The following is a 61680-nucleotide window of genomic DNA, read 5'->3' on the forward strand; positions in this document are numbered from 1 at the left end:
GTGTTCGTTTGGCTGCAAACGCGACCCAAACTTTGTCTGGGATGGGTCAAAAGCGAACCGAAAATGGACATTTGTCTGTTTGCCCCGCGTGTTGGGCCGCGGTTTCTGTCCGTTTACCATAAACGAACGCGGGTGGACGATTGGGGACATACATTGGAGTTGGCCTTATTGTATAGATCTATATTTTATGTATGTTGACCAGTCAAACAAACTACGTGGCAAAAAATGCAGCCTAATAACCTTACTTCTCTCTACATGTATGTGGGTCTCTCTTGCTAGATGGTGAAACAAAAAAAATTAATAGGAAGTTTTAAAAGGCTAGCAGGGAATCGAACACGGCACCTATCGCTACTACTCACGAACACTATCCAGGTTTTTTTAACACAGAATTTTTCATCAATTTAACAACAATGAACATATACAATCTTGCATTGCATGATGCATGAAACTGCAGCTATATCTGCATTTAGGCATGTACCAACTTGGCCTGATGATGAGCTCTAAAATTATAACCTCTATTGATATGATATATCCTTGAAGCATCAAAGGCTGTAGAGGATGCTATTTGAGCAAGTTGTGGTCTGATGAACAAATGTCCAGGAGCAAGCATCATGTATTGTGATGCTACCACAGTCGCCAACATCACATAGTCTGTCAAAAAAGTTGGCTATTGAGTCTGAAGTTGTCCTGCAATCTGGGACACTAACATCAAGCCAAATGCCTCAGCCTGAATTGTAGATGTTGCTCATGGGGATATGGCCGAGATAAACAGCTGAGAGCAACGTCGATCGCCTCCGAACTGTATGAAAATACCTAAGCTGACAACAACCGACCTTCCATTCGAATGAGGAGACCAAGCTGCATCAAAGAAAATTATGGGACCTGGGACGATAGATATATCTTTGATAGTTCTTCCCGCCATGAGTATTGTATGTTGATCGTCATAGCCCTGTCTATGCTGCCCTTGCACAGAAGCCTCGTCTATCATCCTGGACATTGAAGTGTGAGTTGTATCACTCATCTCCATATTGGAGCCCTGCATGATCGCCACCGCTGCAGCACAAACTTGCGAAGGGCCACTTAGTTTCCTGCGAAAACGTGAATCATTTCGAGGTTTCCATATACACCACAATAACGTATATAGGGAACTTATGCTTAGTTGTGGGTGATGAGAAGTAAGCAGAGTTTGGATCATTTGTGGGATTGAGCTGTTATGTTGGGCTATAAATTCAGTTTTAATGTACCATGGATGACTATACCAAGCAGCTTTAGCAAAAGGGCATAGGAAGAAAAAAGGTGCACTTCATCCTCAAGATTTCCACAAGTTCACTTATATGTTTAGAGTACTTGCCTGCTCTTTTACCTGTAGCTAATGAATTCCTAAGAAGTCTCCAAGCAAAAGTTTGGACACGTGGTACCATTTGTTTCTCCTTTCATATTTGATTGAGTAAATCTACAATGTGTGGTGGAACGATCTTCGGTCTCTGCCTTGGAGGAAGTTGGAACTATTGAAGCAGTGTTTGTATGCACTTTTGGGAGAAAATTGTCCTGCTGAGGTTAGTTTTCACACTAGAATACCCTGACCAGCAGTAGTAATAATACGAGTCTGAATAATCAAGTCAGCTACTGCCGGACTAAATAAAGAATTTATTAAATTTGCATTCCAACGCTTTTGTCCAGGAATCCAAAGGTCTTTTACTTGAGTAGGATAAGTAAAAGGTTGTCGCTGAATTATGAGATCATCGTAAATATCTTCCCAACCCTCAAACCAAGGTGTGCTCCAAACTGAACTGCTGCCATCTAGAATTTGATATGCTATTGCTGAATTGAGTTGTGGTCTTACCTTTAAAACTGATGTCCATAAGGTAGATTTCGGTACATTAGATTTTGCTCTCCATATAGGTGTGTCGTGATGGTACTTGGCCTTGAGAATTTGAGCTAAATGGCTGTGTGGCTCCTTTCCAAGCCTCCATGCTGCAGAGAGTGAACACTATCCAGTTGATCCCTCCGTTCGCTCTAGGTAATATTTTGAGCGGAATTTTGAAGGGAAATGTTAGCTTCCGGACTGCCGACGGAAAGCTTGGGCCGGTCGAGCTGGCATCGCTTGATCAAACAAAATCGTGCGCTCTGCAGGCTGTCTTTTTTCCCTTGTTTGCCTTGTCCTCTCACCAATCGTTCTCCACCTCTCATTTTTCTCACCAAAACAACTGCTACCTTGTTCTAGGCACGACAGGCTACTCGCCATGCGCTGTCCCGGTACTCTTCTCGATCTCCGTCGTACCTTGCCTTCTCTTTTTAACTCACCACCCGCGGTCTGTCGAGCGCAGGGGGATGGCGTTGCTGTTGCAGCCGCTTGCTGCGTGCTGCCGGACTATGGCAACCCGACATGACTGAGGGCTTGCTGCTTGGGGTGCCCCCGCGGGGCGGAGATGACGCAAGCTGTCGGCGCTCCGAGGGAGCTTCAAGCCGCATAAATGCGTCAATGACACCGTCGCTGTCGAATCCTACAACCATGCACCGCAGAAGCTACAACCAATTCACAATCATGCTTCAACCGTGTACAGCGGAGCTGCAACCGGTGACGCATAACCGTGTTCACCAGAGCAGCAGCCGACGACACAGTCGTCGATGAATGTTACAACCGTGTGTCGCGGGAGCCACAAGCAGTTCTAGTCAATGCTACAACCATTCACACGGAAGCTGCAACTGGTGGTGCCGTCGTCGACAAATGCTACAACCATGCACTGCAAGAGCTACAACCATGTTTGCCATTGCTGCAACCGTTGGCGATGCTACAGCCGGCCAAGCTGCAACTGGCGAGGCCTGTTGCCGGCGAGGCTGCAAGCATGAGCATGCCGGAATTGCAACCGTTGGCACTGTATGTCAGGACCGGTGATGGTGTTTGCTTCAACAACGAGAGAACTACAACCTCTTGAATGCGGGAGTCCGTAAAGTAGAGCTTCTTTGTGGCGAGCCATGTCAGCGCGGAAGAGCTGTGCTACAAGCTACGGCGAAGCAAGAGGGGTTGCTAAGGGGCTCGCTTGCAGCGAGCGTGCGCACAGGAGGCCGAAGGGGGTCAACGCTATTGCTGCGAGAGGAACGAAGGTGCACCCCAGAGGAGGTACGGGGGATTTTTCCGTGTGAAAGATGATGCTAGACGAGACAGATGACCCAATCAACAGAAGAGCAGATCCTGGTCGTTCGTGCGACGTGGAATCCTACGGTCCTGGAGAGACCGGTCGAATGTTGCGCCAGTAGACTGGTGCAGAGCGTTGCCCATTCTTAAAACATGCGCTCACAATGCACACAACATGCATGCGTGCACTCGCACACTTAGCATGGAGCGTGTATGTGTTAGACTGTATAGTCTCTGTAGTTGTATACGTACATATACGTATCATGCAACTTGTACCCGTTTGTTATATATATGTGAGATAGGCCACCCCTAGAGGGCTGAGCCGGTTCCGCCAACTCTATTGTCTTACATGGTATCACGCTAGGTCAACACGCTTCCGCCCAAACCCTAAACCCCGCCGCCGTCTGTCTTCGCGCCGCCGCTGCCCCAGCTATGTCGGGCTCCGCCGCCTCCGGCTCCACCATGGCTAGCTTCTTGCCGGCCTCTCTCGCGGCCCTCCTGTCCCGACCCATCGACGCCGCTGCGGTCTCCACCGCCCCGATCGAGACGAGGAGCCTCGGGTCCTTTTTCTCCTCGTCTCCGGGGCTCCCGATCGTGCCATCTACCGCGGGCGCTCCCTCGTCCGAGACTCGCAGCGACGCGCCGCTCGCCCCGAGTGGGGGTCAGCCGCCGATCGCCCCGTCTCCCTCGCCCGCTTCCCGCAGCGACGTGCCGCTCGCTCCGTCTGCGAGCCAGCCGCCGATCGCCTCGACTGGTGGGGGCTCGGCCCTCACCCTGGTGGCGCCCCCGTCGGCCATGATGGCGGGGTTTGCTGCTGCGGGCTCGGCCTCTTCGTCATCTGTTCCTGCGGTCGCGACGGTGGCTGTAACCGCGGCCTCTGCCTCTACGGTGTATCCGCCTCCGGCAGTCTACTCCGCGGGCTCCTCGCCGCCGCCGCCGTTTCACTTTGGGAACCTCATCACCATCAAGCTGTCCGCAGACAACTACATCTTCTGGCGTGCGCAGGTTCTTCCGCTTCTCGGGAGTCATTATCTCCTGGGCTACGTCGACGGTTCTCTCCCCTGTCCCCCTGCGCTGGTGGATAGCGTGCACGGCCCGGTCTACTATCCGGCGCACCGTGTTTGGACAGGGCAGGACCAGGCGAACCTCTCCTCCATCCAGGGGTCGCTCACTCCGGCAGTTGCCGGACTTGTTGTCTTTGCCAAGACTTCTCATGAGGCATGGACCATCCTCGAGCGCTCGTTTGCAGCGCAGTCGCAGGCCCGTGTCTCCGCGCTTCGTCGTCAGCTTGGTGAGTGTCAAAAGCTGGATTCTACGGCCACCAAGTTCTACAACAAGGTCAAGGGCCTTGCCGACACGTTGGCCTCCATCGGCCAGCCCCTCACCGATTCCGAGTTTAACTCGTTCATTGTCAATGGTCTCGATGAGGAGTACGACGCCTTGGTTGAGATCATGAACGAGCGGGGCAACTCGAACCCCATGATGGCGCATGAGGTCTTTTCCCACCTCCTTCTCACGGAACAGCGGGTCGAGTCGCGCCGCTCCAGGGCCAGTGGGGGCTCCCTCTCGGCCAACGCCGCCACCAAGGGTGGCCGCCCTTCTTCCTCATCCAGGGCCTCTTCGGGGCTGCCATCGCCGCCTGCATCGGCCCCCCCTCCTACCGCGACATTACCGAGGGTTGGTGGCAAGCGCGTATGTCAGCTGTGTGGCATTGAGGGGCACTGGTCCTCTAAGTGCCACAAGCGCTTTCAGAAGAGCTTTCTGGGTCTTGGCAATGATGGCAAGGACACGCGCAATTTTGCGCGTCAGGTGGCCATGGCGGATCGCCCAGTGTCCACTAAGCAGCAGGGGCATACTCAGTCCTACTCTGTTGATCCTCACTGGTACATGGACTCTGAGGCCACGGAGCATCTGACGAGTGAGATGGGCAAGCTCCATACTCGCGAACCCTACCACGGCTCCGACAAAATCCACACTGCCAATGGAGCAGGTATGCATATATCTCATATTGGTCAGGCATCTCTTCTCACTAGGCATGCAAATAGGAGTCTTCAACTTCGCAATGTGCTTAGAGTTCCCTCTGTGACACGTAATCTTCTTTCTGTTCCTAAACTTACAGGTGATAATAATGTGCTTTGTGAATTTCATCTTTTTGATCTTTTTATTAAGGATCGGGGCACGAGGGACATTCTTCTTAGCGGGCGGTTGTGCCAGGGACTCTATCGTCTGGAGCATCCTGCAGTCGCTCGCGTGTTCAGTGGAGTTCGGGTATCTCCGTCACAGTGGCATGCTCGTCTTGGTCACCCGGCCACACCTATCGTTCGTCACGTTTTGCGTCGTCATGAACTTCCTAGTGTGTCAAGTAATAAAGATGTAGCAGTGTGTGATGCTTGTCAGCAGGGGAAGAGTCATCAACTTCCTTTTTCGGAGTCTAGCCGTGAGGTGAAACATCCTTTAGAACTTGTGTTTTCAGATGTATGGGGTCCTGCTCAGACTTCTGTCAGCGGTCATAATTATTATATCACTTTCGTTGATGCTTATAGTCGTTTTACCTGGCTTTATCTTATTAAACGCAAATCTGATGTGTTTGATATTGTTGTTCAGTTTCAAAAACATGTTGAACGTCTTCTCAAGCACAAAATTGTTCATGTTCAGTCTGATTGGGGGGGGGCCGAATATCGCAACCTCGACTCCTTCTTTCAGTCTCTTGGGATAGCTCATCGTTTAGCATGTCCACATACACATCAACAGAATGGTTCTGTCGAACGTAAGCATCGTCACATTGTTGAAACTGGTCTTACTCTTTTGGCCCATGCATCAGTTCCGTTTCGATTCTGGAGTGATGCTCTCACCACTGCCTGTTTTCTCATAAACCGTACTCCCACTCGTGTCTTGAATATGAAGACTCCCGTTGAGGTTCTCCTTAATGAACAACCTGATTATACCTTTTTTAAGGTCTTTGGGTGCGCTTGCTGGCCACATCTTCGCCCATACAACAAGCGCAAGCTTGAGTTTCGCTCCAAAAAGTGTGTCTTTCTGGGCTATAGCTCTCTTCATAAAGGGTACAAATGTCTTCATGTTCCCACCAATCGTGTCTACATATCTCGGGATGTCGTGTTTGATGAGCATGTTTTTCCATTTGCCAAGCTTCCTGTATCCACTGTTGAACCACCCTCCTTGCATTCATCCTCTGTTGCTGCTGACCAATTTGATGATATTGCATACTCTCCTATATTGTTGCCTAACCATGGTGCAGGCACTGGACGTGGGGCGCGCTTGGAAATTCTGGAGGCGCCAGTGGCTCACGACGATCATGATGAGTTGCATGGCCTCGGCCCCCGTGCCCATGCACGTCCGGTCGATCTTCCCGCGACGCATGCTTCTACGCCCATGGACTCTGGGCCGGCCTCGCCGCTTCGGCCTGTCGCGACTACCGCACCAGAGGAGTCTGGGTCGGTCTCGCCTAGGCTGGCTTCCTCGCCATGCAGCCCGGTGGCCCCGTCGGCCTCGACACACCCGGCTACTGAGCCGGCCTCGGTGCCATGCAGCCCGGTGGCCCCGTCGGCCTCGGCGCCCCTGGCCTCGCTGCGTTGCTCGCCGCCCTCGGTGCCTCTGGCTTCTGAGCCGGCCTCGCCACCTTGCTCGGTCACGCCGGCCTCGTCCCTTCCTCGGCCTTCCTCGCCGGTTACGCCTGGGCCAAGCTCACCGGTCTCCGGTGTGCCCTCACCGGCGCTCTCCGAGGTCTCTCCGTCATCAGCCGAGCTGTCCTCGCCATCGTCGCCATCATCACCAGAGTCCTCTCCGGCTCCTGTACCTACTGTGCTCCCTCAGCGACCACATACACGGAGTCGCAGTGGCATCTTTCAGCCTAAACAGCGACATGATGGGACTGTTGCTTGGTTGGCTGCCTGTATGGCTGCTGCTCGTGCGGATCCTTCCTCTGAACCGCGCACGTATCAGGCTGCTTTGAGTCTACCTCATTGGCGAGAGGCTATGGAGCAGGAGTATCGTGCTCTCTTTCGTAACAAGACATGGACTCTTGTTCCGCCACCACCCCGTGTTAATGTCATTGACTCCAAATGGGTTTTCAAAGTGAAGAAGCATTCAGATGGTTCTGTTGAGCGCTACAAGGCGCGGCTGGTTGCTCGAGGTTTTCGGCAGCGTTATGGTCTTGATTATGAAGACACCTTCAGTCCAGTGGTTAAACCTACTACTATCAGGCTTCTTCTCTCTCTTGCAGTTACTCAGGGTTGGTCTCTTCGTCAGCTGGATGTTGAGAACGCTTTTCTCCATGGTGTTCTCGAAGAGGAGGTATATATGCGGCAGCCTCCAGGGTTCTCTGATCCTGATCGTCCTGATTATCTATGTCGGCTTACTAAAGCACTCTATGGTCTGAAGCAAGCTCTTCGTGCTTGGCATGCTCGTCTTGCGACGGCCCTTCGTGCTCATGGTTTTGCATCCTCAGCTGCTGACTCCTCGTTGTTTCTTCTTCAGAGGCCTGCAGTTACCATGTATCTGCTTGTTTATGTGGATGATATTATCCTTGTCAGTTCCTCTCAGTCGGCTGCTGATGCTCTTGTTCGGTCTCTTGGTGCTGATTTTGCGGTCAAAGATCTTGGGCGGCTTCACTACTTTCTTGGAGTTGAGGTTGTTTCTGTGTCCACTGGTCTGATTATGACGCAAAAGAAGTACTCCTTGGATTTGTTACAGCGAGCTGGGATGCTTAAGTGCAAACCGACTACTACACCTATGTCTGCTACTGACAGGATTACTGCTGTTGCTGGTGATCTCCTGTCTTCTGCTGATGCGACACAGTACAGGAGTATTGTTGGTGGTTTGCAGTACCTGACTATCACACGTCCTGACATCTCTTTTGCAGTTAACAGAGTATGTCAGTATCTTCAGGCACCTCGTGATACTCATTGGTCTGCAGTGAAGCGCATCTTGCGCTACATTCGTTTCACGGTGTCCTATGGTTTGCACATTCGACCGAATCCCTCTGGGGTCATCTCGGCGTATTCTGATGCGGATTGGGCTGGCAGTCCAAATGACAGGCGATCCACGGGGGGCTATGCTGTGTTCTTTGGTTCTACTTTGATCGCCTGGAGTGCTCGGAAACAGGCTACTGTTTCACATAGCAGTACTGAAGCTGAGTATAAGGCTGTGGCTAATGCAACTGCAGAAATTATCTGGATACAGTCTTTGCTTCAGGAGTTGGGAATATCTCAGTCACAGTCCCCTATTCTTTGGTGTGATAACATCGGTGCTACATACCTATCTGCTAATCCGGTATTCCATGCCCGAACGAAACACATTGAAGTGGACTATCATTTTGTACGGGAACGGGTATCTCAGAAGCAACTACAGATCAAGTTTATCTCTTCCAAGGATCAACTTGCGGACATCTTCACCAAGCCATTACCTCTTCCACAGTTTGAGACTTGTAGGCGCAATCTTACCCTTCTAGATTCTTTAGGAAGTGGCTAAGATTGAGGGAGGGTGTTAGACTGTATAGTCTCTGTAGTTGTATACGTACATATACGTATCATGTAACTTGTACCCGTTTGTTATATATATGTGAGATAGGCCACCCCTAGAGGGCTGAGCCGGTTCCCCCAACTCTATTGTCTTACAGTATGCACACACAAGTTAGCACACAACACGCACACACCAGCGATGAGTTGAGGCCGCAGGGTCGCCCTTCGGTAGCCGCGCCACCATCAAGCGCACAAGGTGAGGAGAGCGAACCGATGTAGGTGTCATCGTTGTTGCCATGTGGCTATCTCACGCAGATGGAGTTGGTATATGTGGCGCCACCCCATCCCGCTGCTCCTGTGCATTATGGCCGGCATCGATCGTTACCGTAACGCAGCGAGTGCACACGAAGAACTGCACGAGGGCGCCAAGCAGCGGTGAAAATGCGCGAATGAGACACGGAAGCCGGGAGGTACATGCATGGTCCGATGGTCGTGGTGACCTCACATGGAAGACATGGCGCGAGCCGCGAGGGCTCGGACTTGACGCAGTGCTGGATCAACGGGTAAACGACCTCAGGTGGCGGGATAGCAGGGTCGACACTGGAACAATGGACAAGCCATTAAGGTGGGACTACATGAGCTGCATGGTGCTTGGTGAGGTACTGGAGGAACTTGGCGTGGAGACGGTGGCAATATAGACAGAAGTGCTACGGAGTACTCCTTCCGTCTGAAAAGGAAAAAGTCTAAATAAACATTGAATTTGTAGACGAAAGCTAAATTAAAAGCTAAACTCACAATCCCTGAAATCAGCACACCGAATTATCGATCCCAGTTTATTTTAAATCTTAAGGGTTTTCTCATGGGAATTGCCAACGTGGCAGCTAAGACTGCGGCCAGACAAGACTGGGCCTGCTCACGGCGCCAGCCACTCTAACTACTGACATTTAGTGATTAAGTTGAAGCACGAAACTACTTTACAACAGACCGCAACGTCAAGATTTCAAAATATTTTAAAAAAATCGGAACATTTTCATGAATTTTTTCAACATTTTTTAAATATTTTTAAAATAAAAAACAATTTTAAAATTCAAAATTGTTTTGCAAAAAAGTGTTTTTTAATTATGATTGTTTTTTGAACAACAGAAAGAAAATTTTGAAACATGAACCATTTAATAAATTCCCGAACATTTTTTAAAGTGCGAAAACTTTTTGAAGAATACAAACAAATTTTAAAGCTCTAACAATTTTTGAAACCTGAACAAAATTTTAAAGTGAGAACATTTTCTATCTTTAAAAAACGGTATTTTATAAATTTGTTCATGTCTTTAATTTTTTGTTTTTTCAAAAAGTGTTCACACTTAAACAAATATTTCGACATTTAAAAAATGGTTCACATTTTCAAGAAGGTTCATAATTCCAAAAAAATCATAGAATGTTCGGATTTCATAATTGTCGATAAGTTTCAAGAAAATGTTTTGAGAAGTTTTAGAAATAGTTCTAATCTGGACGTTGCGTTATGTGATCAAATACTGTGGCCCTTCAATTTTACCAGCAACAGTCATTTGTTAGAGAGGCAGACACCCCCTGATCGAGTCCTTGCCGTCTAAGTCCTCGTCGTCTGATGCTACTGCTCCTCCTTGCCGTCTGAGTCCTCTGCCCCGCCTCTGCCATTGAAAAGGTGAAATTATAGTAGAAATTGAGTTGGCCAGTGCTACACCTTCACAATAGTGTGCAACATCCACATTCACCTGAAAGGGAGAGGGGAGGTTAAAATGTTCAGGTTCTGTTAATTAAATATGTTCGGGTTCAGGTTTTGTTAACTGAAAATGTTTAGATTCACAAACATTGTTGATTGATAGGAACTTTGTTGGACAGAGCAATCTACAACTGTAATTTCTACTGTTATGCCTCTATTACTCCAGTCAAAACTTTCCTATCGAAATTTTCAGTCAAGCACAACTGGTCATGTAACTTGAGAAGATTGCTCTAGATTTTGGAGACAATCAATTACTCCAGATTCTATGAATTACTTGTGTCAATTAATCATGTCAATGAATAACTACTCCAGTGGTAGGACATGGGTATGGGGAAGTTATAAAATTGCAGTTCTGTCAATTACTTGAAGCAATACGCAGTTAAACTGAGATAGCTCACAATATTTGTGTGTTGCGCCGAGCCAAGCAAATGAAACATGAAACAATGCAGCTAGCCAAAATCAGGAGGGAATAGTATGTTATTAAACCTACATCCGCGTTGTTCTCCAACAAAATTTACAAGTAGAAAAGATTGCATGATGGAGGAAATTTAATATGATCAAGATCCACACCAAATAAAATTGCATGCCCTGGAATAGTTACAAAATAGACAAGGGAGCAGAATATGGGAAAGGAGGCAACTTTTCAATCCTAAGGAAATCACCTAAGACAAAAAGTAAATTCACAAACTGATTCTTCCTAACTAAAATTTTTCCCATTTGGTCATCCTACCAAGAACAGCAGTGGCCAGAAAATTAAAATGGAACATACTTCATTGGCATATTAACTGCAACTTATGCCATGGAAATGTTATGGAGCAAACAAGGAATAATCGCAACTTATGCCATGGAAATGTTAATCCACTTGCATATTAACCACTATACTAGACACTTAGTCCTAAATGCTACCCTGTTCAGTTTTGAGACACCATCAGTTAAGATCTTACTAGTATGAGACCAGCTTCATAACCTCTCCTCATTTACTCAAAATTACTACTGCTCCCATGACCAGCTAGCATCAGCATAAATTGTGCAGCGCATCATCTTGGCAGACAATATTGACACATGATATCGACAGTAAATGATTACATTACTTTAAATGCTTAGACCAGAAAAAATGGAGGTGTTGAATTTAAACCATGGAGGTGTTGAATGATTATTTTACTTTAAATGATTACAATATTGACAACCATTCCTCTTTTGTCATTATGGTACTAACCACGTTCATCTTTTGTCTTTTTTCATTGAACCAGGGAATGGATCTAAACTTGAATCCTCCTAAGGAAGAAGATGAAGGTCTTAATCTGAACTTGACTCCTCCTGAGGAAGAAGATGAAAATCTTGAATGAATTGGCTTCCTGAAGAGGAAGAAGCTCAAGAGGCTCAACAATGCAGAAGAGGAAGAAGCTCAAGAAGCTTAAGAAGCTGATACACAAGGTAATTCAAAAAGGAAGGAGATGTGAGACAAGGAGAGGTTTTGTGTTTACTTTGCTTTACGAGTAATCGAGTTTAGAGATGGATCAGTTCACCTATATGACCAGGTGCTCATTGCAACTATGTTGAATGTACACCTACGAATAGTTCAAAGAATATGGAGTGATGCCAAAAAACAACTTGCCTTAGGCCAAGAAGTTGATGTTTCAAGCAAAGAAGAAGGGGAACATTGGTATGAAGAGAAAAGAGCTAGATCTGGTGAGAATAGCGACAATTCCATTGAACAAAAGACGAACAATTCGATCTCAGGCAAGGTGCTTAGGTGTTCCCCGGTCAGACCCTACACGACAGCTTTTAGTTGCAAGAGCTAAAGCGCATCACGAGCACCATCAAGCCCGCCATCAAGCCACATAACAAGATAGTGAGACTAAAGTTCTGCATACCAATGATGGATGAGCATTGGATATCAACTCCTTGGCCTAGTTTCAAGCCAATGACCAATATGGTGCATGTAGACAAAAAATGGTACGACATGACCCGAGTGAAGAGTAGTTAGTATGTACTGCCTGGAGAACCAGAACCGAAGCGCACCGTGCCCAATACTAATAGCATAGTGAAGTTAATGTTCTTGACTGCTATGGCCAAGCCTCGAATAGCGGTGATGGGGAGCTGACATTCGATGGAAAGATTGGGATTTGGGCGTTCATGGTAGAGACCGAGGCATAGTCCTGGCCATCTCCGGCCCGGCCCTGTCGGCCCACCCAGGTCCGGCCCTAAAATCTAGGGCCTAGGCTCGACGGGCTTGCCCATGGGCTGGGCTTGGGCCTGAGTTTTGAGCCCACCAGCAGGGCCTGGGCGGGGTTGGGCTTGGCATATTGGCATTTTAAGGAAGAGGCCCGACCCATGGCCCTAAGCCCTAAGGGCTTTTCAGGGCTTTTTACTAGATGGGCCGGGCTTGGGCTTGAAAAGTAGGCCCGATGGTAGGGCCTGGGCGGGCCTGGGCCTCAGTTTTCTACCGTGGGCTTTTTTAGGACCGGCCCAACCCGGCCCATGGCCAGGACTACCGAGGCACAATGAACCAGTCAAAACAGAGATAGAGGAATGATATAGGTGAAATCAGTGAAAGTAACCAGACCTGACTATAGAGATTACCTGATCAATAAAGTTATCCTTGCAATCCAGGACAAATGGCCTGACGGTGACGAGGGCACAACAATCTTCAACCATCAAGATAATGCAACACCACATGTCCTCCCTAATGATGCATGCTTTTTAGAAGTTGTGGAACAAACAGTTTGGAAAATGCAATTATTAAAGCAACCACCAAACATCGTTAAGCTTAATGTTTTAGACCTTTGTTTCCATTGCTCTCTCCAATCCCTAACCAATCGCAGAGCACCTATGAATATGCAGGAATTTGTACAGGGTGTAGAAGAGGAGTTTGAGAACTATGATGCACATAAGCTATTCAAAAGCTTTATCACATTGCAAGCAGTCATGGTTGAAATGATGAAAGGTCAATGAGGAAACCACAAGATGTCACATCTGCATAAGGATCATCTACAGAATGGTGGAGAGGAAGTAACCATTGTATATTGCAGCGTTGAGCTAATTGCTGACACGAAGGCCATTATAGAACAAGGGGAATAGACAAAGGAAAAGGAAAGGAGTAAATAGAGAAAGGAAAAGAAAAGAAAGGAGTATGCCATGTGTATGTCTTGTGTTGTCATGTGTATGTCTTATGTATGTCATGTGTATATCTTGTGTTGTCATGTGAATTACTTGGATGAAAGGAGAACAATTGGATTTATTTGAACTATTTGAATTTATTTGTATTTATTTGAATTAATGTGAGTTCATTAGAATAATTGGATTTATTTGAATTATTTGGATTTATTTGATTTTATTTTGAATTATTTGTATTTATTTGAATTAATATGAATTCATTAGTTGCATGGGAACCAATATTCATTAGTTGCATGGATGCGAACTTGTTGGACAAGATTCACTTTATACTCTAGAAAATTATATACGGGGACTAATTATTGGTACAAAGATGATTTTATTTTTTGGACCAATATTCATTTTTTTTCACTCAATAGAGTGACTAATTATTGGTACAACTCTTCACTGAATCTAAAATAATTCAGTAAAAAGATTAGTGACTAATCCAAAATGAAAAAAACAGGCAGCTAGTTCACATCCATTGATTTGAACTTGCAAAACAGGCAGCTATTGATTTGAACTCTTAACTACAGTAAGATCTTAGACTCACTACTGAAAACCAAATGTTGTCATAATTGAGAACTTGAGATTCTTATTGTAACCAAATGTTCACATAGTCTAAACCTTGCAATTTTCAGTAACTACAATAACTGAATTTTTAGTAACTATGGTAACTGAATTTTCAATAATCGTAAAACCTGCAATTCACTAAACATACACTCCAAAAATTCAATAACTGCAGAACACACTTCTGAAATTTTTCAGTGATCTTGTACTCAATTTTACAGCGAACTTGCTAAAGAAGCTCCCAAGCTTCAAGCTAGACTAAATTTGGCAGCCATTGTACTCAAAAGAAGCATTTTGGAGTACAAATCAACCAACCAACCCAATCAACATACAGTTCTTGGGTTCTTTGATTTCCCGCGGCATTTTACTAAAACGGAAGGAGAAAGCGGGAGGCAAGAAGACGGGGGAGCGGCACCTTGGCAAGTGGGGGCGAGAGGAACCACGAGGGCAAGGAGGGGCAAGCGGCCGCGGGCACTGGGTTGGGCCATGGGAATACAGGGGCGGGGGCGGGTGTCTTGGACCAGTCGGGGATGCGGTGGCGCTTGGCGGACTTGGCGGCATAGGCGGCCTCGATGTCCTGGAGCTCTGCCTCGGCCTCGACGTCTCGGCGACCCACATGGCAGCATGCTCTTGGAGAAGACCGGCTTCGTGGTCGATGTCGTCCAGCCAGCGAGGAGGTGGTCGACGACGCGCAGGGGCAGCTACGGCTCGCCGTCCTCGGGGAAGGATGCCGTTGGATATCAGATCGAAAAAAATCAAGCCTTCTCCTCGCTGTGATTCGCCGTGGGGAACGAGGAGGGGGAAGCAACGCGGCGGCGGCGTGGGGAGAGGTAGCTCTAGCAACGCGCGGGGAGCTGTGCGGGGGAGGATAGGACGACACCGGGCTTGTCGGGAATTCGTTGGGGGAGGGGGGTTCGAAAAAGTACCACAGGGACAAGCTTTTTTCCGGATGGAGGGAATATGTGTTGGTGTGTGTATTCTTTCTTCCATTCACTGCCTGGTGGGCCTCTAGAACGTAGATAGAAAAGTAAGGTCACTAGGATGCATTATTAGCCACATAGGCAGTTTGATTGGTCAGTGTTGATAAAAGACAGAGTTATACGATGAGCTAGTGACCATGTAATTACCGAAACACGTATATAATATTCATGTTGACCATATTTTTTAGTAGAGTGATCAAAGTGAACCCGCGCCACGAACAAACGTTTTTATATTATGGGACTGAGGGACTAAAAAATATATTCTGTAACCAGCCTTCTCCTCCATTTATTTTTCTTTTCTTTTTTATACTACTGTTTGGCTATCCTCTTGGGCCCCTCCCTGTTTTGGGGGTTCTTGCCCCTCCTCTCTTCCTCTCTAATGTCGAAAAAAAAAACGTCAAGGATGTAGCTAAAGAAAATTCAGCTTTCAACCCTCCCACAAGAAACGCTGTTGCAGTTTCGCGCCAGAAAGAAGTGAACGACTACAAGCGCTTGGACCAAACGCACGGCAGTGCTCCCTCCAATTTGCGACGCACGATCACCGCATCGCGCACTGGCCTGTAGAAACGGAGACCTTGACTCAGCTAAACATTCCACATTTAGGTGAGCTTGTTTTTAGCTCACCAATGGATCCGCGCTTGTAGGATCAGGGGGGGGGGGGGGGGGGGGGGGGGGGGGGGGGGGGGGCGAGAGGTGCTCGTCCGAGGCCTAATATATAAGTTCTCCGCCTGTCCCTGCGATGATGTCCACACGGTCACACAACACACCACAGACATTCCAAGCTCTATCGCCTACAATGGCGAACTATAGGGCCTTCACGCTGGTGCTCCTCTTCTGCGCCTTGTCCTGTCAAGCCGCCGCCACCTACGCGCCGGTGCCTGCCAAGGAGGACTTCCTCGGATGCCTCATGAAGGAGATACCGGCACGCCTCCTCTACGCCAAGAGCTCGCCTGACTTCCCCACCGTCCTGGCGCAGACCATCAGGAACTCGCGGTGGTTGTCGCCGCAGAACGTGAAGCCGCTCTACATCATCACCCCCACCAACGCCTCGCACATCCAGTCCGCGGTGGTGTGCGGACGCCGGCACAGCGTCCGCCTCCGCGTCCGGAGCGGCGGCCACGACTACGAGGGCCTGTCGTACCGGTCCGAGAAACCCGAGACGTTCGCCGTCGTCGACCTCAACAAGATGCGGGCAGTGTTGATCGACGGCTACGCCCGCACGGCGTGGGTCGAATCCGGCGCGCAGCTCGGCGAGCTCTACTACGCCATCGCGAAAAACAGCCCCGTGCTCGCGTTCCCGGCCGGCGTCTGCCCGACCATCGGCGTCGGCGGCAACTTCGCAGGCGGCGGCTTTGGCATGCTGCTGCGGAAGTACGGCATCGCCGCCGAGAACGTCATCGACGTCAAGGTGGTCGACCCCAACGGCAAGCTTCTCGACAAGAGCTCCATGAGCCCGGACCACTTCTGGGCCGTCAGGGGCGGCGGCGGAGAGAGCTTTGGCATCGTCGTGTCGTGGCAAGTGAAGCTCCTGCCGGTGCCTCCCACCGTGACCGTGTTCAAGATCCCCAAGACAGTGCAAGAAGGCGCCGTAGACCTCGTCAACAAGTGGCAACTGGTCGGGCCGGCCCTTCCCGGCGACCTCATGATCCGCGTCATCGCTGCGGGGAACACCGCGACATTCGAGGGCATGTACCTGGGCACCTGCCAAACCCTGACGCCGTTGATGAGCAGCCAATTCCCCGAGCTTGGCATGAACCCCTATCACTGCAACGAGATGCCCTGGATCAAGTCCATCCCCTTCATCCACCTCGGCAAAGAGGCCAGCCTGGTCGACCTCCTCAACCGGAACAACACCTTCAAGCCCTTCGCCGAATACAAGTCGGACTACGTGTACCAGCCCTTCCCCAAGCCCGTGTGGGAGCAGATCTTCGGCTGGCTCACGAAGCCCGGTGGGGGGATGATGATCATGGACCCATACGGCGCCACCATCAGCGCCACCCCCGAAGCGGCGACGCCGTTCCCTCACCGCCAGGGCGTTCTCTTCAACATCCAGTACGTCAACTACTGGTTCGCCGAGGCAGCCGCCGCCGCGCCGCTGCAGTGGAGCAAGGACATGTACAATTTCATGGAGCCGTACGTGAGCAAGAACCCCAGGCAGGCGTACGCCAACTACAGGGACATTGACCTCGGCAGGAACGAGGTGGTGAACGACATCTCAACCTATAGCAGCGGCAAGGTTTGGGGCGAGAAGTACTTCAAGGGCAACTTCCAAAGGCTCGCTATTACCAAGGGCAAGGTGGATCCTCAGGACTACTTCAGGAACGAGCAGAGCATCCCGCCGCTGCTCGAGAAGTACTGATCGAGGACCTTGCATGGAGATTTAGTGCGTGGTTGCCGTTTCACATGCCCAACTAGTAGAATAAGGATCGTGCATAGCCGTTTTTCTGTTACTTCTCTTTTTTTTAAGGGGGAATCTGCCACTTTATTTATGAATTAAAACAGGTCTGGGATCTCCATAGAGACCACCGAAATCACAAACTCCGGGGGAACCATAAGCCAAACCTTACAAAGTTCATCTCCTACTCCTACTTTTGCTAACTTATGCGCGGCAGAATTCGCAGAATGACCCACCCATGATACTTTCACATCGTCGAAGAACCTGAACATGTCCTTGATCTCTTGCACCCTTGGCCCCAAGGCAGCCAAGCTTTTCTCCTTCGCTTGAAGCATCGACGCCACTGTTTTGTTATCAGTCTCCAGATGGAGTTTCCCGACGTTGATCTCGGCAGCTAGTTGGACGGCGCGTCTGCATGCAAGCAACTCCACACTTTCAGGATCAGACTCATGATGAAAAACGTGACATGCTGCTGCTCGAAAGTCCCCCGCGTGGCCACGCAGGATGACTCCCGCTCCTCCCTTGTTGCCAAACTTGGAGACTGCACCATCAGCGTTGGCTTTGATCCATCCTTGGTCTGGCGGTGTTCACTTGGCAGCTTCTTTGGTGGCTTTTGCTTGGGTCTCCTTCCTATGAACAGCATACCATTCGGCCATATACGCGCAAACAGAGTTCAGTATTTCATGTGGTGGTGCAATCCTCTTTCCATCCCTTGTCTCATTCCTTGCCAGCCACAGCCCATAGCAAGCCTGGATCATCGTGGCTCTCTCCTCCTCTCTTGCTTCCGCGAACCACCCAAGCAGCCATGATGATAGTGCGCTCGAGGAGTCGATCTGACACGGTGGGGCTGCCACCATAACACCTTTCTCCGAGCGCATCATCCTCCAGAACAAGGCTGAGTGCGGACATGTCCAAAAACGATGGAGGAGATCCTCTTCCCGTCCACATGCCACGCAAAACACCCCTGGCTTAATATGCCGCCGATGAAGCTCTGTCCCAACAGCTAGTCCATTTCTCATAAGTCTCCACATATGAATCTTTGCCTTGCTTGGAGCACAAGTATCCCACAGCGCTAGCCAGCCCTTGTGTGCATTGACCGAGGAAGAAGGGCTCGGCCTTCCGGACTTCACCCCATTCAATGCCATCCTCAGGTGATAGGCTGATCTTACCGTGAATAGCCCGTTCTTCGTAAAGTTCCAAGCCATGTAGTCCTCCATGTTCGGCCCACCAATAGCTATCTGCTTAATATCTCTTGCATCATCTGGTGAAAACATATCATCCACCAGCTCCTCGTTCCATCCCTGCGCATCCGGTGTCATAAGGTGCTGCACCTTGGTAGCCCCTGGAATAAACATTTGCCCCAACGGCTTCATGCTGCCACGCCTTGGGATCCAATTATCGTGATGGACGTTGATCTTTGACCCATCACCTATGCGCCAGATCATACCTTCTCGTAGCAGGTCCCGTCCGTAAATCATACTCCAGAAGGTGTATGACGCCCCGGATGGGCAAGTAGCGTTCATGATAGAGCCGTCTCTATAGTACCGAGCCTTCAAGACTCTAGCGCAGAGGGATTCCGGGCATTGCAGCACTCGCCACGCCTGCTTAGCTAGCAAGGCTTGGTTAAAAGCTACTGGGTCTCTGAACCCCAGCCCCCCTTCCCTCTTTGCCAGGCACATCTTCTCCCATGCTACCCAATGCACCTTCTTTTCTCCATTTGCTTCACCCCACCAGAAGTTTGACGAAATTGACTTCAGGTTCCCGCACATTTTCTTTGTGAGTTGGAAGCAGCTCATGGTGAAAGTTGGTGTAGATTGCAACCCCGATTTGACAAGTACCTCTCGTGCTGCTTTAGATAGGCCTTGCCCTTTCCATCCTGAGACCTTGCCTTTCGGGCACTCCATTACATACTTAAACGTTCCGTCTTTAGATTTGCCCACCACTGTTGGTAACCCCAAATATCTATCGCCAAGGGCCTCTGTTTGGATCCCAATTGCTTGCATCAACGGCCCCTTCTCATCATTAGCACATCCCTTCCCGAAAAAAATAGTGGATTTTTGAAGGTTAACTTTTTGTCCAGAGGCTGCCTCATATTTGATGAGAATCCCTTTAAGCACCGCCAAATTATCCTGAGATCCTTCCAAGAACACTATGATATCATCTACAAATAGAAGGTGTGTGATGCGGGGGCCAGTGCTCCCAAATGATACACCCCTAATATCTTTGTTCTGTTGCGCCCTCTTAAGTAAAGCTGAGAATCCTTCTACACAAAAAAGAAAGAGGTAGGGCGACAGGGGGTCACCTTGCCGCAGCCCCCTTGATGGCAAGAAACCTCTGGAACAGCCTCCATTTAACTTAACAGCAAAATTGGCTGATGTAACACACTGCATTATCATGGAAATCCACCTCTGGTTGAAACCAAAACGTTCAAGCATTTGCTGCAAAAAGATCCACTCAACTCTATCGTACGCCTTCATCGTGTCCAGCTTCATAGCACACAACGGTTTCTTTCTCTTTCTAGTCCGTATCGCATGAACACTCTCATATGCAATCAACACATTATCCGTTATGAGTCTTCCGGGAACAAAGGCACTTTGTTCTTCAGAGATCAACACCGGAAGGATGGCTTTTAATCTGTTGGCAAGCACCTTAGAAGCTATTTTGTACAACACATTACACAAACTAATTGGTCTGAACTGTGAAAGTAACTCCGGTGAGTTTACTTTAGGAATTATCACAATAACTGTTGCATTAAAACTGTCAGGAGCTGCCTCGCCTCCCAAGAAATCACGTACAGCTCTGCACACATCTTCCTTTACCAGAGACCAGTGTCTCTGGTAAAACATTGCAGGTAATCCGTCGGGTCCCGGTGCCTTGGTCGGCCCCATCTGGAACAACGCCCTCTCGATCTCCAAGTCTGTGATCGCCGATGTGAGGTTATCATTCATCAAGTCAGTAACCAAGGGCATAATGTTCTGTAGCAACAGTTCAGCATCCGCCAATCCCTCCGACCGGAACAGGTTCTCATAGAAAGTTGCCGCCATCTCCCGCATGCCCTCATCCGTAGTGCATTTTGATCCATCTTCTATCCTTAGAGCCTTGACCGTATTCTTTATCTTACGATGTGAGCATCTATTCTGGAAGTACTTAGTATTCTGGTCCCCAGCAGCAAGCCAATCGACCCTTGAGCGTTGTTTATAAAGGATCTCCTCCTTCTAAAAAATATCACGTAGCTGACCCTTAATGTCCCGGACCTCCAGTGAGCATCCAGTAACCAGGGATCTCCTCTTAGCATCTTCCAGTTGTGTCTTAAGCTTACATATTTGTTTTCTAATCGAACCAAACACATGTCGCCCCCACTGTTGCATATCCCTCGTGACCATCTCCAACTTAGCCCACACCGCCGATATACCTCTGTCGCCGTTACTTGCTGCTTGCCACGCCGTCGTGACCATAGCCTCATACTCAACATGTTTCACCCAAGCTTCCTCCCACTTGAACTGGCGCAGTCCTTTGTTCGTGGTGCATGGAGCTGTCTCCATCGCACGTATGACAAGAGCAACATGGTCGGACTCCTCAGTCACAATGTGCTCGACAGTAGTATCCGGGAACATATTAGCAAAGCCATCATTGCTCGTGGCCCGATCGAGCCTAACTTGGATGTTGTCCTCCCCCTCACGCCTGTTGTCCCAAGTGTACGGATATCCTGTATATCCAAGATCCACCAAGCCACAATCAGCTAAACAAACCCTGAAATCCTACATTTGATTAAAACTCCAGGTGTTCCCACCAAATTGGTCAGCCTAAAACATTGCTTCATTAAAATCGCCTGCACAAAGCCACGGAAAGTTATCTTGGGCTCTAAGAAACCAGATTGCATCCCAAGATTTCTTCCTCAGCTCCTTCCTAGGTTCCCGTAGAAACCAGTGAATCTACAGGTCTTGCCCTCCAGCTGTATCTCTGCATCGATGAAGTACTGACACCACGGTCTAACTGTAACCTGTAAATGATCTCTCCACCATAGCGCAAGTCCGCCACTAAGGCCCACACAATCCACCGCCACTCCATTCCGAAACCCTAGCCTCCACATTATTCACTGCATTGCGCCCGCCCTCTTTTTTGTTTCACTCAAAAAAAACACCGCTGGGTTGTATGACCGTATCAGGTCCCTCAGTTCGCCAACTGTCGAGTCCAACCCCAGTCCTCGACAGTTCCAGGCCAAGATATTCATTGGTCACGGCGGCCCTGTGCCCCAGGGTCCGCCGATGAATCTTTCAAGTCAGCAATGCGATCAAACACCGAGGAAGTTTTTTGCCTTGTTTCGCGAATGAACGCATCATTCTCAGCTATCTTCTCATGCTCTCCCTTAGCCACCCAATATTGTTTAGGGCCCCTTTTCCTGCTAAAATTACCAGCTCTCCCTCTGTATTCATTTTGACCCGGGACCCCATACTCCTTCCGGGGCTTTCTACGGTACGTACCTTGCCGCCTTCCATGCACGCCATGCATATCGGGTCCCCCCAGTGGGTTACCCCAGCCCGAACCATCATTACGCCCGTCTGCATGGTGCCCGTTAACAAACCGCCCTTCATCATGGCGCCCAAGTGGCCCATTCACTGAATATTTCCCTCTGCGGTCTCTCTCTGTTTCCACCGGGCCGCTCCCATATCGCTGCTGCTGCTGTTCTGTAAGCTTACTCCTCAGGTCTTGCTCCCGTCGTTGTTCGAGCTTATCTCGCAAATCATGTTCTTTCGGAGACTCCTTTCTATCACGCACCTTGTGTGGGCTATCAGCCTCTCCCTTGTCTGTATGAGCTCCCTCGCCAATGCGAGTGCCCTTAGACTGGGAGAATTCAGGGTGCAGATTTCTTTTGGTGGGTAGATCCCTTACCCTCGGGTGCTCCGACCTGGATTGACAACCATCGCCAGAATACGAGAAGCTCCTGCTGTTTGAACTGCTTGTTGCCCCGCCTACAGAGCCCTCCTTTACTTGATTGTTTCTTCCCGGGGATGCTCGCAGCCCCCCCCCCCCACTGAGAGGATGAATTGATAGGCGGATCACATACCCTGCCCACATGCACTAACCTACCACACTCAAAGCAGAAGTGTGGCACTTTTTCATAAAAGAAATCGAACCAAGTTTTCTCCTTGTCATCCTTGTTCTTCTTCAGATAGAAGCCCCGAACTAGAGGCTCGTAGATAGATAATTTTGCCCGAAACCTCAGGTTTGCACCCCTAGCAATTCCCTCCTTGTCCACATCTACCTTCACAGTCTCTCCCAGCCATTTGCCCAGAGCCTTACCAAATGTTTCTGTTCTCTTATCAGGTGGCAGATCAGTCACCCTCACCCATACATCTACCTTGTCAAACACCATCTCCGAGGGTCTGGTGCTGCCCTCATACTCCTTTATGACTAAACCACTGAAATCATACTGCCAAGGGCCATTGTTTAGGATATGTTTATAGTCACCTTCACTCCCAAAGTGCACCTCGAAAGTATTCGAACCCATCTCATCGAATTTCGCCTCCTGGTGCAAACCCCAAGCCCTAGGCATTGTTCTCTCCAGCACTGACATCTTCAGCGGGCGAGGAGAGCACACCTTCCCCACTGCTGCCCATCGAGTCCTCTGTGCTGGTTGCAGGATTTGGATCTTCAAACACAAAGCCATCTACTTCCTTGTCCATGAGAACCATGCCACCTAGTCTCGCAGATAAGCTGGCGGCCGGATCCGGGGTTTTGCACTCTACCGGGGATACAGAGGATCCCCGGCCTGCAGATTCGTCCTCCTTCCGCGATGGCGGCGTCTTCGCCGCCGCAGATGGGGGGGGGCGTCGATTTCCCCGGAGTGGCCGACGCCTTGGACGCCGTTCCTCCCGTCATTAGCAGCACTCCTTGACAGGGATCACAGCCCTACCGACCCGAGTCCCTTAGAGCGCCATCGCCCCTTGAACCCCGCCGGAATCTCACCACCCCCGGCAAGCAAAACCCTAACCCTAGCGCCAAGACTCGATCGCCTCGCGATCGCCCTTAGCCTCCTTAGCGTCCCTCCGCCTTCTCTATGTACCCTGCTCACTGCATTTGCTTCGTAGTGAATAAATGATGAAGCTTGTGCCCTCTTCGAATTTATTCTTGTGATCATTAAAATTTCTATTGAATGTTTTCTGGGACCGCACTACAGTAAAATCATAGAGTTGCCTAGTGTCCGGATATAAACTGAGTGTCATTTGATTGGTCTTCGGTTTATATAAGTGTAAACCAAGCACCAAACCTTAATGAGCACGACACAAATATTTCACAGGTAATTGGTTCATATAAGTGTAAGCCGAGCACCAAACCCTAAAGAGCATGGCACAAATATTGACGCCGCCCAGAGCGGATGCGACCTCGCACTGCGCCGGTATTGAAGCGACACGCCGCCCAAGAGCGCTCTCCATGAACCATGATCCCCGCCCTGACTGTGGCCAACCTCCCACATCCCACCGAGATGAGCAAGCTCCAGTAGTTTTTTCTTCTCTTTTTCTATATTTCTTATGAATAACATGCATGTGGATCCAAATAGCTAGCTATATATATGTTAAAATTACTATATGTGGATGATATTCATGAATCTATATATATATATCAGATATGTTAACAATAATTATAAGGGTTTGGACCAATGCTAATATATAGATTGTTATAAAAAAACATGCATGGATGCAAAAATGGACATATAAATTATGATAATTGTTTATATTGATAAGATATATGCTTGTCGATGCAACCGGAACAATGATCCATATAGTATAGATGGAAATTTCATATGGATTATATGATAATATGGATCGATGTGTATATAGATTATGATAAGATCATGATAATTTTTTTTGATCATATACATAGATTATATGGTAGATTATGATTATATGGATAGATTCTGATAACTTTTGATCATTTATAGACACATACAGATTATGACTTTTTTATGTGTGTGTGTGTGTAATTTATACTTTTATTATAATTGTTTATTTACAAAAAAATGTGTTTTGTGTGTGTGTGTGTGTGTGTGTGTGTGTGTGTGTGTGTGTGTGTGTGTGTGTGTGTGTGTGTGTGTGTCGATGATATGGATAGATAATATTATTTTTAAGGACCAGCAAAAGCTGGTGTTTCATTGATTTAAGCAGGGAGCAGATGACAAAGTGACAAGACGAGGATCCGAAGATCAAGGAAAGAAGGAACATGATTGAAGAAAAACAAAGTGCCCTTGGCACACGCCATTAGCCTATTCTCCTAGGGGGGGGGGGGTCCCTCAAGGGGCTCTGAATGAACTTGACACTGCCTTGTTGCCAGAGGTTGAGGTTTCTTCCGATTGCTAGTAGCACGCCGATCATACTGGCCTCCTTTGCCCTAAAATTGCAGTGGCTTCGCTCTTGCCAGATCTCCCACAGAGCGAGCATCGCTAGTGCCTTCACTGCTTTTCTAGCTCCTGCCGGCGTAGCTCCGATCATATTTTCCATCCTGTCTAGGGAGCTGGTGTTGTGGATCCAGGTTGTCTGTCCTAGAGCATGACAGAGCTGCCAAGTAGATAGAGCAGCCCAGATTGCTACCGAGAAGTTGCAGTGCCAGAACAGATGCTCGGAGCTTTAAAGGTTTCGAAAGCAAAGCTGGCAGAAATATCTGTTGGTCCATCCTCTTCGTTGCCGCCGATCATTGCACCAGAGACGATCTTTGTGGAGTAGCCACGTGAAGATCTTCAACTTTGCTGGAGCACAAGTGTCCCAGATCAGCTCGCGAAGCTGGGTTTGCGCTGAGCCCTGGAACTGAGGGGAGTAGGCCGATCAGGAGGTGTACTGTCCGGAGGCTGTGATCTTCCAGCTGATTTGGTCTTGATTGGACTCCTGGAGGACGAGCTATTGTTGATGAAGCCGCCTATGCAGGTTGAGCACGTCCTGGACAAATGAGTTGGTGTCGCCATGCGCCAGGTCTGAGATCCAGCGGTCTTCAGAAAGAGCTTGGGCAACTGATCTGTTCTTCCTCCTGGAGTGCTTGTACAGGTTGGGGAAGAGGTGCTTTAGAGGCGTCGGGTCCAGCCATGTAGACTGCCAGAATGTTGCCGTTTTGACTGTTGCCTATGGTCACCGTCGTGGCAACATTGAAGAGGGCATGATCCGAGGCATCTCAAGGTGTCTTCGTTCCCGCCCACGGCTGCTCCGGGTTCTTCCAGGCGTGCCACAGCCATCGCAGGCGAAGGGCGCGGCTGAATTTAGGAAGGTCCAGAATGCCAAGCCCGCCATGCTCGATCGGGGAGCAAACTCGCCCCTAGTTTACTTTGCAGCTATCCATATCATATTATCTATCCAATATGATATGGATGTAGCTAGATAGATTTAATTTGATATGGATGTGTTGTAGAGAGTGTATAACAATATTGATATGGATGATGAATTCGATATGAAAATGCGTATGACTACAACATAACTAATTAATGAAGATAATTGGATAGCTATGTGTATTAATAAAAAAACTAGTAGCGTCACCCACGCATTTGCGCGGCTAGTGACATCATCCACCACCCATTGTATTGTATTTGGTGTTTTTCATCTGGTACTATGACAATGATTCGATGCAAGCCATCTTACCACCAATTGCTTATGTCACTTTTTTTTAATTCCCCATGTGAGTTTTAGGTCTTGTTTCATATATGAAATTGACAAATTTACATAATTTTACTCCAATGGTAGCTATTATGTACAAAAATCAGCTTTTAGAACAGGTTTGCATAAGGAAGGTATCAACGTATAGGTGATGGCTTGATGGGACAGAAACATCTAAACAAACATTGAGGAGTGTGTGCAAGTATCGTCGATTATTTTGTTTAGTTGCTAATCTGTGCAAGTATTACTTATAGGTGCTGGATTGATGGGACGCCGTTTCTTAACCTGTCCTGTCTTTGATCTGTTGGGCTGGTCGTCGTGTCTTTGCCTTCCTCTTCAATTGAGCGTGGTTGACGCGTATGGATGTGTCGCGCTGCCTGCAATTTACTGGATGTATGTGATAGTACCATGGTATGCATTGTTGTGATTTTGTTCGTGGGGTCCACACGTGTTTCCCTTCCATACACATTCGCTTGCGGCCGCCTAAAATCAATAAATCTTTTGAATCCATGCTCGTTGCTTATCCACTTCTTGCTGGAAATCAATTAATTATTTGCCTGACCGGAATCGATCCTGCTTTGTATGATATATGACTCACGTATTTGCGCGGCTAAATTCCTTATGTATGATAAGTTACGTATGTAAGATATTATTATGTTATTAGGAAGACATTTAATCATTGTAAATCTTGAATTGTTTTGTCCAATGCCAATGTTTTCAATTTTATATTGAATATTTTATAAAAACTTTATTTAACTAATTTCCTACTTTTCGAATGTCAATTCGACAGTCATCATCATGTCTTACAGCATATTTAATCAAACATATTACATACGTAATTAACCGTTCAACTATCTTGTATGGGTATTTTTCTTTTGAGGCATCACCTATTATTTAGCTTTTACTCGCCACGACATGATAGGATTTTCGCCTCAATAATTTTGATTGCATATTCTCCTTTTGTATTCATAAAAAGTGGCTCAATTTATGGCTCGCTCTCTTCCAATGTAACATGTCTTTTTAATTGCTCTCGCATCCTATTCTTTTTGCACCGACTTAACTTTGTTATTGCATTGACATATATTGTTGCTTTTGTCATTTTCTATTGAATTCGCAACACCACCTTGCTCCTATTGTATAATTGCCTCGTTGAGTGGATATACAACTCAGCCAAGTTCCAAAGATGCAAGTTTAGGTTTTTATTATTGGCAAAAACGTTATGTAGTGGCCTCCCTTACCTTTTTCATTGAAAAATCTAGGCACATGTTTTAAATTTATCAATTTGTTATTCAAGTTTCACATATAAATAGAGTTATATCTATTATTATTTGCAAGTTAAGATCCAAACATGACATTGTCATTACCATGTTTTCCACCAAGTGGATAAATTGGTACGCTTCTTGTCTTCGAGCCATCCACCGTGTGATCAGATCACCGTCTTGGAGTCTCATCCATATACACATGAATATGAATTTCTGTACCCATACTTTAAATAAGACGTACCTTATATTATGTATGCATTATCTTTAATTTGCAAGATAAAATGGATTGTTTTGATGAAAACCCTCACAATGAAGATTATTAAAAATCACATTTTCTTGGAGCAGATGACTAATTGTTAGTCCCCACAAAAAAAAATGCCTAATGTTACTTATTTTTAACTTTTTTTAGTGACACGTTCTATATTTTCAGAGAGAGACAGAGTGTGTGTGTGTGTGTGTGACACGTGACGTTTTTAGTGACTAGTGGTACTTTTTTTAGGCAAGGGTAGTGTTACATTACATGAAGTTACAGAACCAAGGGAGAAAAAGGCCGACCCGAGTGCATGATGGGTTGTGGGCCAGCGGCTTAGTATTAGTTGTTTAATCCGACCTTGGTGCTTCGGCTCAGGCTTGTAGTTGGGGTTGGCCTAGTACTTTCTTGGGGCGCTGCTTTCATAGAGGAGACGACGCCGCGTCGGAATAATTTGCCTCTGCTCTTCCTCCATCTCAGCGTCATTCTAATCGGTGGCGTCAGGGGCAGGTGGCCCGGTCGTCTCGCCGATCTTTGGGTCCACCGAGGTTCGTGTCTGGTGGTCGGCCGTCAGTGCTCCCGTGGGTGGCGGTCGTCTCGATTATTATAGTTGTGTTTACTGTCTTGCAGTTGGGTGCATGGACGACGGCAGGCGGCAACGTTCCTCTTCTTCGACTACTTCGGACGAAGTTGACGGCGTCGAGATCTGGTGACCACAAGGAAGATCCCCGGCCAACATGCCACAAAGACTCGGTCTCGTCGCTTGCGGCGACCTGCTTCATTGGCTCGAAAAGCATCTTTGTATGCGATGGTGCCTTCCAGATCTTGGTATGGCGGTTGTTCTCATCTTTTTTCGGCGTTGTCATGATGGCGGTGGAGGTTATTTGTGGACTACCTTTCAGCGAGGCGCAAATTTTTCCAAGGATGAAATATTAATTTTACTTCTTGTGAAATTCTTTGTGCAAATGACAAGTATGTTTGTCTTTTATGGTGACCATAAGTTTAATCTTTATAAACAGATTGTCTAATGAAATACTCCCTCTGTAAACAAATATAAGAGCGTTTAGACTACTACTTTAATGATCTAAATACTCTTATATTTCTTTACGGAGGGAGTATATAATTGCTTCAAAAAGAAATAGGGCAGGACTTGTTACTTTCCGTGTAGATACGTGACTGATTAGAGTTTGCATGTATTTCAATTAACGTGCAGGATCTAGGTTGTGCACTCGTACGTGCCAACAATAGCCTAATACATGATTATTGTTGTATGTTACTTTTTCTACCTTTATAATCTCACACGTTGATTAAATCTTAATCATTCATACATCCTAACTTTAAAGTGTAAAATCTTCATCGATCGTTTTCTACTATTTTAATAATATAATAGATGGATAGATAGATAGATAGATAGATAGATAGATAGATACATTGGCACTAGTACGCAGGAGGACGACGGAAGTTGAACCCCGATCTCCAAGATAACCCCACTGCGTTTTGCCATTCAGCTACTGCCCAGTCCTCAACTAGATATATTAATTACTCCCTGTGTTTATAATATAAAAACATTTTTGACACTAGTTGACGACCTCGACGCCGGTGACGCTCCCACCACCTCGACACCGGCTAAGTCTCAGTCAGACAGACAGTCAACCTCTGCACTCCTGAGATGTGCGTACATTGTCATTTCGTGTCATCTATGCGTGAATTTGTGTATGTGTGAATCGGAAATTCGATGGTGCGGACGAGCTCGCCTACTCACTGAATCGTGATGCGTCCGTTGGCTTCAGGATACACGGGGTAGGCGGTATTAGCGGAGGCGGACGTGAGCATATTTAATGCGTATACGTATAAGTTATGACAGCCACACACGCTGTTATGTGACCGACGTCCAAGCGAAGTAACGGCGTTTTCTGGTTCGAAGATGAACGTACGAGAGGGCGACCTCGTCCATGCTACTCTTTTTTTATGCTTAGCGATGTGCATATCGTGCTCCCGTTTGACAAATTTTTTTTTTCTTATTGTTCTTTTTCTTTGACGTATTGTTTTTTCTTATCAGTCGTACCAGAGGGCGCGGTGGAGGGTTTGCTTTGTTGATTGAAGAGCAAAAAGTGTCCTCACAACACCCGGCGTGTCACACGCGACGTACTTTTTTTTTACTCAACAAAGATATAATATTATCAACATACATGCATTCTGATAAACTTGAACCTATTTTATACTCCCTTCGTCCGGAAATACTTGTCATCAAAATAGATGTATCTACAACTAAAATACATCTAGATACATCCATTTTAGTGACAAGTATTTTCGGACGGAGGGAGTACAAACATACTAGTTTGTACGCACAAATGCAATATGTAGCCGGCCTCCTTAGATTCAGAAATTCGCAAGCACGGTGGATGCACTCACCTGCCAAGCTGTGCCGACCGTTCGATTTGTCTCGTGATTCACAAAGTTGTTGAATCCCGCACGAGTGCACGGTAAAAAAAATCCCTCTGTTCTAGAAAAAAAGTAAAAAAAATCCCTCAAAAGTTTTAAGTTTCAACTATGAAACTTATGGTTTTTGCATGTAAAATTGTCAAATGTTAACAAGTTTTAGAGATACTCCCTCCGTTCCAAAATATAGCGCGCCCACGTTTTTCGAGGTTCAACTTTGACAGTAAATCTAACCAACGAGACCGATAGCGGCAGGAGCAAAAATTATACCAGTGAATTCATATTCAAAAGAAGTTTTCAATTATATAACTTTTCTCCCGCCGCAGCCGGACTCGTTTGTTAAATTTATTGTCAAAGTTGAAGTGCGGAAATCGAGGGCACACAATATCTTGAAACGGAGGGGGATAATTTTAAGCAATTTTTTATGTCAGTCCTAGACACAAAATTTGATTTTAATCAGTCGCTCGTAGCCTCGTACTAAGTTTTCAACAATGAAACTTGGATTTTTTTTAAAGTCATCAAAATAAATTCAAAATGGATTTTATTTGAAAGCTGGCCGCGAGAAACACAAATCTGAAAACAAAATTTAATTTAATTTTTTTATTTAAAATATATATAACTTTAAAAATCAAAATCCAAAACAAAAAGCCGGCACCATGGACCCGAGTGCCCCCACACATGGGTGCCTCAAATCCTCGTCCCCTAATATTTGATGTTTTTGATCTCTGTTATTGAGGGCCCCGTAGCCAGTCGTTGGAAATTTGTATAATTAACTGATGCTTTGTGGTATCTGCTGTACTTGTTTTTTTTTTGCGAGTATCTGCTGTACTTGTTAACTTGACAGCGTGCTGTATGTTTATCAATGAGACTATCGTGCAATTAAAGTGGCATGATTTTTAGGTATGTGCATGATCTTCTGAATTCTCGTCATTTTATTTTTAGATTCTGTTTCGCTCTAAGAGATACCCATGTGTGGTTCAGGAGGACATTGGGACCACCGTTTGTTTACACGGAACCGTCTTCGTATTCCATTGTTGCATGCGGATGTCTGGTGTGTGTTTATACGATCGCATTCAATACAGCCTGAAACGCGTCGCTGTCCGATTGGTACAAGTACCGGGAGCAGGTGTGCTCGTCCACGCCATCGCCGCTCTCACGTGTGAATTAGTTACTTTATAGGTTTTGGTGGGCTAAGTGCATCTCCAACGCTGACCGTTAAACGTCCGCATAGGGTCAAAACACACGATCCAGACATGTTTTTCATTCATATTGGTCTACTCGGCGGTCCGCACACATTTTTCCTGCAAAGTGAAGACAAATTAGTGGGTTTTGTGAGTGTCCGAACAACCGCCACGCCGGCGTCTGACTAAGCTAGCCCACCAAAAAAAACTCCCTCGCCCCGCGCGCTTCCCGCCTAGCGCCAGCTGCCCGCATTCATTTCGATGTAGAGCGGCCGCTCTGCATTGATGTCGGCCAGAGCGGACGTGACCTCTCACTGTGCCGGCATTGAAGCGGCGCACATGTCAAGAACGCCGCACGCGCCGCATCCGGGGTGTCCGCACATGCTTAATGCCAGAGAGATGCATGTTGTACGAGATGGGACGAATATCTACCACGTCCGTTCAATGCCCTCCGTCTGTATGCCCCCATTAAGCAGGCTCGCCGGCAGAGGAACCAACTCCGGCACCGCGTATTGACGAACCTGGACGCTTGGACTCACTAGAATCCGCTATTTAAAGGCGGCCACACCCGGCTAAACTCTACACCAGAACACATTGCAGCATTCTCCTCCCTTACACCACACCCACCATGACTGCGAGTGGGATAGTCTATCGACGGAGATGAAACACGAGGTCGCCGCCCTTGCGGCCTCCTAGCAGAGTCGTCATGCCAGGCGGATCGAAGCCGGCATGCCGGCTAGCTCCCCCGAGGTCTCCAACAACGACCCCACAATGGAGTCGGGGTCCGACGATGATACAACGCCGGAGCCGGCACTGATGCGTGGCAGCTTCACCATGGAGCAGGCATAAGAGCACTACGACGCCGCCATGTCAGATGAGGAGCAGCCTGTGCCTGCTCCTATGTCGGTGTTTTGGCGAGCGCAGGAGGAGCAGAGGTACAACTTGCTCCTCCGCAAGCAGCATCGGCTAGTGAAGGGCCAAATCTATGGCGAGCGCGCAAGCGAGGAGCCCATGGACGCCATGGTCGGGGCGAACCCAAACTCCGTTGCGGAGCAGCGGGCGCTCTATGAGGCGGCGCGTGCTCAGCGTGCGCTCTCAACGCAGCGCCGGCGCAGCCAGACGCGGACACGGTCACACAAGCGATGGCCGTCGAGGACGAGAACGCCGCTAGCTACGCCTCTTACCCGTCGCCGTCCAACTTTCGGGGGCGTGTGTGGCAGGTTAATAGTGGCGGACCGTCACTAGTGCAGGAACCGGCCTTTAGTGTCGGTTCGTGACGGCCTTTAGTGTCGGTTCGTGACGGCCTTTAGTGCCGGTTCGCCAACCGACACTAAAGAGTGGGGACTAAAGCCCCCTCCCCCCTTAGTACCGGTTCATCATGAACTGGCGTTAAATTGCAAACACGTGGCACGAGCCAGGCCCAGGTGCGCGTAGGGCTTTAGTACCGGTTGGTAACACCAACCAGTACTAAATGTTTGATTTTTTTAATTTTTCCTTTAATTTTGTGTTTTCAGTTTATTTTAGTGATTGTTTTACATTATATGGATATGGCATATATATACTCTAGCTAGCTAGCTAAAATCATCGTAGTCGTCATTATCACTATTTAATCATCATAGTCATTACCACTATCTAATCACCACCAACACTAGCTTAAAAAGGAAACATTCACTTGTACCAGAAGCAAAAATATCATCGAGTTCAACATGATTGTCATGATATTATAAGCGTTCATATATAACACCACAAAAGTAAATCACTCTTGGAGATTAAGTTCAGAACGAAGAACACGGACATGAAAGGACAAGTACTAAGAGCATGAACTAGCTAAATCACTCCTGCTGCTCTCTCTCAGGTAAAATAGCATAGAACATGTATAGCTCTCCTGATTCATCATACTGGAGCATGCAGATGAACATGTCTCCTAATCATGGGTTGCGCTTCTCATTGCTGTCCCCTAGTACTTCTCTGCGATCATTAATAATTTTCCTCCAATCTTTCACTATTAAGCATTCATCGCTTCTAGAAATCCTGAATGCACTCATGCGCAATGCAGGATATCTTGGCCGTAAGCTAACAATTGACATGCAACCTTTAGTCTCGATCCCCTGTGGCACAACTGTCATCGGGAGTTCCTGTTGAAGAATATCGTATAGTACTTAATTAATTAATATACTTAGTAATGAACGTTTAGCAAAAAAATTATGTATGCAAAAGATGCACTGAGGACAAATAGTAAAAATCTTACCATCATTCCTAAATAGATGTGACCATAGTTCAATACGATCACTATTGGTCGCACGTTTTGAGTACTAACATTTCTAAGTCCAGGAAGAAAATTTGTCTTGACAGTATGAAGATCCTCAAGTCATGAAACATAATGACTTATCTCCTCGCAGTTTAGTTCAGCTCCGGGACAGTAGTAGGTCCTGTCTACCAAAAGCCGGACATGTTTGCTTGAATGGAAATAAGCTGTCAATAGAAATTAGTTGTCAATTATTTTTGAATAAGCAATATCAAAGACAAAAATATAGTTGAGAAGAACTTACATAATGGTAGAACTGGAGGCGTCTGCACATCGACCCATATGTCTCTATTACCTTCAATATCATCTTCCGGACGAATATCAAATGTGATAACCACATCAGGCTCAAATGCGTAAGCCTTGCATAGTGCTTGCCAAGTTTTGCATTCAAAATAGGTGTACGTCTTTGCATTGTACACTTTGACATTGAAAGTATAACCATGCTCAGTTTTCAGGTAAACTCTCTTTACCTCCATAGTTTCCATATCATTGAAACCTATCTTATCCAAGACAAAAATTCTTGCATGGCTGGGGATGCGCTAGTAGAATAGTGAAAATTAAAAATTATAAGTCAGACAAATGAAGCATATATAAGTCATGCTTAATTACGAAAACAGACTTGTCGTTGTGACTTACTGTATCGAATTCGAAGGTCTCATCCAGCTTGATGTTGAATCGTCTATCATCAATAAGGAAATTTCTGTCGCACAGGCCGCGCTGGTCTTCACAGCATTCGCGCATAATGAAATTTTTTCCGTCGTCAGACGACATTTCCTATATATGTTCATATATGCGAAACATTAAACACTTACTAATTCAATTAATTCAACTAAAATCAACTAAGCATTTACTAAAAATAAACTAGTAATATTAATTCAACTAGTACAAATAATCTCATATACCTAAGTTTTCTTACTAAAAATAAACTAGTTCTATTAATTCAACTAGTTCAAATAATCTCATATACCTAAATTTTCTTACTAAAAATAAACTAGTTATATTAATTCAACTAGTTCAAATAATCTCATATACCTAAATTTTTCTTACTAAAAGTAGACTAGTTATATTAATTCAACTAGTTCAAATAATCTCATATACCTAAATTTTCTTACTAAAAATAAACTACTTATATTAATTCAACTAGTTCAAATAATCTCATATACCTAAATTTTCTTACTAAAAATAAAGTAATTCTATTAATTTAACTAGTACAAATAATCTCATATACCTAAATTTTCTTACTAAAAATAAATTAGTTCTATTAATTCAATTAGTTCAAATAAGCATTTACTAAAAATAAACTAGTTCTATTGATTCAACTAGTTTAAATAATCTCATATACCTAAATTTTTTTTACTAAAAATAAACTAGTTATATTAATTCAACTAAACAATAGAAAACAAAAAATTAGTAAAAAAAATGTGTGTGTGTGTATGTGTCTACGTACATGTGTGTGTATGTGTGTACATACATGTGTGTGTAGTGTGTGTGTGTGTGGGTACGATCGAGCGGGTGTACGGGCGGCGGGGGTGGCAGGACAGCGACGACAGCGGTGGGGGCGGCGCGGGCGGCGGCGGCGACGACGACGGGCGGCGGGGACGGGGACGACGGGCGGCGGGGACGGCGAGGGCGGCGGGGACGGCGACGACGTGCGGCGGGGGCGGCGATCGAGGGCGGCGGGGGCGACGGCGCGGCGGCGTCAGTGATAGATGTCGTCGCGCGAGAGAAGTGGAGAAGAAGGTTCGATGAAACTGGTTTTTCGTAAGTGCCATATATATAGGAGGGGCATTTAGTACCGGTTGAAGCCACCAACCGGTACTAAAGACCCTCGTTTCCCGCTGCTTGGGCTGGCCAAAATTGGCCTTTAATACCGGTTGGTGGCTCCAACCGGTACTAAAGGACACCCATTAGTAGCGGTTGGAGCCACCAACCGGTACTAAAGGCCGTGCGCTGCCACGCTGGGGTGCGCTATTTTTAGTCCCACCTCGCCGAGCGAAGGGCAGCTGCATTGATTTATAAACCCAGCCGCGGCTGCCCTTTCGAACTCCTCTATATAGCAGGCTTCTAGGCCTAACTCCGGTGCGCTGCCCTGTGAGCCTATTGGTGCTTATGGGCCTGAATTTGCACACCCTAGGTCTGGCAGGCCCACCGGGCAGTGCCCCAACAATTTTTTTTATATTTTTTCTTTTCTACATTATTTATTTCCTTGTATTTATTTTTGAGTAATTTTTTATATAGTTTTTCTTTTCTGCTTTATTTGTTTTCTTCTATTTATTACTGAGTAGTTTTTTTTGCAGTATTTAGTTTCTTTGTGAATATTTTTGCTTTATATAATTTTTTTCTTTTCTGCATTATTTATTTTCTTGTATTTATTTTTGAGTAATTTTTTATATAGTTTTTTCTTTTCTGCTTTATTTGTTTTCTTCTATTTATTTTTGAGTAATGTTTTTATATAGTTTTTTTTGCCGCGACCCTCTCTACTCTTTCGCACATGCTATGCGGGTGAAATGATAATACCTTCAACATTTTTAGAGTTTGTTTTGTAGTGGTTTTCGTTTTCACGGTCATTTAGCTCTGATCTGAACAAATCAGTGACTGAAAAACAGCAAATGATGTCAGAACGTGTTGGAAGACCAAATGCTACTGAACACAGGAAAAGTACATTGATTAGTACCACCTTTCAGCCAAAACGCGCTACTGCTACAGAGAAGTACATAAAAAATACATTGATCATCCAAAACCGGCCCTGATACTTCGAAAGAGATTGTCCACAGGAAGTCCGGAGTTCTAATAAGTTATTAAAAATAAAAATGGCGCAATGCTCGCTAATTAGTTTCAAGCCTTTCGGAATAGGGTAGACTACACTGCACATAGCTCCGTGCAATCTATTCTATTCCGACAGGCTTGAAGCTAAGCAACCTGCAGGTGAGCATTGCGCCTCTCCTTCGTTGTCTCTGCACTCACGGCTTATAAACCGCTCCTACTGCCTCTCTCCTAGCGAGGTGGGACTAAAAATTAGCTTAATAAGAAACTCTAGTAACGGTTCATGCCATGAACCGGTACTAAAGGTGTTCGTGGGGCCCACAGCCTGACACAACATCATTAGTACCGGTTCGTGGCATGAACCGGTACTAATTGTTGCCCACGAACCGGTACTAATGATGTCCGTCTGCCTAGCCATTGGAAACGGCACTAATGGACACATTAGTGCCGGCTCAAATTCAAACCGGCACTAATGTGCTTCACATTTGACCCTTTTTCTACTAGTGCATCGACGTCCATCATTTACCTCACGTCAGCGATGGACAGGTCGCGAACTCCTCTGAGGATGAGTAAGGCATAGGAGGTGGCAGGGCATTGTGTCCCATGTGGGTCGGTCCGTCTCCCATATGTTCTACGCTTCCTTGCCAGAATCTGTAGCTCCACATCATGGGTCTTGAACCCCACCGCCATTCATGGAGATGGCAAACAAAGGACGTGGTCGTCGAAGCGGAATACAAAGTAAGTGGATGACGGTCGCCGCCGTAGGATAGGTAGTCATCAGGATGTCACCGGGACAATTTGTTTGAATTTGATGTTGTGGATTGACCGAACTATGTAATAACTAAGTATTACTCCCTCCGTCCCAAATTAAATGTCTTGAGCTTAGTACAAATTTGTATTAAAGCCAGTATAAAGTTGAGACACTTATTTTGGGACGGAGGGAGTATTTGTGTTATGTTGTTTTGGACTCATTTGGGTTGAGTTTGTTATTTATTTGTTTCAACATGTATGCAATTGTGCCCCATGAGACATAATATGTATGCAATTGTGGAGAAGAATTTCTTTCGGATGACAAATGATAAGCAATCCAAACTATTAGAGAAAAATATGATCATTTGTTGCTTATGGTTAAAAGAAGCGACACTAACTAACTCATCTTCCGCTTAAGTAAAACAACACTCTAGCCAACCCTCGTGTCGGTGTCAAAACCGGCGGATCTCGGGTAGGAGGTCCCGAACTGTGCGTCTAGGCGGATGGTAACAGGAGACGAGGGACACGATGTTTTTACCCAGGTTCGGGCCCTCTTGATGGAGGTAAAACCGTACGTCCTGCTTGATCAATATTGATGATGTGGGTTACAAGAGTAGATCTACCACGAGATCAAGGAGGCTAAACCCTAGAAGCTAGCCTATGGTATGATTGTTGTTCGTCCTATGGACTAAGGCCATTCGGTTTATATAGACACCGGAGAGGGCTAGGGTTACACAGAGTCGGTTACAATGGTAGGAGATCTACATATCCGTATCGCCAAGCTTGCCTTCCATGCCAAGGAAAGTCCCATCCGGACACGGGACGAAGTCTTCAATCTTGTATCTTCATAGTCTTGGAGTCCGGCCGATGATGGTAGTTCGGCTATCCGGACGCCCCCTAGTCCGGGACTCCCTCAGTAGCCCCTGAACCAGGCTTCAATGACGACGAGTCCGGCGCGCATGTTGTCTTCGGCATTGCAAGGCGGGTTCCTCCTCCGAATAATTTATAGAAGATTGTGAACACCAGGATAGTGCCCGGCTCTGCAAAATAAATTCCACATACAACCGTAGAGAGAATAATATTACACAAGTTCAATCTGCTGACGTATTTTCTGGCGTAACGTCACACCACTACCAAGCCTTCAAATTGTTTTTATTGTTCCATCTCAGCGCGTTTAGCGAGGCGGTTTCCTTGGCACGTCTTGTCGAAGCAGAGATCGTGTTCCCCTTATTCCGGGATTCCCATCAATACGGACGTGGGTAACCCAACCGCGCCATTGATTGCGGCGCTTGGGAGATAAGCGAGTTTTATCAGGACGGTGGGGACGCATGTTTCCGTCCGCCCATATAAGGGGATAAAGATCCAACCTTTTTACCTGCGCCTTCTTCCTCCTTGGCTTATCCATCTCTGCGAACTCGAGCTCTAGCGCCCAAGCCCGCACATCTCACCTCAACCTTCTCCAAATATGTCCGGAGCGGGAGGCAAGTGGATGGCCTCCTCCATCACGGAGGGGCATATCCAGAAGCTGCGCAGCGCCGGATACTTGTCCAGCGACATCGCGCATCGGCTCCCCGATGAGGGAGAGCTCATCCCCACCCCTAGGCCCCATGAGAGGGTAGTATTCCTTCCCCATTTCCTCCGCGGACTGGGCTTCCCACTTCATCCCTTTGTCCGGGGGCTCATGTTCTACTACGGCCTAGATTTCCATGATCTGGCCCTGAATTTTATCCTCAACATGTCGGCGTTTATCGTCGTGTGCGAGGCCTTCCTCTGCATCCAGCCCCACTTCGGCTTGTGGCTCAAGACCTTCAGTGTCAAGCCGAAGGTTGTGAAGGGCAGCCAAGCGGAGTGCGGAGGCGCCATGGTGGGCAGGATGTCCCACATTACGTGGCTGGAGGGTACCTTCGTCGAAACCATTAAGGGGTGGCAATCGGGGTGGTTCTACATTACCGAGCCGCGTGAACCTGATTGGGTAGCGGCCCCCGAATTCAGATCCAGTATCCCTACACGGCTCACCTCCTGGAAAGAGAGTGGTCGGATCTGGGGGGATTCGGAGGAGCTGACCGGACTCCAAGCCTGTATCCAGAAGCTGGTGGACAAGAAGCTCAAGCTTGTCAACGTAGTCCAAGTCATGCTCATCCGCCGGATTCTCCCGTGCCAACTACGGGGCTTCAACATGTGGGAGTTCGATCCGGCGTAGCACCAGACTTTGAATGGGCTCTTCGACACTACGTACGAAGAGGTCTGGAAGGTGTTGTTCAAGGGCGCCGAGGCTCCCGCATCCGCTACCGAAGATCGCGGATTCAGCTCGCAGCGTCCAGCTGACGAGGTAAGTGATATTGTCCTTTACGGGACGCTTGTTATTCATAGTTTGACTCTATGCGGGATCTAAACTCCCTTTCCTTTGACAGGACTGGCTGAAGAAGGCTGCACAGGCTATCTGTCCGGCCCCATTGCCAGAGGACCCAGCTGACGCCTGCCTAACGGGGCTGCTGGCTCCGGCACCCCACGTGGTGCCGGAGAAGAAGGCCAAGAAGAAGGCCACGGGGACTCGGAAGAGTTCCCGTTTTCAGGTGCTATCGGACGATGAATCCGAGGCCGACTCCTCCCACCAAGGCGAGGAGGAGAATAAGAAAGCCTCTTCCCCAGCGGGGGGAGGGAAGAAAGGAAGGCCTCCCCAACAAGGGAGGCCGAAGGGTCCAAGAGGGGAAAAACTCTTCCCCCGGACTGTTCCGCCAACGCCTGTGACGACGACGAGGACTGGCCTCCAAGGGCCAAGCCTCTGGCGAGATCGTAAGTATCCGGACTCCCGAATAACTTCAAGGTTTTCGTTTTCCGCCACATTATGTCTTTCTAATGCCGCATACAACCCTGCAGTCCGCCTAAGGATGATCTCCCCACTTCGTCGAGCGGGTCCTTAGGGGCGTCGGATATGGATTCTCTTCCGACTGCCTCCACCCCCCGTGATGCGGACGATGCTGAGGTGGGATCCCAGGAAGGGACCCACCAGGAGGAGAGGGCCCCGGAGGTGTCGCAGGACAACCTCCCGGACTTTGCACCGGACTCAGCCCCGGAACCCATAGTGGCACCGGAGTCCGGCGGGCGACCCCTTCGTAAGAAGGGCAAGACCGCGACGCCGGCTGCCTCCGTCCAACCAGAGGTGCCGGATAATTTGCTAGAGGTGCTCAATAGCGCCTCTATTGAAGAGGAACACCGCACTGTTATGAGTGCGGTGATTCAGAAAGTTCAGCTCGCCAAGAACGGGCTGACCGAAGCCTGCAGCAGCCTTCTAACAGCCTTTGAGGTAAGAATTTCAATATATGTAAAATGGTACCGCATAGACAGTAGCCCCTGATGCTCGGTTCGGTGTTCGGAAAGAAAAGCCGGACTGAGGATCTTTAGAAAGATAAACGCAGGAGTCATGAAAATATGTCAATATGGGATTGCAGGCTATGCTGCTGACCTCTGCCGCACTGACTGCGGAGGTCAAAACTTTGAAGGAAAACCTCGAGCGGTCCGAGAACGAGCCCGGCCATGCCAAGAAGCAGCTCGAGGAAAAAGAAGGTGAGTAATACCTTATGAAAATTGTACCTTACAGAAAAGGATTTGGTTGCAAGAAAAATGACAAGGATAACTGGGGTATTGCAGGGGCCACTAACGAGGTGGCGACCCTGAAGGAGGCGGTGGCCGCGGCCGAACGCAATGCGGCTGCGGAGCGCACCGAGCGAGAGAAACAGGAGGCGCGGGTGGCGGAGGTACAGCAAGAGCTCCAGGATCTCGTGAGGAAACATGAGAGCCTGGAGCGTGACTCGAAGACTCGAGAGTCTGAGCTTGCAACGGCTCTTGAGAGTGCCAAAGCCGCTAAGGCCGAAGCCTACAAGGCCCTCCAGGAGATCGAGGCGGTAAAGAAAATAGCAGCGGGTAAGGCATTTTTCATGCAAAGTAAGCATGTGAGTGTTAATTACCTGTCGCTTACCCGAATTCGGAGCTCTCCAGGAGCGTTCGCAGATCTTCCTCGCAGCGTGTCCGATGCTGCCGCATTCTACCGGGCCGAGGAGGGGAGCTCGACGGAGAAGGTCTTCTGGTCTCAGTATGCTGAGGCCGAACATCCGGTGCCCCTTAGCGACCAGCTGAAGCAGCTGGTCGAGCTCCACAAGGCGGCCGAACAGGCCATGAAGGGCCTCATAGTTCGGCTGTGGCCTAAGGAGGCCATGCCTGGGAGCTACTTCGGCCTGGTGCGGCGGCTGGTGGATGCGTGCCCGTGGGTTGAAGTCATCAAGCACTCCGCCTGTATTGAAGGTGCGCGTCGGGCCCTTGCCCGCGCAAAGGTGCACTGGGGCAAGATGGATGCCCAGAAGCTTGTGACGGACCCCCACCAGAGGGCAAGGAGCATCGCACGCCCGAGATGTATTATAGGAGTGTGCTGAAGGGCGCCCGCACTATTGCGGGTGAGTGCTCCAAAGATGTAATATTTGAGTAGACTCGCATTTTGTTATCCTGTGCGCTGAAAACTTGGTTCATATGCGCTAAGCAACGCTTGTTAATTTAAAATATTACCTTCTGTGCGGCTGTTTATCAAATCTGAGAGATGGCAAGTCGTCGGCTTCAGCCCCCATGCCACGAGTGCTGGGGTGTTCGGGATAAACTCGAGCGCTCTTGTTCCCATTTTTGGGTCCATCTAGGGAGGCGCTCAACACAACGAACAAGGCAACCGGACTTATAATGCTTGAACACTCTCACTTAGCCATAGAATTCTATAATTTTAAATTTCGGCGAAGCCCCTAGTTTTCGGAAGGCCGAATTTGGGGCGCTATCCACGCCTTGGCCGGACAGAATCCGGCTCCTCGCTCGAAGCGGCATAAGTCTTTAGGGACTCGCAAAGAACCTCTCGAACAGCGACCAGCTCTCGCCTCATCATGACGGTCAGTTTTAGCTTTCTCCACTGAGGCGTTAACCCAGCTCAACTGGGGCGCAATCGCAGTGGTTCTCCCAGTGCTACCTTAGCCGATAAAACGGAACGTAAGGTACCAAAACATGGGAGCCGGGCAAACCCAACTATTGACCCAAGAACATGATTCGGAGCCGATGCATATAATGCTATAAGTTCGGGGTGCCGCACTTGTGAAAGTGTTCGGACTTATCACACCATAACGCGGGAAACATAAGCCCCTGGTGTATTTAGCCGTACCAAAACGTACGGATGCAACATGTCATAGATGAACATATGTGTAAGAAAGAAATGCAATTAGAAGCAAAAATGTGCTGCATTGCTTTATTCAATAAAAACTGTTGTAAGTGCAGGACGATACAAGTGGTGCGGTAAGCAAGGGATGGGACTGTTTAACATGTCCCCCTCCAGGGGTAGGCTACAGAATAATGCATAAAACAGATTTAATGCTCATGATGGAGACCACCTGGATTTTCGTTGTAGCCTTTCTCCTTCCCTGGCTGTTGCATCGTGGGTTCGGCATGTCTGCTGCCGGACAGGGCCTCTGACAAACGGAGTCCTGTAGGTAAAAAATAAAAGGAAAAGAAAAAGAAATGACACACTTAAGAGCCCTTGGTGCGGTTTAGCCGCAGTCTGGGCTTATCGTGGTCGAGCCCCTTGCCCCATGCCCATGGTATCTTCAGAGCGTAATGGAGTACGCGAAGGGTCTGTCTTAATGTTTTACAGGGGCTGGGGTTGGGGCCGCACTGCTACGCATGCTCGAAACGTGCTAGGTGGTCATGTTGTAGGTTACTCCGGGCACACTTAGCTGTGTCCAGCCGCTTAGCAGCCGGACTCGAGAATTGCCTTAAAAGGCTGCTTTGTACTTCTGCCGCGAGAGCCGCTGTATGTTCCTCCGTTCGGAGGGAGCGTTCAGTGTTTCCGTTGACCGTGATGACTCCTCTAGGGCCTGGCATCTTGAGCTTGAGGTATGCGTAGTGCGGCACCGCGTTGAACTTTGCGAATGCGGTACGTCCGAGCAAGGCATGATAGCCGCTGCGGAACGGGACTATGTCGAAGATTAACTCCTCGCTTCGGAAGTTATCCGGAGATCCGAAGACTACTTCCAGTGTAACTGAGCCTGTACAATTGGCTTCTACACCTGGTATGACGCCTTTAAAGGTCGTCTTGGTAGGTTTAATCCTTGAGGGGTCTATGCCCATTTTGCGCACCGTGTCCTGATAAAGCATGTTTAGGCTGCTGCCGCCGTCCATCAGGACTCTGGTGAGATGAAATCCATCGACGATTGGGTCTAGAACCAATGCGGCGAACCCACCATGGCGAATGCTGGTGGGGTGGTCCCTTCGGTCAAAGGTGATCGGGCAAGAGGACCATGGATTGAACTTCGGGGCAACTGGCTCCATCGCGTATACATCCCTGAGTGCACGCTTCCGCTCCCTTTTGGGTATGTGCGTGGCATATATCATGTTCACCGTCCGCACCTGTGGGGGGAAACCCTTCTGTCCTCTATTGTTCGGCGGTCGGGTCTCTTCCTCGTCGTCGCTATGTAGCCCCTTGTCGCTGTTTTCGGCAATTAACTTGCCTGCCTGCTTGAACACCCAACAGTCCCTATTGGTGTGGTTAGCTGGCTTTTCAGGGGTGCCATGTATCTGGCACAAGCGGTCGAGAATTCGGTCCAAATTGGACGGACCCTGAGTTGTTCTTTTGAATGGCTTTTTCCGTTGACCGGGTTTAGAGCCTCTGAATCCGGCATTGACTGCCGTATCCTCACTGTTATCGCCGTTAATGCGGCGTTTGTTTTTGTTGCGACGCGACCTGCCACTACGGTCCTTGATATCCGGACTGCCAGAATTTTTGTTGAGGTTGTTGCTGCGTGCTAGCCAGCTGTCCTCACCCGCACAGAAGCGGGTCATGAGTGATGTAAGGGCTGCCATGGATTTCGGCTTTTCCTGTCCCAGGTGCCGGGCAAGCCACTCGTCGCGGATGTTATGCTTGAAGGCCGCGAGGGCCTCGGCATCCGGACAGTCGACGATTTGGTTTTTCTTGGTTAAGAACCGTGTCCAGAATTGTCTGGCCGATTCGTCTGGCTGCTGAATTATGTGGCTTAGGTCATCTGCATCTGGTGGTCGCACGTACGTGCCTTGGAAGTTATCGAGGAATGCGGCTTCCAGGTCCTCCCAACTCCCGATTGACTCTGCTGGCAAGCTGTTAAGCCAGTGCCGGGCTGGTCCTTTAAGTTTGAGTGGGAGATATTTGATGGCGTGGAGATCGTCTCCGCGGGCCATGTGGATGTGGAGGAGATAGTCCTCGATCCAGACCGCGGGGTCTGTTGTGCCATCATAAGATTCAATATTGACGGGTTTAAACCCTTCTGGGATTTGATGATCCATTACCTCATCTGTGAAGCACAGTGGGTGTGCGGCGCCTCTGTACTGGGCGATATCGCGACGGAGCTCAAAAGAGCTTTGTCTGTTGTGTTCGGCCCGGCCGGACTTACTGTGTCCGGGGTGACGGTGATCGTCACGTATCGTGGGGCGCCCACGTGATCCATAGATCGATCTTGATTGTCTTGCCTTATCCTCCAATATGTCGCGCAGGTCCGGAGTGTTCCCCTGTGGCCTTGTGCTTTTCGAGCGATGCCGGGGTACGGGTCTAGTGAAGGGCCTTGAGGCCTCTCTGTCGCGACCACGGGGTGGTCGATCAGCCGTATTGTCTCCTGGTGAAGCGGGATCATATGCCTCCACCTCTAATCGGGGGAGCAGCTTACGTTTGGGGTAGCTTTTGGAGGGGCGTTCGAGTTCATGCTCTTCGGCCGCGAGGACTTCGGTCCATCTGTCGGCTAGCAGATCTTGATCAGCTCTAAGCTGCTGCTGCTTTTTCTTGAGGCTGTTTGCCGTGGCCATAAGCCTGCGTTTGAAACGCTCCTGTTCGACGGGATCCTCAGGCACGACGAATTCGTCGTCGTCGAGGCTTGCCTCGTCTCCGGAGGGAGGCATATAGTCCTCTACCTCTTCTTCGGCCGCTCTCTCATGAGGGCTGGCGTCCCCCTCCTCCTGTGCTGGATCTTGCTGGAGTGGGTTGTCTTCGGCGCTATCCGGTGTATTATTGTCTCCGGTGCCGGAATCCTCATTCTTGCTATGGCGGGATTTAGAGCGGCGCCGCTGACGCCGGCGCTTGGGCTGTTTCTTGGAGGGGTCATCCTCCGCTATTCCTTCGCCGTTCCCATCCTTTGGGATATCCACCATGTATATGTCGTATGAAGAGGTGGCTTTCCAGTGCCCGGTGGGCGCTGGTTCTTGGTCGTCTCCGGCATCGTCGTCCATACCGTCGATGTCCTCAGAGTCGTAATCTAGCATGTCGGTTAGGTCGTCGACAGTGGCTACCAAGTGGGTGGTGGGTGGGCTCTGAATTTCTTCGTCGTCCGCATCCCAACCGTCCTGGCCGCAGTCCGGCCAGGCCTCTCCTGATAACGAGAGGTACTTTAGCAAACTCAAGATGTCGCCAAAAGGTGAGTGTTGAAAGATGTCCGCCGCGGTGAACTCCATGATCGGCGCCCAATCGGATTCGACTGGAGGGGGCGCGGGAGGTCCGGAGTCCGGCAAGGAGTCCGGCACCTCGGAGTCACGAGCTTCATGGGGGACAAGATCGGTGTTCGGCTCTATCGCCGTAGAGGTTGCAGCCCCCGAGGTGGTGTCTAGCCATCCATCCTTGGTCTGCGCAGCCGGCTCCGAGTCGAAGATCGGAGCGGGTTCGAGTGCGGCCTCCAGGGTACTGTCCGGCTGCAGAGCTAAATCATGCCCATCGTGACAGTACGGCACGCTCGGCTGTGGCTCGAATCCGTCGAGGATCAAGTCCCCGCGGATGTCAGCCGTGAAGTTCAAACTTCCAAATCTGACCTGACGGCCAGGGGCGTAGCCTTCGATCTGCTCCAGCTGGCCAAGCGAATTGGCCCGCAGTGCGAAGCCGCCGAATACGAAGATCTGTCCGGGGAGGAAGGTCTCACCCTGGACTGCATCGTCGTTGATGATCGAAGAAGCCATCGAGCCTATCGGTGACGACACAGAGGAACTCTCAATGAAAGCACCAATGTCGGTGTCAAAACCGGCGGATCTCGGGTAGGGGGTCCCGAACTGTGCGTCTAGGCGGATGGTAACAGGAGACGAGGGACACGATGTTTTTACCCAGGTTCGGGCCCTCTTGATGGAGGTAAAACCCTACGTCCTGCTTGATTAATATTGATGATGTGGGTTACAAGAGTAGATCTACCACGAGATCAAGGAGGCTAAACCCTAGAAGCTAGCCTATGGTATGATTGTTGTTCGTCCTATGGACTAAGGCCATCCGGTTTATATAGACACCGGAGAGGGCTAGGGTTACACAGAGTCGGTTACAATGGTAGGAGATCTACATATCCGTATCGCCAAGCTTGCCTTCCACGCTAAGGAAAGTCCCATCCAGACACGGGACGAAGTCTTCAATCTTGTATCTTCATAGTCTTGGAGTCCGGCCGATGATGGTAGTTCGGCTATCCGGACACCCCCTAGTCCGGGACTCCCTCACCTCGTGTTCTCCGTTGGACTTGTTCTCAGGTGGTTCGAGCCAAGAGCCCCAAGACAAGCAAATCCATACCGCAACATCCCCTAATGATAGGTCCATGCGCACCGCTCGTTCAGTCATGCATTGTCGTCCTTTCTTTTGAAAAGTTATTTAGGTCTTTTTTTTATTAGAACATAGACGTCAGAGACGTCCGGCTTTAAATTAATAAAGCCCACAAAACTTAGGCAGAGTAGCACAACGACCGAACAAAACAACATAAACTAACACGACAGTTAAGAGGATAGGCCGCTAAATGAGCGCAAAGTTGCGTTACATGGCGGAGAATGGCCCAAAACCAGTTGAGCAGGCGACGGAGCTCGAGCCTCGGAGTAGACGGCATGGAGACGACAGATAGCTTGGCAGTGGAGATCAGAGTCCTGTTGTCTTCCCAGCGATGCCCATTGCTGCAAGAAAATGATGCATTTCAAGATAACGTCAGCGGGATGCGAGGGGAACACCCCCTCAATAGTAAACTTGTTACTGGTATTCCAAATAGCCCATAGCATAGCCGCCGCACAAGTCCACATGACCCTACGAGACGCGCCTTGAAACCCAGATAAGGAAGACACGAGCTCAGGTCGGGAGCGTGGATCCCAATCCACTCCCGCGGCCTCCCGGACCGCGCTCCAAGCGAAACGAGCCAGGGAGCAAAGGAAGAAGGTGTGGTCAGCATCTTCCGGGACCCCACACAGTGCACAGGGGCCAGAGGCGGGGCCATTGCGTTTAGCGAGGTTAATAGAGGTAGGAAGGCGATATTGACAAAGTTGCCAAAGGAAGACCTTAATTTTGAGCGGGATCTTTGCCTTCCAAAGCCCCGTGGCCGCCGACGGGATCTGACCGTGGCATAGCTCTCTGTACATGGATTTGACAGAGAATTTGCCGGAGCTCGCAAGTCTCCACGAGATCAGGTCCGCGGATTCCGACAATCGGACGTCCGCAAGTAGCGCCAGAAGGCGGTGCCAATCTGCCAACTCCGGCCCGATTAGCTCACGTCTGAAGTTAATACAGGGGGGAGGTGCTAAGAGCCGAGGCAACCCGTTGCTCAGGTTCGACCGCTAAGGAGTATAGTTGTCGAAACTCCGCCCATAATGGGCGCTGGCCAATCCAATGATCAAGCCAGAGACGCATAGAGCGTCCGTTGTTAACCGCAAACTTTGCGCCCCTGGCAAAGAGGGGTTTAAGGGATTGAATGGAATTCCAGAAAGGAGACCCACTGGGAGCCGCATCAAAAAAATCCCCTCGCGGGAAATATTTTGCCCGGAGGAGGTCGATCCAGAGGCCAGTCTCACCCTGAGTCATTTTCCAGATCCACTTGCACATTAGTGCGATGTTCATCAACTTGGAGTTGATGATCCCAAGACCCCCTGGGTTTTGGGACGACACACGGCTTGCCATTTAACCATATGGTATTTTCGTTTCGGTCCCGCTCCTTCCCAAAAGAAACGGGACCGCGGTGTGTCAAACTTAGAGTGTACCCCGTCCGCCAGCAAGAACAGACCCATGGCAAACATGGGCAAAGATGAGAGGCTGGTGTTGGTAAGGATTAGTCTTGCCCCTGAAGACATAAAACGGCCCCTCCACGGGCAAACCCTATTCGCCACCTTGGAGGAGAGGGGCTCCCAGTCAGCGATTGTACACTTCTTTGCCGCTATTGGGAGCCCGAGGTAAGTAAACGGGAACTGGCCTAGTTTGCAGTTAAGCAGGTTGGCGACCCGTTGACTTTCTGTCGCGTCCATCCCTATGGACACCACCTCACTTTTGTGGAAGTTAATTTTTAGTCCCGACATGAGTTCGAAGCACAACAGCATAGCTTTGACCGAAGCGATACTATGTGTGTCGGGCTCGAAAAGAAGAAGAGTGTCATCCGCGTATTGCAAGTGGGACACTCCTCCCGGGATTAGGTTGTCCACGACACCCCTAATGTGGTCGGCTAGACGAGCCCTGTCTAGCATGGCGCCTAAAGCGTCCGCCACGAAGTTAAAAAGCAACGGCGACGCTGGGTCCCCTTGACGCAGCCCGCGCTTGTTGCGGAAGAAGTTCCCTACTTCTCCGTTCACCGCGATCGCCGTTTGGCCTCCCAAGACCAACTGCATCATGCGGTGAACCCAAACCGACGAGAAACCTCGGTCCAGGAGTACCTGTCGGAGGAACTCCCAGTTCACGCGGTCGTACGCCTTCTCAAAATCGAGTTTGAGGAGAATCGCTGGCTGTCGAGCGCGCTTAAGGGAGTGGATAATTTCTTGAAGAACCAGCGGCCCCTCCAAGATGTTACGGCCCCGAATGAACGCGGACTGGGTTCTACTAATAATGCGGTGGACTATCGGAGACATGCGAGTAGAACAAGCCTTAGCACAAATTTTAAACGGGACGTTAATTAAGGCAATATGACGAAAAATTCTAATGTGATCCGCACCCGGGACCTTGGGGATCAAAGAGAGAACCCCAAAGTTCACGCGGGAAATGTCTACCGTACCGCGCATAAAACCGTTGCACACGTCAAAAATGGGGTTTTTGAGCACTTGCCAAAACCGCTTGAACATCGCCACCGGCGACCCATCCGGCCCCGGAGCAGTGTCAGATTTCATACCCAGCGTCGCCTTGTCAATCTCCTCAGAGAGGAAGGCTAAGCTCAGGTTCTCGTTTTCCTCGTCCGTGACCCGCAACGCAGGGTCCCACACATCCTCCCTCAGGCGAGCCCTAGATTCCTCCCTGGTACCCATGAGTTGGATGTAGAACTCGTAGATGTGCCGGACGATATCCTGTTGCCGCAGTATGAGCCCCTGCTCCGATTGAAGACGAAGGATAGCGCACTTACGGCGTCGGCCATTTGCGTATGCGTGGAAGTATTTTGTGTTCGCGTCGCCCTTGAGCGTCCACTTTATTCCACCGCGCCTACGCCAGTACTCTTCCTCGGCCCTGAGGAGGGATTCGACTTGGGCCTCAAGCGCGTAGCGCTGGGCCCAGTCCTGTGCGGAAAAGATGTGTAGATCTGCCGCTGCGTCTAGCTGGGCTAGCTCCTCGGTCAGGCGCACCCTTAACAGCTTATCCGCACAACCCTGATTAGCTCCCCACCCTTTGAGAGCCGCTCGCATACCCGCCCCTGCGGCAATCCAGAACTCCATGGGGCCGCGTACGCGCCCGATGCGAGCGACACAATTTGCCCACTTCAAAAGGAAGGTTTGCTCGAAGTCCGGAGACTCCAGCCATGCTGTTTCGAAGAAGAAACACGGGCTGCGTTTAAGCCTTTCCTCCCCCGAGGAAAGGATGAGGGGGACGTGATCCGACCCGATCCTAGTTTCTGCGTGTAGAGAGCACAGGGGGAACAGCACCTCCCACTCCGAGGACATAAAAACCCTGTCCAAGACCGAACGCACCGGCGTAAGCTGTTTGTTGGTCCAGGTATATCGAGCCCCCACGCGGGCCACTTCCCTAAGGGCCATGGAAGCAATAGCATTATTAAACATGGCCACCCTTGACCAGTTAATAATACCGTTGTTCTTGTCCGCTCCCGAGCGGATCAAGTTGAAGTCACCCCCCACCAGCAGAGGAAGGTTGCTCACGCCAACAACCATCACCTTTGTCTGAAGCTCTTCCAAGAACTCCAGCGAGAGCGAGTGATTGGCCGTGCCATACACGGCAATCACCACCCACTCCTGAAGAGTCGCGCGGTGCCGCACGTGAGCCGACAGGAAGAAGCGGCCGGCATCCCAAGCCACCACTTCAAGGCAGACTAGGTTAACTCCTAGCAGCAAACCCCCGGAGTGTCCTACCGCAGGCACCCAGTGCCAGACGAAACGCTCCAATGGGTCAACCGCAAGCAAGTCCCGGTGGTTGAAATCGGCCTTGATAGTCTCTTGCAATCCGACCACGTCGATTTCCTCGTTCCTAATGAACTCTCTTAACTGGGTCCGCCTCCCAGCGTGGCCGAAGCCTCGGATGTTCCAGAAGATGAAACGCATTAGATGATGCGATTTCGTAGACGGATACCGCGAGCGGTAACCGCTTTGGCCACGCGCCGTGTCTTGGCAGGACGACGGTTGGAGGAGGACGGTGCAGCCCCTGCTACTTGGTCCTCCTGATCGGGCCGCACACCTGGCAGCAGAGAAGCCCCTGCTTCCTTTGCTGCAGGCGCAGCGCGGGCCTGCGCTGCCTTAGCAAGCGCAGCCTGCGCGATTTCCTTCGCACGAATGAGAGACAACACCTCTTGCGCTTCCCCCGCGTCAGCCATCGCGACGCCACTATCCGCTAAGATACCCCCCAAGCACTCATCTGGATAATCTTCAAAAATCGTAAAGCCGGGCATAGGGTTACCTTCGATTTCGAGGTTCTTCTGCGCCTGGAGGAGCTGGGCCCGTTGGAGGGACGGTATGTTGCCCTTGGCGCCCTTCGGACGGGAGCTCATCCTCTCTTGAGTCGGCGCGGACGCCACCGCCTTGGACCGCCTGGCCGTGGGGATGGGCGCCACCTTGGCCACCTCCACCCGAAGAGCGTCCGGAGGTGGGGGGGAGATGACCGATGGGGTGTCCCCTGCCGGCCCCCCTGGAGAGGCCAGTGCCATCACCACCGGCCTCTGGACCGGCACGCTCGCACGGACCGCGGGGGTGCCCGCTGGCGCCACCACAGGTGGTTTGCGGCCCGCCGTCTTCTTCTGAAGCTTCAACACGCCGCCGCCACTGCCGGTCACCACCTTGGGAGGGCTTGCCGCAGCCCCTGACGCGTCCTCCAGCGCAACCACCGGGGAGACCAGCGTCGAGCGGCCCTCCGAGTCGCAGGACGCCGAGACGCCCTTGTCGATGTCGAGGCTCATGGTCATGTATGGACATGCCACTGTGAGCGGCAGGCTTTGTACGGACATGCCACTGTGAGCGGCAGGCTTTGTTCCTACATGAATGCATTTACTCGTGTACGCGAAGATATCTTTTTGCATATAAAACCCGAAGATTTTGGGTATTGTATAGCTATTATACATCTTAAATTGCTGAAATACAGCTTTCGATTGCGATATCAATACCATCAAATTCACTAGCCAACACTTGGATCCTGTAGTTTTATTAGTCTACGGGCTGCTCTGCCGTGTGATGAATCCCAGAGGGGCCAACTGGTGGCATATGGTTCGATTCGATCGCTCAAATTTGACTAGTTTGACGGCAAATATCGTTGTTGTGCGACCATTTCCTGAAGCTTAACAAAACCTGCCGAGGAAAGACGTGGCGGGTCGATGCAACCAACCGCAACCAAGCACAGAGTACACTCCTACTGGTCGCGACAAGAGATTTTGGCTTCACTTCCAAAGGTCTGATTCTAAGAAGTTTATAAGTTGCGACGGTCTCCGGCTGACTCCTCAGTCCTCGAATCAAGCTACACACGATGGCCGTAGCTCGGAGGACCCTGGTTGCACTGCTCGCCACCGTTTGCATTGCCATCTCCTCGGCCGCCGCGGCGACCAGCGTTAACACCACCGACTTCGTAGGCTGTCTCGCCGTCCACCTTCCTCCGGGGATCGTCTACACGCAGTCGTCGGAGTCCTACCCGTCCGTCCTCGAGTTCTCCATCAAGAACCTCCGGTTCGTCACGCCGGCCACCCCGACGCCCCTCGTCATCGTCAAGGCCACCCACGCCACACACGTCAGGGTTGCCGTGTGTTAGACTGTATTTACATGTGTATATTGTAACGTTGTATACCACCTCATTATATATATATGTGATAGGCCACCCTTAGAGGGTTGTGCTTGGTTCCCCCCAAAGCCTATTGTCTTACATGGTATCACGCTAGGTTACGTCCGCTTCCGCCTAAAAACCCTAAACCGCCGCCGCCGCCGCCGCCACCGCCGCCGCCGCCGCGCCCGCCGCCGCCGTCGCCCGACTGCTATGACGTCCGCCGCTGCGTCCGGCTCCACCGCCACCGGTTTTCTGCCGGCCTCCCTCGCGGCACTTCTCTCGAGGCCGCTGGATGCCGCCTCCCTTCAGGCGCCGATCGGGACACGGAGTGTCGGTTCCCTCTTTGCGCTCCCGCCGGCTGCTACTTCGCCCGGGCAGGCGCTTGTGGCTCACACCACCGCCGCCCCGTCAACCGCGGCTGTCGCGCCCTCGGCCACTGCGCCGCTGGTGGCGGAGGACGTCGCGCTGGCAGGCTTCGCGGCGTCAACCACGGCCATCGCGCCCTCTGTCACCGCGCCGGCTGCCCCTCCGACTGTCTCCACGGTGTTCTCACCTCAGCCAGTCTCCTCGATGGGATCGCAGCCGCCGCCGCCGTTTCACTTCGGCCATCTCATCACCATCAAGTTGTCGTCGGACAATTACATCTTCTGGCGCGCGCAGGTTCTTCCGCTTCTTGGGAGTCACTACCTGCTTGGCTATGTCGACGGCTTTCTCCCTTGCCCTCCTGCGCTGGTTGACAGCGTGCATGGTCCGGTCTATAATCCGGCTCACCGTGTCTGGACAGGGCAGGATCAGGCGAACCTCTCCTCCATCCAGGGGTCGCTCTCTCCGGCCGTTGCTGGGCTTGTTGTCTTCGCCAAGACGTCCCACGAGGCATGGACTATTCTTGAGCGCTCGTTTGCGGCACAGTCGCAGGCTCGTGTATTTGGGCTCCGTCGCCAACTTGGGGAGTGTCAGAAGCTTGACTCCACCGCCACTGAGTTCTACAACAAAGTCAAGAGTCTCGCCGACACGCTGGCCTCCATTGGACAGCCCCTCACCGACTCCGAGTTCAACTCGTTTATTGTCAATGGTCTTGATGAGGAGTATGACGCCCTAGTCGAGATCATCAATGAGAGGGGCAACTCCACGCCCATGCCAGCACACGAGGTCTTTTCACGCCTCCTGCTTACTGAGCAACGAGTCGAGACGCGCCGATCCAGGGGCAACGGCGCCCTCTCGGCAAACGCCGCCACCAAGGGTGGTCGCTCCTCTGCTTCATCCAGGGCTCCTTCGGGGCAGTCACCACCACCCGCCTCGGCCCCTCCTCCTACTGCGACGCTACCAGGGGCTGGCGGTCCCCGTGTGTGCCAGCTTTGTGGTCGCGATGGGCATTGGGCCTCGAAGTGTCACAAGCGCTTCCAGCGGGGTTTTCTTGGTCTTGGCAATGACGGGAAGGATACACGCAACTTTGCTCGCCAGGTCGCCATGGCTGATCGTCCGCCGCCGCAGAAGCCAAAGGGACACACTCAGTCCTACTCCATTGATCCCCACTGGTACATGGACTCTGGGGCGACAGAGCACCTGACCAGTGAGATTGGGAAGCTTCACACTCGTGAACCCTACCATGGCTCCGACAAGATCCACACCGCCAATGGAGCAGGTATGCACATCTCTCATATTGGTCAAGCATCACTTCTCACTAGACATGCCAATAGGAGTCTTCAACTTCGCAATGTTCTTCGAGTCCATCTGTGACACGTAATCTTCTTTCAGTTCCTAAACTCACTCGTGATAATAATGTGCTTTGTGAATTTCATCCTTTTGATCTTTTTATTAAGGATCGGGGCACGAGGGACATTCTTCTTAGTGGGCGGCTCTGCCAAGGTCTCTATCGTCTGGAGCATCCTGGCGTCGCTCGCGTCTTCAGTGGAGTTCGGGTATCTCCGTCACAGTGGCATGCTCGTCTTGGTCACCCGGCCACACCTATTGTCCGGCATGTTTTGCGTCGTCATGAGCTTCCTGGTGTGTCTAGTAATAAAGATGTAGCAGTGTGTGATGCTTGTCAGCAGGGGAAGAGTCATCAACTTCCTTTTTTGGAGTCCAGTCGTGAGGTGAAACATCCTTTAGAACTTGTGTTTTAGATGTATGGGGTCCTGCTCAGACTTCTGTTAGTGGTCATAATTATTATATCAGTTTTGTTGATGCTTACAGCCGCTTTACCTGGCTTTATCTTATCAAACATAAATCTGATGTGTTTGACATTTTTGTTCAGTTCCAAAAACATGTTGAACGCCTTCTCAAGCACAAAATTGTTCATGTTCAGTCGGACTGGGGTGGCGAGTATCGCAACCTCAACTCCTTCTTTCAGTCGCTTGGGATCACTCACCGTTTAGCATGTCCACATATACATCAGCAGAATGGTTCAGTAGAACGTAAGCATCGTCACATTGTTGAAGCTGGTCTGACTCTTTTGGCCCATGCATCTGTTCCATTTCGTTTTTGGAGTGATGCTTTCACCACTGCATGTTTTCTCATCAATCGTACTCCCACTCGTGTTTTGAATATGAAGACTCCCATTGAAGTTCTCCTTAATGAACAACCGGACTACACCTTTCTCAAGGTGTTTGGGTGTGCTTGCTGGCCCCATCTCCGTCCATATAACAAGCGTAAGCTCGAGTTTCGTTCCAAGAAGTGTGTTTTTCTTGGTTATAGCTCTCTTCATAAAGGATACAAATGTCTTCATGTTCCCACTAATCGTGTCTACATTTCTCGGGATGTTGTGTTTGATGAGCATGTTTTTCCCTTTGCCAAACTCCCTGTGTCCACTACCGAGCCACCTGTCATGCATTCATCCTCTGTTGCTTCTGACCAATTTGATGATGTTGCATATTCTCCTCTATTGTTGCCTAACCATGGAGCAGGAGTATCAAGCGCTTCTTCGCAATCAGACATGGACTCTTGTTCCTTCACAATCACGGGTAAATGTCATTAATTCCAAATGGGTTTTCAAAGTGAAGAAGCATTCTGATGGGTCCATTGAGCGCTATAAGGCTCGTCTGGTTGCTCGTGGTTTTCGACAGCGTTTTGGACTTGACTATGAAGACACCTTCAGTCCAGTGGTCAAGCCTACTACCATCAGACTTCTTCTCTCTCTGGCTGTTACTCGAGGTTGGTTTCTTCGTCAGCTTGATGTTCAAAATGCTTTTCTTCATGGTGTCTTGGCGGAGGAGGTTTACATGCGCCAGCCTCCGGGTTTCTCTGATCCGGATCGCCCTGATCATCTCTGTCGTCTGTCCAAGGCAATTTATGGTCTGAAGCAGGCTCCTCGTGCTTGGCATGCTCGTCTTGCAATGGCTCTTCGTGCTCATGGTTTTGCATCATCAACTGCTGACTCCTCATTGTTTCTTCTTCAAAGGCCTGAGGTTACTATGTACTTGTTGGTCTATGTAGATGATATCATTTTGGTCAGCTCCTCTCAGTCGGCTGCTACTGCGCTTGTTCGCTCACTTGGTGCTGATTTTGCGGTCAAGGACCTTGGGAAGCTTCATTACTTTCTTGGTGTGGAGGTTACTTCTCGTGCTGCTGGCCTTATTATGACGCAGAAGAAGTACTCTCTGGATTTGTTGCAGCGAGCTGGGATGCTTAAGTGCAAACCGACGACTACACCCATGTCTACCACTGATAAGCTCAATGCTGTTGATGGTGTGCTTCTTTCTTCTTCTGATGCGACCGAGTACCGGAGTATTGTTGGTGGGCTCCAGTACTTGACGATCACGCGACCAGACATTTCCTATGTTGTTAACCGAGTCTGCCAGTATCTGCAGTCACCCTGTGACACTCATTGGTCTGCTGTTAAGCGGATTTTGCGCTATATTCGTTTCACGGTGGCTCATGGTTTGCATATTCGGCCGTCTGACTCTGGTTGTCTTTCAGCTTATTCTGATGCAGACTGGGCTGGCAATCCGGATGACAGGCGATCCACGGGGGGTTATGCTGTCTTCTTTGGCTCTAACCTGATTGCATTGAGTGCTCGGAAACATGCTACTGTCTCGCGTAGCAGTACTGAGGCTGAGTATAAGGCTGTGGCCAATGCCACATCAGAGATTATCTGGGTACAGTCCTTGCTTCAGGAGTTAAGTATACCCCAATCACAACCTCCTGTTCTTTGGTGTGATAACATCGGTGCTACATACCTTTCTGCAAATCCGGTATTCCATGCCCGAACGAAACACATTGAAGTTGACTATCACTTTGTGCGTGAACGTGTCTCTCAGAAGCAACTACAGATCAAGTTTATTTCTTCCAAGGATCAACTTGCTGACATCTTCACCAAGCCATTGCCTTTGCCACAGTTTGAGACTTGCAGGCGCAATCTTACCCTTCTAGATTCATTAGAAAGTGACTAAGATTGAGGGAGGGTGTTAGACTGTATTTACATGTGTATATTGTAACGTTGTATACCACCTTATTATATATATATGTGATAGGCCACCCCTAGAGGGTTGTGCCGGTTCCCTCCAAAGCCTATTGTCTTACACCGTGCGCTGCGGCGCGGCGCACGGCGTCCGCGTGCGCCCGCGCAGCGGTGGCCATGACTACGAGGGGCTCTCCTACCGCTCCCTCGACGCGGCTCGCCCTTTCGCCGTCGTCGACCTGGCGGCGCTGCGCGCGATCCGCGTCGACGTCCGGAGCAGGTCGGCGTGGGTGGAGTCCGGAGCCACGCTTGGGGAGCTTTACTACGGCATCGCCAACAAGAGCGCGCGTCTCGGGTTCCCCGCCGGTGTCGGCCCGACGGTGGGCGTCGGCGGGCACCTCAGCGGCGGCGGCTTCGGTCTGATGCTACGGAAGCACGGCCTCGCCGCGGATCATGTCGTCGACGCCGTCATGGTGGATGCCAAGGGGAGGCTCCTGGACACGCCATGGGGGAGGACCACTTCTGGGCCATCCGGGGCGGCGGGGGCGGGAGCTTCGGCATCGTGGTGTCCTGGAAGCTCCGGCTGGTGCGCGTGCCGGCGACCGTCACCGTGTTCACCGTCCACCGTCCAAGAAACCAATCCGCCAGCGATCTCCTCACCAAGTGGCAGCACGTGGCGCCGGCCCTGCCCCGCGACATCATCCTCCGGGTGGTCGTGCAGAACCAGGACGCGTAGTTCGAGTCCCTGTACCTCGGCAGGTGCACCAGCGTCGTCGCGACGATGAGCAAGATGTTCCCGGAGTTGGGCGTGACGCGGCGAGACTGCATCGAGATGAGCTGGATCGAGTCCGTGCTCTATTTCGCGTTCTACGGCGCGGGGAAGCTGCTCCTGGACAGGGGCACCAAGCCGGACAGGTACTTCAAGGGCAAGTCGGACTTCGTGCACGAGACCATCCCGAGGGACGTGTGGGAGAGCACGTGGAGCTGGTTCCTGGAGGACGGGGCCGGGCTGCTCATCCTCGACCCCTTCGGCGGCAAGATATGGGCCGCGTCGCGCCGTCGGCGACGCCGTTCCCGCACCGGCGCGCGCTCTACAACCTGCAGTACTACGGGTTCTGGTGGGACAACACGACGGAGGCGTCGGAGCAGCATATGGGTTGGGTCAGCGGGCTGCACCGGGAGATGGAGCCGTACGTGTCCAAGAGCCCGAGGGGCGCGTACGTGAACTACAAGGACCTGGACCTCGGCGTGAACGAGTATGGTGGTGACGGCGCCGGGACCAACTACGAGAAGGCGAGGGCTTGGGGCGAGGCCTACTTCAAGGATAACTTTGAGAGACTTGCGGCGGTGAAGGCCAAGGTGGATCCAAGTGATTTCTTCAGCAACGAGCAGAGCATTCCTCCTCTTCGATTGTCAGGTGGCAATGGCACGACTCGGAATTGAAAGGGAACGTTAATTTTTCTTTTGTCGTGAAGAAGTTACTTGACTCGAAGTCGTGAAGTCTAGATGTCAAAAAGAGTGAAATCCAAACTTATCAAGGATGTGTAATATAGTCATCAAACATAGAAGCCGATTGTACTTCGTTCGTTTCCAACGACAAGCACAAAATCGCTTTCAAAGCCCAACTTTTCATGGATACTGCACCTATATTCGCAATATCCGAACTGTTATCATAGTTCTCTTTTCTTTGTTATCATAAGTACTTATTTGTTCTCAATTGTTTGTGTATTGGGCATTTGCGGTCATGATGATTGTATCCCGGTGTGATCAACAACCTATTAGTGTTGGTTTCATGATTGCTAAGACGTGAAATTGTCCGGCGGTGTAATCAGGTGGTCAGAACCGCCTCCACCCGATCCCAGATCAACGTAATCCCCCTTCCCTTCCCCTGGGTCGCCCCCGCGCGGCGACCAGGGGGGAACCGTAGCGCTGCCAAGCCCTCGGCCCTCTCTCCCACCTCTCCTACCCGCCGCCGGGCAAAGCCCGGTTGGTGTCGGCAGCGACGGGATCTCTCCTCCCCGCAGCGGCCGGACCTGGCGCGGGTGGCGGCAGTTAGCGGCGCGTTGGCGACGGGGCGCGTCGGCGAGGGTTCAGGGGGCGACGGCAGGAGCTGCTTCCCACGGTGGTCGCGTGGGGGCCTTTCGGGGCGCCCTATGGTGGCCGTGGTCGATCTGCTTCAGATCTGACCGCCGGCGCCTCGGGCGGCGCAGGGATCTCGGGGCGGCAGCCTCGATCGGTGGCGCGCGGTGCGGCCTGCCTGGCGGGCGGCACCCGCGGGTGCAGATGGGGGGCCTTTCATGACTGCGTGGACACGGCGGCGCTACGGCGGCTCCTCGATGGCCGCCGGAGTTCCATGGGAGGCGTCATCTCCGACTCGATCTACTCTGGTTCGTGCTGGCTACGGTAGTGACTACGGGCGACGCCAATACTGCCTGGACGGATCTGGCGGGGTGGGCATGGATCTGGGGGAAACTCCAGGCTGGCGTGGCGGTCGCACCAAAGTCGACGCCCTCGGCGTCGATTACCTTCCTGGAGGCTTCGGTGTGGATCATGCGCCACCCACCTCTACCATAAGCGCAGGCGAAAGCCTCTGTTCCTCTGTTTTGACGACGATGGCACTTTGGCGTCGTGTTCCTTCCTGAAGGCGTCGGCCGAGGACTGCTCAGGGTGGTGGAGTTGCTGGTAGTTCGGAGTCGACGCGAGATGGCATGTAGGTGGAGCGGTGTGGCATCAATAGTATCATCGACGGTGGGTCTCGACGACATGGCACAGTCGAGTCTCTACGTCCGATGCGCGGAGATAGACTCGCGCAGGAGGAGGAAGCTGCCTGGCGTCGTGGTCGCGTCGACGGTAACTAGACCGTGCAAGGTAGATGCAACAGTACAGCTCTGAAGATGGATTGCTGGCAGGTGGCTGCGGCGGCCTCATACCCGGCAGGCATCCTGGTTGAGGAGTGGGCCGGACTGGCAGGTGCCCCATACCCGGCAGGCGTCCTGGTTGGGACCTCACGTCTTAAATGTTTAGGTTTAGCTGCGATGTCTGTTTGGTATTAGGCCCAGACTATCAGCGCCCCTTCATCGATTGGATAGGTGTAGCGACAATTGTTGCTTAGACGGTGGCTTTAGTCTTGCTGTTGTATGACTTTGTAAGGTATTGTGAGAACAATTGATAAAGTGGTCGTATGCATCGCCCAGATGCAGAGGCCAGGGGTCATCCTTTTTTTCTAAAAAAAAGAACCGCCTCCACCCAAATCGACAAGAGTCTTTCTCATAAAAAATATGGAGACTCCTTATGCTATGAGAAAGAGAAGATGCAGACATACGAGTGGAGAAAACAATGTATATGCGACAAAGCGATGAATAAGGAAAAGGCACGAGGGTGAAAGAAGGCATGTCATTTCTTGCCGGTAGGGCCGATAAGAAGAAACAAGTTGAGAAGTCACATATTAGGGCATCTCCAACAACGTACCCAAAATCGGACATACTAAATGTCTGTGGACATGTCCGGATGCATCTTCTCTCCTTTAAACGATCATAGATGCTCAACCAGATCATTCTGAAGCTGCTCATTAGTTCCTCGATGCCGAATCTATTGGTGTATTTTGATAAAATCCTGAAATGTTGCCGAATTTTGCTCTGGAACTTGGATAGGATCACCCATGTACTCAAATTCCAGACCTTCGCCAGCTCCTTCCCATCATCCTCCACAACTATGTTGTGCATGACCACACAACAAGTAATCACCTCCCACAATATTTCTTAATCCCGTTGTTTATCAGGTCCACGAACAACTGCAAAAATGTCTTGGAGCACTCTAAATGCCCTCTCAGCATCTTTCTATCTCCTTATCTATGGGCAAAGTGAGTTTTTCTAAGTATTTGGCTCATAGATGATCTTGACGAAGGTCGCTCATGGAGGATAGATACCAATTACAAAGATAGTACCCATGTTGTAGTCATGCCATTGATGGTATAGTTGCACGGAGGAGATTGTCCCGAAGTCAATCTAGCAAACAATGAAGAGTGTTACACCATGTTGATGTCATTGTGAACCCCGGGCATGCCAAAGAAAGAGTGTCAAATCTAGAGGTCTTGTGATGCAACTGCTTCAAAAATAATGGTGAGCTTCTTAACATGGCCTTGATATTGCACTTCATTAGAATATGATAAGTCTCTCCATTTTCCAGTGCATGTAATCAACGGAACTAAGCATACCTGGCCACCCTCTTGTTTCTGAGAGTGCCATGAGCCTTTCGGTGTCTGCGACAATTTGTTCTCTCAAGTACCGTGGTCCAAGCACCTTGACCACCGCAGTAGAAAACCTGATTATGGCATCTCTGCATATGCTTTCAAACAACCGAAGAATCCCAAGAATCTACAGCTATGCCATAGGTATGCATCATGAATGTAGCTGTGCACTTCTGCTAACTAGAGAAACCAATGGTTCTGCGACATCCTTCTTCAAGATGAAGTAGTCATCATAGGCTCAAACACCATTGTAGAGTTAACCAAAAATATTTTTCTGCGCCCGAAAGCGCCGGCAAAAATGGTCCGCGAATAGGTCATCAGGGACAAAGTAGTCGTCCATCAGCATCAATTGCCCTCGTGCCCTATCCTGGTTCAACACTCAATGTCCCTTGATTGATCCCTTGAAATTGCGAACATGCTTCACGTTTGCATGGGCCGCCCTCATCATCGTTGTTCTATCCTCATCCGATGAGGCTGGATCCATGAAGTTGTCATATAATTACTCCATGTCTGAATCCATCGTGTTTGCTTCAAAGTAAGGAAAAATTGTTAACAATTTGGCTATGGCATTTAGCCAAACACTTTCGCACATGGTGTCAGTCATGGTTCATGGACGGCGTCTGAAAGGGCAAAAAGTACCTGGGCGATGGATAGACAAGGGATGGAACATCAATGGACTCCAAGGGCAGGCACGTGGGTGGGGCAGCTGAGGTCCAGCATGGCCTGGGCGGGCGGGCAGTGTAGTACAGTGCTGACGTAGGTCTGGGAGGGAACATATACAAATGA

At 49.7% G+C, this 61680-nt stretch overlaps 2 protein-coding genes and 1 pseudogene across 2 annotated transcripts; 2 read left to right on the forward strand and 1 right to left on the reverse strand.

Annotated features, from left to right (window-relative positions):
- The first annotated feature begins 15814 nt into the window (after nucleotides 1–15814).
- On the forward strand, nucleotides 15815–17603 carry LOC123159831 (berberine bridge enzyme-like Cyn d 4). Its single transcript, XM_044577647.1, has one exon. The coding sequence runs from the start codon at nucleotides 15815–15817 to the stop codon at nucleotides 17429–17431; it is 1617 nt and encodes a 538-aa protein (XP_044433582.1). The 3' UTR covers nucleotides 17432–17603.
- Nucleotides 17604–46784: 29181 nt separating this feature from the next.
- On the reverse strand, nucleotides 46785–51407 carry LOC123158110 (uncharacterized). The gene is made up of 2 exons (XM_044576230.1): nucleotides 50906–51407; nucleotides 46785–46998 (listed from the first exon to the last, which is right to left on the reverse strand). The coding sequence occupies exons 1-2, from the start codon at nucleotides 51405–51407 to the stop codon at nucleotides 46964–46966; spliced, it is 537 nt and encodes a 178-aa protein (XP_044432165.1). The 3' UTR covers nucleotides 46785–46963.
- Nucleotides 51408–51961: 554 nt separating this feature from the next.
- LOC123158111 (berberine bridge enzyme-like Cyn d 4) lies at nucleotides 51962–58093 on the forward strand (annotated as a pseudogene).
- The last annotated feature ends 3587 nt before the right edge of the window (nucleotides 58094–61680 follow it).

The sequence above is a fragment of the Triticum aestivum genome, chromosome 7B, assembly GCF_018294505.1.
Source record: "Triticum aestivum cultivar Chinese Spring chromosome 7B, IWGSC CS RefSeq v2.1, whole genome shotgun sequence".
NCBI lineage: Eukaryota > Viridiplantae > Streptophyta > Magnoliopsida > Poales > Poaceae > Triticum > Triticum aestivum.

Bases quoted from the DNA above. Each gene is read 5' to 3' on its own strand.
- LOC123159831 (XM_044577647.1), top strand. From the start codon at position 15,815: ATGTCCACACGGTCACACAACACACCACAGACATTCCAAGCTCTATCG.
- LOC123158110 (XM_044576230.1), bottom strand. From the start codon at position 51,407: ATGACCATGAGCCTCGACATCGACAAGGGCGTCTCGGCGTCCTGCGAC. The intron at 46,999-50,905 runs GTAACCCTATGC...ATTTTCTTGCAG, and splicing joins GAAGAACCTCGAAATCGAAG to CAATGGGCATCGCTGGGAAG.